We start from the raw sequence: 72,089 nt of genomic DNA, 5'->3' as shown, positions 1-72,089 counted from the left end.
CATACTTTGATATATATGTATATATTGTTATAGGTTCGTGAATCAACCAGTGGCCAAGTCTTACTTCCCGACGAAGTAAAAATCTGTGAAAGTGAGTTATAGTCCCACTTTTAAAATCTAATATTTTTGGGATGAGAATACATCCAGGTTTTATAAATAATTTACAAAATAGACACAAGTACGTGAAACTACATTCTATGGTTGAATTATCGAAATCGAATATGCCCCTTTTTATTAAGTCTGGTAATCTAAGAATTAGGGAACAGACACCCTAATTGACGCGAATCCTAAAGATAGATCTATTGGGCCTAACAAACCCCATCCAAAGTACCGGATGCTTTAGTACTTCGAAATTTATATCATATCCGAAGGGTGTCCCGGAATGATGGGGATATTCTTATATATGCTTCTTGTTAATGTCGGTTACCAGGTGTTCACCATATGAATGATTTTTATCTCTATGTATGGGACGTGTATTGAAATATGAAATCTTGTGGTCTATTGTTACGATTTGATATATATAGGTTAAACCTATAACTCACCAACATTTTTGTTGACGTTTAAAGCATGTTTATTCTCAGGTGAATACTAAGAGCTTCTGCTGTTGCATACTAAAATAAGGACAAGATTTGGAGTCCATGTTTGTATGATATTGTGTAAAAACTGCATTGAAGAAACTGATTTCGATGTAACATATTTGTATTGTAAACCATTATGTAATGGTCGTGTGTAAACAGGATATTTTAGATTATCATTATTTGATAATCTACGTAAAGCTTTTTAAACCTTTATTTATGAAATAAAGGTTATGGTTTGTTTTAAAAATGAATGCAGTCTTTGAAAAACGTCTCATATAGAGGTCAAAACCTCGCAACGAAATCAATTAATATGGAACGTTTTTAATCAATAAGAACGGGACATTTCAGTGTCTTTGTACATAATTTCACCCCTGTTTTAATAATTCTAGTGGCTATTAATCCATTCCCGTGTCCGGTTAAATGAACGATTATTCGTACATATAAATACCCCGCCCATCGTGTCCGATCGAGTGTATATGGTTATTTATAGGTACGTCCAATTGTAAATCTTTATATTAAAATTAACAAACTATCATTTAGTTAAACAAATATAAAGCCCATTAATAGCCCATAGTCTAATTTCCACAAGTGTCGTTCTTTTGTCCAAACCCCAATTATGGTACAAAGCCCAATTACCCAATTTTAATATTTTTAGCCCAACATCATGATTACTTCGGATTAAATAAGCATAATAATAACTTAGCTACGAGACATTAAATTAAAAAGGTTGAACATAACTTACAATGATTAAAAATAGCGTAGCGTTACACGGACAGAATTTCGACTTACACCCTTACAACATTCGCTAACATACCCTTATTATTAGGATTTAAAATTAAAATTAAAATTAAAATAAATATAAATATATACGTTTACATATAGATAGAGAGATTGATGGATGGATTTTACGTTCACCAAACTGCGAATTTATAGGCCTGTGAACTGAAAAAGGAGCTCATGCGATCGCATGAGCTTTGCTCTTCAAGGCCATGCGATCGCATGGCCAGCTGGGGAGGCTCACATTTGGTTGTTTTCTTCTGCCGACGGTTTTATAATATAATATAATATATATATTAATTTTAAGAATTAATTATATATTATATTATATTTATGTGCATAGTTGACTTGTAATTTTTAGTCCATTGCGTCGAGCGTTGAGAGTTGACTCTGGTCCCGGTTCCGGATTTTCGAACGTCCTTGCGTACAATTTAATATCTTGTACTTTGCATTTTGAATCTTGTACTCTTGTAATTTTGAGACGTTTCTTATCAATAATTGGAACCTCATTGATTGTATTTTGTACTTTTGAGCTTTTTGGTCGTTTGCGTCTTCAATTCGTCGAATCTGTCTTTTGTCTTCACCTTTTATTATTTAAACGAATATCACTTGTAAATAGAACAGTTGCAACTAAAAGCTTGTCTTTCTTGAGGAATAATGCTATGAAATATATGTTCGTTTTTAGCATTATCAAATATTCCCACACTTGAGCGTTGCTTGTCCTCAAGCAATATAGTCTTGAAATACAAGAATCACTTCTTTATTCTTCACATTTTGTACATCAGTGATTTCTTTACGACGGTATAAACAATGGTAGTAACGATGTGGTTTACAGTCCCACATGACTATAAAATTTAGATCCATTAAGGAAATTGGATCTTTATGAAAACATTTGATCTTTTAAAAATTAAATCTAGTTTTTACCCTAGATAAGTTTTCCGGAATAACCCTTCACCGGTGTTTGCAAAATATTTTTGTGGGCTTGGTTGTTTTCAGATTTGAAAATTTTAGCTCAAAACTTGCGGTTTTGTGTCACCAACTTGCTAACCTTGTATTAGGAAAGCAACACGTCCAGTTTACTTGTCCCGTATATTACCTTTTGGTAAACTACCGTCCGGTTGTAAAGGAAAGCGTTGAACAAGCAACTGTTAAGGCAATGTCCCCTGACATGCTTTTAATTATGGTCTATAACGTGTCGGACGCAATTACTATCCTTTGTAGGAGCAATAGTAAAGCTCACCCTTATAATTTGTCGGTCTGGCACAAGGTCCTGTCTTTAACCATGCTATGCAACCACCGTTCTTACGGTTGACATCCGATTTGGTTCAGATGACCTAATGAATTCCAGGTGAATTCCTAGGATTTTACGTTCAATGGTAATGAACGCATTGAAAATGGGTTTTCAGAAAACAAATCGGTTTATAATTTGATCAAAATATTTTCTCGTTCAAGCTCGAGTTTAGATATCATTGAATTCCATGAGTTTGAATTCTCAATCTTTAAGGTCAATCTCTAGGATTGAGTAATATCAGGCTTAAAAGCTGATTTTTAATCTTTAAGGAGATTATCCTTTCTGGGGATCTGATTCATTAGTCTTATCCAGCTAATTTGCACGGTGCCCCCCCATTTTACGAGATAAATCCTTCTCATGGTTAGGATAAATCTGACCACTTGGCAACCCTGTTTAATGCTGAGGTCCGTGGATTTCCTGCTGATTTTAGTGATGACTTTTCTAGGTTTTTCGTCAACCTACAGCTGGTCTGGACGACAACTTCATGACCTAAATCAAGAAGCGCGTTTCTTTTTTGGAAGACTTTACTTCCTTTTAATGATGGAATTGATTCATCGTGTAGATCCATCTCTTCTTTTCTTTCATCGGGTAAAATAGTTTAGTTTAGTCCAAAGCAAAAGTATTTTCAGTTATTTGTTACAGAAATATGTGACATATGTTTAAGATAACTTGGTAATTTTTCTCACACTTGGCTTTTATTTTCCTTTTTATTGTCCTCTATTCCATTTTAAATGAATTTTAACATTTTGGTTTGTTTCTCAATTTATGTCCTTTCTGAGGTAACTATAATTTCGGTGTTAACACCTAGTTTTATCGTTCATAAATATGTATAAACATGATTTTGAGTTCATTTAATTGAAAATTTTGAAAAATTTTACTAGAATTGGGTAGTCAGTATATAAGACTAGGGCTGTTCTTTATCATCAGAGAGCACTAGATTCTAATACAACTACTACGTTACTAGTATTTTTAATGGTAACCAAGTGTTTAAGATAAAAATTTTAAAAATCCGAAAGAATTTAACCCCTTCCCACACTTAAGATCTTGCAATGCCCTCATTTGCAAGAAATCAGTAACAATTTAAATTATTGAGGGTGATTAGCGTAAAAATGATTAAATTTTACCAAAGTTTCCAAACATATTGGCGTTTGGTTGCTGAATGATAAATGGTGCATATCATTTGTTCATTTCGTCTGTTGTTACATCATATTTATTTGTCATCTTGTCGTCAAAATTAGCAGCTTTTGCTGAACTTAATGCCAGTCTTTGAAAATGCGCTGTTTTATCCTGTTTTGTACAATTTACAATATACATACATACAAATATAAACATGCATGGCAATTTGAAATGGGACTTAATATCCCACTTTCAAATCCTAAATGTGAAATATTAGTACACAATAATAATAAAAATGATAAAGATTACATAAGTATATTCAATAACATAAGTTTAAACATGAATAAGTAAAAAGATAAAAACATAAAAATCATATAAATAACCAAATGGAACTAAATCAGTCTGGATATGGGTTCCAGTTCATCTCGTCAGGTGGGTTCCATTGTTGGTTATAGGTGTTTTGATAGGCTTGGTTATAGTCATACCGGTTAAAGGGTGGTAGGATATCGGGGCTATGTGGAGGAAAATGAGCAGGTCGAGTAGGTACGTAATTATTTGGTACCTGATATGATAGCTGGCTCATGATTTGGTGCTAATGAACTAACCAGCTATCGTGTTGGCGTCGCCTATAATCCTCGTATACTCGCTCGGAGTTCCACTGCTCATACATACTATGTCTGGCCGAGTTCGTCATTGCTTCCTCATCTATACGAACGTGGACGTCAAGAATAGTATCTCGAAAGACATCCCTAATGTCTTCCGCCTCCTCCATTTCCTCGTCTGAGCCTCTCTCTACCTGAGGATGAGATCCCTCATAGGGTACTGCCTGGTTACGTCTACTTTTCAATACCTTAGCACCCACATAAACTTTCAATCCTAAGGGCTCAACCTGTTCTCTACAAAGCTGTAATGGACCCCCTTGGTTCCTATCAACACCTAAATACTCTCCAATGAGAGTAACAAAAATACCTCCTCCTATTATACTCCCGTCCTGCATTCCCTCTACCATTTTAGATAAATAAAAAGCAACACAGTAAGGGATATTGACAAAGCTTCTAGGATCCCGAATACACTTTAGGTAGAATAAATCATGTAAGGTAATTTTTTCTTTATTATGACCTCTTTGTGTAATCGAGTTAGCCAAAATCTATGAATAATACGAAGCTCGACTCTATCAATATGTGTATAGGAGTGTCCTCCTGCTCGTGTAAAAACATCAAAATGTGACATACGCCTCCAAATGGCGTCAGCGTCAAAGTTACTATCTACCCTTTCACCATAATGAATCAAATTTGTACAATCGGGTAATAGCAACTCACCAGGAGTATATATCTGTAAGGCCCTGGCCATGTCCAGCATGGACATTCTGTACATCCTATCGCCAAGGATAAACCTAAGAAATCTTCTATCATCTATTCTAACTATATTTGTATCAAGTGATACAGTACTCATCAACTCAACACACCATTCCTTATATACAGGTCTACGAATGGTGAAAAGACGTTCCCAATCTGTAAAAGAAGAACTGCCATACCTTTGAACTAAAAGCTGTCTAACACGGTCAGCTAGATGGACCGTTTCCAAAGGGGCCCAATCGATTACCCTTGGCACCTCTACATTTTTTGTTACCAATTTGAATTTGTTCCTTTGATATGTCTCGTAATCTCTCCATCTCCTATCAAATCTCATATTAGGATGCAGAGTGTGCTCAGGAATCGTTGGGAATTCTACTGGCGGCCTCATTGGGAATACTATGAATTCATCAACAAACTGTACCGGATCATAATAAGGTATGTGCTGATCAGGCTGTTGTTGTGGTTCTTGTTCGTGTTCTGGTTCTGGTTCTGGTGCTGGTCGTCTAGATGATGATGCTCCTGAACCTCCAGTATCGGCTTTCTGCAAAACACATTAAACACAAAATTTGTGCATCCAAATATGCATTAGTGTTAGCAAAATAACAACTTAAAACAATCACTATAACATGTTAAATCAAAATTAAATTTATACACATTTTCACAATTTTTCACAATTCTACACTTTTCAAATAACCAATATGAAAATGTATACAAAGTTCATAAGCATTTAACTAAAATAACATGTCAAAATAGTCATTACTAATAATTAAACAAGTCTCAAATGGCAATTACATCAAATTAATCAAGTTCATGAATTTTGGACTTAAAAAGTCCACTTTAATCTCCAAAAATCATGTTTAGGATCAATGTTTGGATCATTTAACTATCTAAATATGTTACACTACTCAATTTAGCAATAATTCGTGACAAAAATCGGCCATAACCTATTTATATCAAAAAGCCCCAAATTGCTCAAGAACACAAACCCTAGATTTCTAAAATTTTTGAAGTTTTTGGCTTCAAATCATATTAAATAGCATCAATCTAGGTTATACATGCATAAAATACTAACAATTTAACACTAATTACACTAGAAATTAACAAAATTGTATTAGGTAAAAAATTGGTAATTATCACAAAAACTAGGAATTTATAGAGTTTAGGGGTGTAATTTTTACCATTTTGCTGAAGAATGAAAATCTAGGCATGATTAGAGCAAGAAAAATGACGAATTACGGTGGAAAAATGATGAAATTTGGTGAAGATTTGAGGTATTTTTCGTGTATGTGTGTGTGAAGTGGTAAAGAACACAGCTCGCTGGCTGTTTTGAGTCTGGCCAGATTTTTGCCTCCATGCGATCGCATGGAGGTATAGGGAGAATCCCATGCGATCGCATGGGTGCCCGGCTACAGTGATTTCAGTTTTTTTATATATATATATCTTATACTAATTAAAACAATTAAGTAATTAATTTTAAAATTTTGTTTCCCTTGTTATTTAGGACGAGGTCATTTCGGATCGATGTCCTAGTCCATCCTTTGACAAAATTTGTATAAACATGAAATTAAAGTAATTAATATGAAAAAATATAACCTGTTTATACCAATTTAAAATTTATCTTTTTGTAGCGATTGTTTTAAAAGCTAAGATTTTTAGGGTTTTTTTTTAATGTTTTTGGCATACTTTAATTCAATAAGATTAAAAATAATGATAATAAAAGTTCTCGTCCCTCCCTTGGGTAAAGTAATTTCGGTTCAATGACCTAGTCTTCAACTTACGATGAATTTTAAAAATCATATTTTTAACTTAATGAGATAAAGTATATTTTTTTGTTTTTAAATTCACACCAAACTTAAAATAAAAATACATAAAATTCAAAATTAATATTAAAAATTCACACCAAACTTAAAATTTGAAATGCATAAAATTAAAAATTCTTATTTTAAAAATTAAAAATTCACACCAAACTTAATTTAAAAATTCATATTATAAAATCACACCAAACTTATATTATATTTTTCAAATATTTACAATTTTAAATATATTGTTTTTACAAAGTTTACAATATTAATTTAAGATTTATATATTAATTTTAAAAACATGGTAAAAATAAAATTAAAAATCTTTTTGGCTTTTTATCCCACTTTAATCAATCAAATATTATCAAAAATATACGCTCCTCTTTTCGGTAAAGTAATTTCGGTTCCATGACCTAATTTAACTCATGACGAATTTTTGAAATATTTTGTATTGATTGATTAAAGATATTTATACCTTAAGAATAAACGTTAAATTTCGCAGTGATGTAATAAATTTTTGAATGATATCAACAATTTCGGTCGCCAAACCTAATTTTATTTAATACCAATTTAATACTTTATAGCGAACAAATTAGCGTTTATTATCAAAAGGTTAAAAATAAAAAAAAATAAAAACTGTACAGACTTACCTGTGAGATAGTATTCTTAGTTATATGATCTATCCCATTCATACGATAGTCATTTTAATTTGTTTTCCATGGCTACATAGGCGTAACCTCGAGCATTCAGTGTTTTTTCTTCTAAACATATGAACGGTCCGTCTCTGCATAAAGTAACAAATTCGGTATTTGAATAGGTTTGATTATTTGAACATTTACCTCCATGTGACCATTTTCCGCATTTGTGACATCTTTCTAGGTGTCGTGCTCTTCTTTTCGCTGCGGATTTTGATTTTCCTTTACCAAATTGTAACTTATTATCTTCGCATCTGGATTCTTTTCTTACTCCGTCCAATCTTTCTCTGATTACTGATACTATTTTACTCGGAAGTGTGTCATTATTACGTTTAGTGATCAAAGCGTGTAGCATTAGACCATGGTTTAGTTCACAGGCAGTCTTCATTTCGTAAAAACCTAAAAAAATAAAAATTTAGAATGGGGGGAGAAGACTAGTTCTTTAGGGTCTGCTAGGGAAAGACCGTTCGGGTTCCATTTTCGAGAACTACACGAAAACAGACAATCTAACTCTAACAGAAATACATATTATCCTTTAAAACTTGATTCTCCCCACACTTAGTTAGCCGTGGTATCGAAATTGTGATTAACTTCATTGTCGAATTCCATCGGACTATCTATGTAGTGTTTAACTCTGTGACCATTAACTTTAAATTCAATCCCATTTGAATTTATTAATTATATCGTTCCGTATGGGAAAACTCTTTTGACTATGAATGATCCAGACCATCTTGATTTCAATTTTCCAGGAAATAGCTTGAATCGTGAATTGAAAAAAAGAACTCTGTCTCCTTCTTTAAATTCTTTTAAACTTCTGATTCTTTTATCATGCCATTTCTTCGTTCTTTCTTTATAGATTAATGAATTTTCGTATGCTTCATGTCTTAACTCTTCTAATTCGTTTAGTTGACTTAATCGTAGACGTCCAGCTTCATGTATATCAAGATTACATGTCTTCAAAGCCCAAAATGCTTTGTGTTCAATTTCTACTGGAAGATGACATACTTTTCCATAAACAAGTCTAAAAGGTGTGGTTCCAATTGGAGTTTTGTAGGCTGTTCTAAAAGCCCAGAGTGCATCCTCCAATTTAATGGACCATTCCTTCGGATTTGATCCTACGATTTTCTCTAGAATACGTTTTAAAGCTCGGTTGGTATTTTCAACTTGTCCACTTGTTTGTGGATGATATGCGGTGGAGATTTTATGAGTTACTCCATATCTTTTAAGAACTTTCTCAAGTTGATTATTACAGAAATGAGTACCCCGATCACTTACTAAAGCTTTCGGTGTTCCAAACCTTGCAAAAAGACGTTTTAAAAAGTTGACTACAACTCGTGCATCGTTAGTTGGGAGAGCTTGTGCTTCCGCCCATTTAGATACATAATCAATGGCAACGAGAATATAGAGATTATTATGAGATTTTGAAAATGGTCCCATAAAGTCAATACCCCAAATGTCAAATACTTCACATACTTGTATGACATTTTGTGATATTTCATCACGTTGACTTATTTTTCCGGCCCTTTGACATGCATCACAGGATTTGCAAAGAAGGTGTGCGTCTTTGTAAATTGTGGGCCAATAGAATCCAGCTTCATAAACTTTTCTTGCTGTTAGTTGAGGCCCATAATGCCCTCCTATTGGTCCTGTGTAACAATGGTTTAAAATTTTACTAGCTTCATCTCCGAATACACATCGGCGTATTATTCCATCTGGACAACTTTTAAACAGATGTGGATCTTCCCAAAAATAGTGTTTTATATCACTGAAGAATTTCTTTCATTTTTGGTACGATAATCCTTTTTCAAGGAATCCACATACTAAATAATTTGCATAGTCTGCAAACCATGTAATTTCATTATAATCTATCTTCAATAGATATTCATCAGGAAAGTTGTCTTGTATGACCGATTCATTTAGAACTTCTATTTCGGGATTTTCAAGACGAGAAGGATTATCAGCGGCGAGATTTTCTGCTCCTCTTTTATCTCGGATTTCAATATCAAACTCTTGTAAGAGTAAGATCCAACGGATTAATCTTGGTTTAGCATCTTGTTTCGAAAATAGGTATCTAAGAGCAGAATGGTCGGTATAGACCACCGTTTTTGCTAGAACGAGATATGAACGAAATTTGTCAAAAGCAAAGACAATAGCAAGGAGTTCTTTTTCAGTAGTTGTGTAATATTTTGTGCTCCTTGTAACGTCTTACTAGCATAATATATAGGTTGAAATCGTTTTTCAATCCTTTGTCCTAAAACGGCTCCCATTGCAAAATCACTTGCATCGCACATTAGTTCAAATGGTAGATTCCAATTTGGTGTTATCATGATCGGCGCATTAGTGAGTTTCTCTTTAAGAATATTAAAATATTTGATACATTCATCTGAAAAGATGAATGGAGCATCCTTTTCTAGGAGTTTATTCATAGGAGTGGCAATTTTAGAAAAATCTTTTATGAAACGTCGGTAAAAACCGGCATGCCCTAGAAAACTCCTAACTCCTTTAACATTGGTGGGATGTAGAAGTTAAGCAATTACATCTACTTTAGCTCTATCCACTTCAATTCCTTCTTTTGAAATTTTATGACCAAGAACGATGCCTTCTTTAACCATAAAATGGCATTTCTCCCAATTAAGAACTAGATTTGATTGTTCGCATCTAATAAGCATTCGTTCAAGATTAACTAGACATGATTCAAATGTATCATCGAAGACTGAAAAGTCATCCATGAAAACTTCCATGCATTCTTCTATCATGTCGTGAAAAATCGCCATCATGCACCTTTGAAAGGTTGCAGGGGCGTTGCAAAGTCCAAATGGCATGCGTTTGTAAGCAAAAGTACCATAAGGGCACGTGAATGTGGTTTTCTCTTGATCTTCGGGTGCTATTGGAATTTGAAAATATCCGGAAAAACTATCAAGAAAACAATATTAACTATTTCCGGCTAATCTTTCCAACATTTGATCAATAAAAGGTAAGGGAAAGTGATCTTTTCTGGTGGCGTCATTTAATTTTCTATAATCAATACATACACGCCATCCTGTTACAGTCCTAGTAGGAATAAGCTCATTTTTTTCATTTGTAATGACAGTCATGCCACCCTTCTTAGGCACGCATTGAACTGGGCTTACCCATGGACTATCAGAAATTGGATAAATTAGACCTGCGTCTAGCAGTTTAATAATTTCTTTTTTAACTACATCTTGCATATTAGGATTTAGTCTTCGTTGGCGTTGCACATACGTTTTATGACCTTCTTCCATAAGGATTTTATGTGTGCAATACGAAGGACTTATTCCTTTAATATCATGAATCTTCCATGCAATGGCTGGTTTATGAGCTTTCAACACAGAAATGAGTTATGATTTCTCTTTTTCAGTAAGAGAAGACGATATTATTACATGTAATTCAGATTCACCATGTAAATAAGTGTATTCCAAATGGTTTGGAAGTGGCTTTAACTCTAATTTCGGAGGTTCTTCTATCGATGATTTATATCGATATCTGTCTTCTTCTTTTAGCAATTGAATTTCTTCTGTTGTTAGTTCATATCCATTAGCTATAAGTGTAGCTAATATTTCAGCTTCATTAATTGGTTCATTACCTTCTCCTAAAGAACATTCTCCTGTTCCTTGTAATTATAGAAATTCTTCTAATAATTCTGCATGTGCATCTATAGTTTGAATATAATAACATGTATCATCTGCAGATTTCGGTTGTTGCATTGCTCTATCAACTGAAAAGGTAACACTCTCGTCCTCTATACTTAGGGTCAGTTTCTTACCAAACACGTCTATCATTGCTTTAGCCGTGTTTAATAATGGTCTTCCTAATATGAGAGGAACTTGAGAATCTTCTTCCATGTCCAGAACAACAAAATCTACTGGAAATACTAAAGTACCAACTTTAACTAGCATATTCTCCATTATCCCTCTAGGATATTTTATTGATCGATCGGCTAGTTGTATACTTATTCTAGTTGGTTTCAATTCTCCAAGGTCTAGTTTAGTGTATAGTGAATACGGCATTAAATTTATACTAGCACCTAAGTCTGCCAATGCTTCTATTGAACTAAGACTACCCAGAAAACATGGAATTGTGAAACTTCCTGGATCAGATAGTTTTTCTGGTATCTTATTCAACAGCACTGCTGAACAATTAGCGTTCATAGTAACAGCCGAGAGTTCTTCCATTTTCTTTCTATTCGTGATCAGATCTTTCAATAATTTAGCATATCTAGGCATTCCTGAAATCACATCAATGAAAGGAAGATTTACATTTATTTGTTTAAACATATCCAAGAATTTGGATTGCTCGGCTTCAAGTTTCTCTTTCTTCATTTTACTCGGGTAAGGAAGTGGTGGTTGGTATGGTTTAACATAAGGTTTAACCTTAACTGTGTTATCTTCATTAACCTTTTCAACTACCGGTTCTTTTTCCTTATCTTGATCAGGTTGTGGTTCTTGTGGGGTAGGAATAGCTTCATCAGAAGTTACAGGTATTCCAGGTGGTTTAAGTGTTGTACCACTTCTTGTGGTAATGGCTTTAGCTGTTTCATTCCGGGGGTTAGCATTTGTATCACTAGGTAAACTTCCCGGTTTTCTTTCACCTATTAATCTTGCTAGGTTACTTACTTCTTGTTCCAGATTTTGAATAGAAGCTTGTTGATTTCTAAATGCTTGAGCATTTTGTTCATTGGTTTGTTTTTGAGATGTGAAAAACTGCGTTTGAGTTTCAACTAGCTTCGTCATCATATCTTCTAAATTCCGTTTTTTATCATCGGGTTGTGGTGGTTTGTTTTGAAAATTAGGTCTTTGCTGATTGTAAGTATTATTGGATACTTGTTGATTGCTAGGACCTTGTTGGTTGTTGTATGGAATATTTCGGTTATAGTTCTGGTTTTGATTGTAAATCGGTCTTGGTGGTTGATAATTATTCTGATAATTATTTCCAGGCCTTTGGTTTATGTATGAAATATTCTCTCTTTGTTCCATTGTTAATTCAATACTGAGACAATCTTTTGTCAAATGTGGTCCTCCATACTGCTCACAACTAATTCGTATTGAGTATATATCTTTAGTCATCTTTTCCATTCGTCTCTCGACAGCATCTATCTTTGCGGAAATGGAATCTAAGTCATGGCTAGAATCGGCTCTAGCTGCTTTAGATGATCTAACGATATCTTTTTCTTGGTGCCACTCATGTGAGTGGGAAGCAGTGTTATCAATAATTTTGTAAGCATCAGTTTCTGTTTTCTTCATAATAGAACCACCAGCTGCTTTATCTATGTCTTTCCTTGTAGTGATGTCGCATCCTTGGTAGAATATTTGTACTATTTGACAGGTGTCTAAACCATGTTGCGGACATCCTCTTAATAACTTTCCAAATCATGTCCACGCCTCATATAGAGTTTCATTCGGTTTCTGTGTAAACGTAACAATTTCTCCTTGAAGTCTTACGGCTTTAGATGCTGGAAAGAATTGTTTAAGAAATTTTTCAACTAAAACGTCCCATGTATCAATCGCCCCTTCAGGTAACGATTCCAACCAATCTTTGGCTTCTCCCTTTAAAGTCCAGGGAAATAACATGAGATATATCTGTTCATCCTCCACTTCTCGGATTTTAAATAGTGTGTAGATCCTATTAAAGGTACGAAGATGTTCATTTGGATCTTCCTTCGGCGCACCACTAAATTGACATTGATTAGTCACCATGTGTAGAATTTGTCCTTTGATTTCATAATCTGGCGCATTAATGTCTGGATGAGTAATTGCGTGACCTTGGCCAGTGCGTTTAGCTCTCATTCGGTCTTCCATACTTAAAGGTTCCAGATTCTCCATAATTGAATTTGTTGAATCGGAATCACTAGAGGATTCTGATTTAATGGTTCGTTCCTCAACAATCTCTGTTTGAATGATTGGTGGTTCCGGAGAAAAATTTAATGATTCAGGATCTATGAATCGTCCCTGAATATTCTCCGGATTCTCAATTGTGAGATCGGGTTCAAAAAATGGATTATCGGAAATTTGAATTGGAGTACTTGGTCGACTGGATGAAGATTCTAAAGAAAAATCAACGGCGGTAATATTTGCTAAATGTCTTGATCTAGTTGCAGGTGGTGAACGTACAAAAGGTGGTGAACGTCTTGCTCGGTGCATTCACTGAATATCCTATTAGTTTTTAAAAAGGAAAGAAAAATTATATAAGTTATCCAATCAATAAACTTTTCTGATTTTGCCCACGTTTCGAATAGCCAAAAGATGCAGCAGATGGGCAGGATTCGTTTGGTCTCAATATAATTGAGGACTGTTTGGCTCCAATAACCCGGTCCACGTACAAATCCAACTATTACTACGAACCAGAAAATTTTGATGTCTATCAATTTAACCACTTAAAATAAATTTTCGTAATTTTAAGAAATTTAGATAAGAAGTAGAATAAAAATCTATGTCCTAAAAACTAGAATAGTGAGAAATAAGAAAGAAAAAGAGCGCGTCGAAAAAGGTCGAAAAAGAAAAGAAAAATTGAAAAAGGAGTTGAAAAATAAGAAATAAAAAGAGTGACTTATAAAACTTTAAAACATTCGCCTAACCCAACCTTATTACTACCACTAACTTAAAATTATAATCGCAAATTGAGATTACTAATTGGAATGATAATTGATACATAGGTAAAAGGCGTCAAGAAATAAGAAAATAGCGCGTCTAAACTTAAAAAGGAACTAAAAATTTAAAACTAAAAGTTGCGTCTTAAAGCTTACAAGTAAAACTATATCCCAAATGGAAATAACATAAAAAGGTACTAAAACTTAAAAAGGCGTCGCAAAATTCTAAAGCACCTAAATCTTAGTCTAAAGAAAAAGCACTTAAGGGATTTTACGGCAAGGCCTAAAAATCTAGAAATAAAAATAACTATGGCAAAAACTATGAAATAAAAATAAATACGAGCGAAAAATACAAAAATTACGCTAAAACTTATTAAAAAGGGACAAAATATAAAAATATATAAAAAGTTGTAAAAATTACAATTTTTATAAAAATATTATTTTTATATTATTTATTTTATAAAACTATTAATTTTATAAATTATTAAAACTAATTTAGACTTAAAATACAAATTATAAATAAACTAAACTAAATAATAAAATAATTATAACCTAATTAGGGTTATTAATTAATAATAATTATTATTATAAACCCTAATTTCGTACAGCTTATGTTTCAGACGAGTCAAATCACTCCATGCGATCGCATGGAGTGTATGCTATATATTCATGCGATCGCATGAAGTAGAAAATCGGGCCAGATGAGTTGGGGTACTACAGTGTAGCCCGTAAACTTTTATATTTTTTTTTTCTGTTTTGCTGTTTTGATGTTTTATAAAAAAAACACAATATTTAAATAAAATTTATATTTTTAAATACTAAAAATAAAAATAAAGAAACTTTATAAAACTTATATATTTAACAAACTCTTAAAAATATAAAAATTTTTGTTTTTCTTTTTATATTTTTGAATTTTTAAAACGTATTTTTACAAAAACGTATTTTTATAAAAGTAAACTGAAAATAACAATCTTTTTTTTTATATATATATAGCGTTGCGCTTCCGGCTTTTAAGCTAAATTTTTAAGTTCCCCGGCAGCGGCGCCAAAAATACTTGATGTTAAAGCTAAGGGGTATAAAATACTATTAAATTTTACAAGGAAATACTATTAAATACGATACAATTTTACACAAGATATTTATTTATTTATAGAATGGATATACTTAAACCTTGCTACAACACTTATAGGCAGTGTACCTAATTGTACAGTAGTGTAGTTTTTAGTAAGTCTGGTTCGTTCCACAGGGAATCTTTTTCACAAAGCTTAACGCTATATTAGTTTAAATTTATAAAAATACAAATATATATATATATATATAAGTAATATTATTATTATAAAGGGGGGTTTTTATCGTTTAATGACCGGTTTGTCGATTTTAAAAACTTTAGTTGCAGTTAAAACAAAATGTAAAATATTAAATAAATAAAAGACTTAATTTAAAGCGTAAAGTAAATAACGATAATGAAATTGCAAATAATAAAACTGCATTTAAATACAATAAATAAAAATGCGATAATTAGAAGTGCAATTAAATATAAAATAAAGGAAATTAAATATGAAATAAAAGAATTATGCTTATTTAAACTTCCATAATCATGATGTTTGACGTGTTGATTTTAGTTTTATGCCCATGGGTTAATTGTCCTTTGTCCTGGATTATTTAATATGTCCGTCTGGTTTTTGTCCATAACAGTCCATCAGTCATAAATATAAAGTGCGAGTGTCCTCGTCAAATTATCCTTATACCCGAAGTTTAAATATTCCAACTAATTGGGGACTTAAACTGTAACAAGGTTTTATTACTTTGTTTAATAATTACACCAGGATGTCGACTGAGTGTAACCCAAGGTTTTAATACTTTGTTAACAATTATGCCAAGTGTCCTTGTACATAATTTCACCCCTGTTTTAATAATTCTAGTGGCTATTAATCCATTCCCGTGTCCGGTTAAATGAACGATTATTCGTACATATAAATACCCCGCCCATCGTGTCCGATCGAGTGTATATGGTTATTTATAGGTACGTTCAATTGTAAATTTTTATATTAAAATTAACAAACTATCATTTAGTTAAACAAATATAAAGCCCATTAATAGCCCATAGTCTATTTTCCACAAGTGTCGTTCTTTTGTCCAAACCCCAATTATGGTACAAAGCCCAATTACCCAATTTTAATATTTTTAGCCCAACATCATGATTACTTCGGATTAAATAAGCATAATAATAACTTAGCTACGAGATATTAAATTAAAAAGGTTGAACATAACTTACAATGATTAAAAATAGCGTAGCGTTACACGGACAGAATTTCGACTTACACCCTTACAACATTCACTAACATACCCTTATTATTAGGATTTAAAATTAAAATTAAAATTAAAATTAAAATAAATATAAATATATACGTTTACATATAGATAGAGAGATTGATGGATGGATTTTACGTTCACCAAACTGCGAATTTATAGGCCTGTGAACTGAAAAAGGAGCTCATGCGATCGCATGAGCTTTGCTCTTCAAGGCCATTCGATCGTATGGCCAGCTGGGGAGGCTCACATTTGGTTGTTTTCTTCTGCCGACGGTTTTATAATATAATATAATATATATATTAATTTTAAGAATTAATTATATATTATATTATATTTATGTGCATAGTTGACTTATAATTTTTAGTCCGTTGCGTCGAGCTTTGAGAGTTGACTCTGGTCCCGGTTCCGGATTTTCGAACGTCCTTGCGTACAATTTAATATCTTGTACTTTGCGTTTTGAATCTTGTACTCTTGTAATTTTGAGACGTTTCTTATCAATAAATGGAACCTCATTGATTGTATTTTGTACTTTTAAGCTTTTTGGTCGTTTGCGTCTTCAATTCGTCGAATCTGTCTTTTGTCTTCATCTTTTATTATTTAAACGAATATCACTTGTAAATAGAACAATTGCAACTAAAAGCTTGTCTTTCTTGAGGAATAATGCTATGAAATATATGTTCGTTTTTAGCATTATCAGTATAGTAGTAAGTCAGTCAAGGGCCCAAAACCTGAATGTTATATGTAACGACCCGACTTTTTCGACTTGCTTTCGCGCCTTGTATTTTTGCGAAAATGCGATTTTGTGCGTAATATGCTACATTATACTCTGGAAACTTGATATACGTGGTTTACTTTCATTTATATGTTAAAATGTGCCTTAGAGTACGTAGGATACTTAACTTGTTCACCGGAAGCCTTTATAACCGTTAGTGTTACTTGACGTTTCGAATAAACCGCGGACTGCGCACACGTTTGACTTTTGTCGTAACCGGAATATTATGACTGTGAAATATTAATTATTATTTTATAATAATAATTACTTGGGTTTTTGGATGCTTAATTACGCGTAGAAATTTAATTAAGCTTACTAGTTAGTCTTGTTGGACTTTCTACTTTGTTAGACTTAAGCCCACCCTACTCTAGCTAGTGGCCCAATTAATTAGCCCACTTATTAATTACTAGTGACCCATTAATATATAAGATAATTACCCATTTAATTAGAGGGAACATGCTAGCAAAAACGTCAAGTATTATCCATAATGTTACATGGGATCCTAGCATAAGTACCTACTTTAGACAACCACTAACCAAAAAGCAACTTTGTGTCCCCCTCCCCCTACTAAAATCACGGCCACAAAGGCCTCCCCCTCCCCCATTTGCCTATAAATACTAGCCTAATCCCATCCATTTAACACTTGCTCTCATTTGAATTTCACACACACTTGCTCTCTTATTTCCTTTCTAGTCTTTCTCACTCTAGAAACTTGTAAGTTTTGCTTTTTCTTCTTCTTCTCCTCCTTTCTAATTCGTGGTCATCATCATTCTTTGAAGATCAATTTCCTTTAACTTTAATCTTGATTATATCTTGTTGATTCAAGCATGAATCCTTCAAGAACATGGAAGATTCAAGCTTTCTAGCTTTGAATCTTCACCAACTTTGTAGATCTAGATTATTTTTACTTTAATCTTGTTATTTTATTATAAAGATTCAAACTTGTGTTTGTAATCTTCATGTATCTTAAAGATCCAAGCTTTATGCTTCAAAATCTTCAAGAACAATCAAGATGCAAGCTTTCTAGCTTGAATCTCCATATCTTTTTGTTAGATCTAAGTTTTCTAACTTATGATCTTGTTATTTTGTTAAAAAGATTCAAACTTGTGTTTGTTATCTTCATGTAACTTAAAGATCCAAGCTTTATGCTTCAAGATCTTCAAGAACAATCAAGATGCAAGCTTTCTAGCTTGAATCTCCATATATTTTTGTTAGATCTAAGTTTTCTAACTTATGATCTTGTTATTTTGTTAAAAAGATTCAAACTTGTGTTTTTTTATCTTCATGTAACTTAAAGATCCAAGCTTTATGCTTCAAGATCTTCAAGAACAATAAAGGTTCAAGCTTTCTAGCTTTGTGACCTTATAAATTATGTGAAAGGGATCTAAGCTCTCTAGCTTAGGGTTCCATCACTTCATTTGACTTAGATCATGTTCATACTTGTTTGGTTGATGTAAAGTTTGTAACTTTGTTTGTAAATAGGACTTGTATTTGTGTTAAGACTAAGGATATGATGTAACCTTGGTTCATCATCCATCTAAGACTCTTGATTGAGTTGTATCCTTACTTGGTCTTAACATATTGTGTGTTGATGGTGGAATCTTAGTCAAGGTGATGCTAATCCATCAACGAGTTGTACACTTGAAGCTACAAGCATCAAGGATGAGAACCGTGATGAGCATCAAGCATTAAGAACCCCACCGGAGCACTTACCTACTATTTTTCATATCTGATCAGGCCACCTGGGCTACTGGAAAGTTGATTTTAAGTTAGTTCATTTCGATTAGATGATTTTCCATTTAGACCTCGTCTTAATCCGAGTTACGGCTTAGGATCTATGGCATCCCGAAAGTCAATACTCCTTTGTAACGTTGTGCTGAAAATTCGGACCTACTCGCACTTAAACCGTTGCCACGGTCAAACGAAGACGAGTTAGGTTCTGAAAATTGGTTAGCGGTTAGGGGAATCATATACGGAGCCATAGCCACTGACTATGCATCTTTTAGATTTACGTAGAGGTCGTAGCAGCTGACCGAAGTCAGCCTATTGTTTCGATCTCTATTCTTGTCGAACTTACTTAGCTTTTATGATGATGAATGATGATGATGATGACACTTAAACTTATTTTATGCACTATTAGAATTTATAAAGACAACCTACTGACCTAGTAACCCTTGATTTAGGTTGACTACCTTTCGGACCGACTTACTACTTGCGTACTTTCATTACCGACTTTACCGCTTTTATCACTGTGAGTTATAGCATCCCTTTTTACTTTAATTATTTTGGGACTGAAAATACATGCGGTTTTTACGTTTTACATACTAGGAACGAGTACTTAAACTTTATATGTGTGTGGGTTATACAACGGCATAAACATTCCCCTTAGCACGGTAACGTTTAGTCATTGATTTTTGAACCGGTGAACGCGAATATTAGATATGGATCCATAGGGTTTGACATCCCCACTCGGGCTAGTCACGCTAGCATTTAACGGGTGTTAATACTTCGTGAACATACGCACTTGCCAAGTGTACTTTCAGGGGGTTATAAACGTTAAGTCTAGTTACCGGGTGCCCACGGTTATACATATACTTTTCATACTGTTTTGTTACACTGAAATCTTGTAGCCTACCTTACGTTACTGTTACAACTTAAACTATAGCTCACCAACATTCGTGTTCACTTTTAAGCGTGTATTTCTCAGGTGCCTAGAGGTTTCTTGCTTCCGCTGTTAGATTTGTTGTCTTGCTGTTAAGGACCTGCTATATTAGTTATCCGATGCATTACTAGAGATGTCTCATTCATGAAACTTTTCTGTTGCATTCGTAGTTTATGTTAATTTCAAACAATGGCTTTGTAACGACCTTAGGGTCAAATACTTATGTTTATGCTCCTATTCGTAGGATGCACGTTATCTTTTGTAAAACGCTATCTTTTTATGAATGCAAACTGGTTTTCAAAAAGCATATAGTGTTTGACCGTGTGAAGATCCCGTTGTTGACAAATCGTACACGATGGTTTTGTACGGGGCATTACATTTGGTATTAGAGCATTGGTTGTAGGGAATTAGGTTGCATTAGTTTACTTGTTTCTGCGAAACTTACTGCATGCTTTTGTCTACATTTTCAGCTGTATGATCTTACTACATGCTATTGCTTATCTTCACTGCAATGTGAACTTGTTGTATGCTTATTTTCGCTATTGCATGATTACTATCTGCTTTCACATGTTATTTCTGTTTAGCACTGTTATTATTACTGCCATGCTAGGTTGCTGTAGTGCCTAATACGTGCTTGCTTTATGACTTACTGACATGAAAAAGTTATTTTTCCTTGTTCAGATGTCGGATATTCCACCTGTCATCATTTTGGGCATCGATTCAGACTCTTCAGCCACTTCACCTACCACTGTTGCCGATCCTCCGATCCCGTCGGTGACACCCACCAGTGACCCCGGCGCTTCATCCTCCGGAACCAGCAGCCATACGCCTGCCCCAGTGGTTACCTCAGACGGAGCCCAGGACCCCCGGAGATTCCAGCTCTACTTACCCCAGGACCCTCGGAGCCACAGCCCCGCTCCGGTGGTGTTGTGATTCCCGGGGAATACGGGGATGTTCCGTTCCGTAATGAGCATAACCATTGGTGCTGACGCCTTCCTGATGGACGTGTCATACCGATCCCACCTTTCAGATACCGGATCATGACTACTGGTCGCCGAGCGCCGCCACCTTCAGCTGTTTTTGACGATTCATCATCCAACGACTCATCCACAGACGACTCTAGTGACGATGACTCCGACGCGGAGGACCCTGATGATGCACCTGTACAGCCACCCTCCACCCCGTCGAAGAAGCGGTACCGTTTTGACGGCACTGTTATTCCGGGGATCAACGGAGGTCGAGCGTTCACTGATGCACATGGTCAGCGTCGTAGGGTTACCACCCGTAAGCGGGATGTGCCTTACCCTGCTGATCCTTTCGTGCATAAGCCTTACCGCTATGCAGCATCTGCTTCTGGTGCTGGACCACCTGTACCACCGGCACCACTTGCACCAGCAGCACCGCCTGCTCTGCCAGCCCCTCCCTCTATCGAGGAACTGACGAGGGAGGTGGAGATCCGCCGTGCTCGGGTAACTGAGCTCGAGGACCGGATGTCCCACGTAATGGACATCCTTTACCCACCGTAACCATAGGGCTTTGTAGTAGATTTCATTATGTAATCTCGTTTGTAGTTCATGTTTTACTTATGTATTGTACGAACCTATGCGGATGTATGCAACTCTTTATTAATGAATGGAGCTTTGTATTGTTTAATTATTGCACAGTGTTCTATTTACGTTACTGTATGTTGGTTTTGCGGTATTTGTACCTGGTTGCGTTACTTAATTAACATGCGTTGTGTTGTTCCCCTGTTTACCACATACTGTATGATTATATATTAAATGCTGGATTTTGACTTAAGTCAAAATTTCTGTTTAGAAGAGCAATGGCAAACGGAAGAGCAGCGCCCACAGCAGCACAAATTGAGGAAATGATTGCGGAATGAGTAGCCGCAGCCATGGAAAATGCTATTCCCCCAGCCCCACCGGTTAACCAGAACGTCCAGAACGGTTGCACTTACAAAGAGTTTCAAAGCTGCAAGCCCCACAACTTTAGTGGCACTGAGGGGCCAGTTGGTTTGGCTAGGTGGTTTGAGAAATTAGAAGCTGTGTTTCGCGTCAGCAACTGCTCAGAGGCAAACAAAACCAAGTATGCCTCATGTACGCTGTCAGACGGCGCCCTAACCTGGTGGAACACACTGGCTCAATCTAAGGGTATTGATGAGGTTTATGCCATTTTGTGGGAAGAATTCAAGGGGGCCATGATCGAAGAGTACTGCCCCAGGATAGAGATACAGAAAATGGAGGCTGAGTTCTGGGAGTTAAAAGTTGTGGGCAACGATCTTGATGGTTACAACCGTAGGTATCTGGAATTAGCGCTGATGTGTCCTACGATGGTCACCCCGGAATTTAAGAGAAAGGAACTATACTTGTGGAGACTTCCCAAGTCCATTCAAGGAAATGTCACCTCTTCTAATCCACCCAACGTCCCGGCAGCTATGCGCATGGTGCATACCCTTATGAACCAAATTATCAGCAAAGAACCGGATAAGGGTAAATCCGAATCGGGAGCCAGTGGTGAGAAGCGTAAGTGGGACTACAACAACAAGGGGAGAACCTGTGATCAAACCCCTGCTAAGAGGCATAACGACGGAAGGAACCCCAACCCAAACACTAGCTCGAACCCCAACTACAAGGGTAGTCTACCACAGTGCAAGAGGTGCTACAAGCACCATACCGGATACTGTAATGCAGTCTGTGAAAAGTGCAACAGGATCGGGCACGTTGGCAAGAACTGCAAGATTCCCCTCCCAGCTGTGAGGACAAACCCAAACAGACCAAGGAAATGCTATGAGTGTGGACAGCAGGGCCACCTTAGGAATGAGTATCCCAACAAGCGAAAGGATGGCGGACCACCGCGTGGAAGAGCTTTCAATGTAAACGCAAGGGATGCCCGTGAGAACCCCGACTTGGTTACAGGTATATTTACTATCAACAAACTATTAGCCTCTGTCCTATTTGATACTGGTTCCGATAGAAGCTATGTCTGTAGAAACTTTTGATCTAAGATAGATTGGTCATTAGTGCCTTTAGAGGAGAATATGCTAGTTGAGGTAGCCAATGGGAAACTTGAGAAAGTTGACCAAATTAGCCGAGGAGCTATTATTAACATAGCTGGCGTAGATTTCGAAATTGAATTGATACCCATCAAATTGGGAAGCTTTGACGTGATTTTCGGCATGGACTGGTTGACTAAAGTAAGGGCCGATATTATATATGGAGATAAAGCTCTTCGTATACCACAAGGAGACGGTGAGCCATTGACTATTTACGAAGAGAGATGTAACTCGAAGCTGAACCTCATTAGTTGTATGAAAGCGCAGAAGATCATGAAGAAATGACGTCTTGCTGTTTTAGCACACGTGAAGGCTTTAGAAACAAAGGAGAAGAGTGTGAATGATGTGCGAACCGTGAATGAATTCCCCGACGTCTTTCCGGAAGAACTTCCTGGATTACCGCCACCGAGAGCCGTGGAATTCCAGATCGATCTAGTAACGGGAGCTGCACCCGTAGCTCGCACACCTTATCGACTAGCACCTTCCGAACTGCAAGAGTTGCAGAGTCAACTTCAGGAATTGCTCGACCGAGGGTTTATCCAACCGAGCTCGTCGCCTTGGGGTGCGCCCATTTTATTCGTGAAGAAAAAGGATGGATCTTTCCGCATGTGTATCGACTACTGCGAACTCAACAAATTGATGATCAAGAATTGATATCCTCTTCCCCGAATTGACGATCTTTTTGATCAGCTGCAAGGATCGAGCGTGTACTCTAAGATCGATTTGTGATCCGGTTACCACCAGTTGAGGGTGAAATAGAGTGATGTGATGAAGACTGCGTTTAGAACCCGCTATGGTCATTACGAGTTTATCGTGATGCCGTTCGGATTAACCAACGCACCAGTCGTGTTCATGAACCTCATGAATCGTGTCTGCAAGCCTTATCTGGATAAGTTCGTTATCGTCTTCATAGATGATATCCTCATCTACTCCAAGAGCGAAGAAGAACATGAGCAACATCTTCGGTTAGTGCTTGAACTCTTGAGACGAGAGCAGCTTTATGCCAAATTCTCCAAGTGTGAGTTTTGGTTGAAGGAAGTCCAATTTCTGGGTCATATTGTGAGTGATCAAGGTATCAAAGTTGACCCTGCCAAGATTGAAGCTATCAGCAAGTGGGAGACACCCACTACTCCGACTCACATCCGCCAATTTCTAGGTCTTGCCGGTTACTACAGAAGGTTTATTGAAGGTTTTTCGTTGATTGCGCGTCCTTTCACCGCACTGACTCACAAAGGAAAGAAGTTCGTTTGGGAAACCGAACAAGAAGCAGCATTTCAAACCCTGAAGCAGAAGTTAACCACCGCACCTATCTTATCTCTTCCTGAAGGCAGTGACGACTTCGTTGTGTACTGCGATGTTTCGAAGAATGGTTTTGGTTGTGTCTTGATGCAAAGAATGAAGGTCATTGCTTATGCATCTCGTCAGCTGAAGATTCATGAGCGAAACTACACTACTTACGATCTTGAACTTGGAGACATTGTCTTCGCTTTAAAGTTGTGGAGACACTATCTTTATGGGACAAAGAGTACCAGATACACCGATCACAAGAGTCTCCAACACATCTTTGACCAGAAACACCTGAACATGAGACAACGACGATGGATTGAGCTGAACGACTATAATTGTCAACTCTGTTACCATCCTGGTAAGGCCAATGTTGTAGCCGACGCTCTGAGCTGGAAGGAGAGGATGATACCTCTTCGTGTTCGGGCTCTGAACATCACCATTCATTCGAACCTCCATAGCCAGATCCGAGTAGCCCAAGAAGAGACTCTCAAGGAGGAGAACATATCTCGTGAATACCTGAACATCCTGGTCTCTAAATTCGAGGTTAAGGAGTCTGGACTCCGATGTTATGCCGGAAGAATTTGGGTACCTCGTTATGGAGATTTACAAAGCCTTATACTTGACGAAGCCCACAAGTCGAGATATTCGATTCATCCAGGAGCTGGAAAAATGTACCACGATCTTAAGGAACAGTATTGGTGGCCAAATCTTAAGAAGGATGTTGCAACTTATGTTGGGAGGTGTTTGACTTGTTCGAAGGTTAAGGCTGAACATCAGAGGCCATCTGGATTACTCCAACAACCAGAAATCCCACAATAGAAATGGGAAGCAATTACGATGGATTTCATCACTAAGCTACCAAAAACGGTGGGCGGATATGATACCATCTGGGTTATCGTTGACCGACTTACCAAATCTGCTCATTTCCTAGCAATGAAAGAAACAGATACAATGGGGAGACTTGCTCAACTATACATCAAAGAGGTTGCATCTCGTCATGGCGTGCCCTTATCAATTATCTCCGATCGCGATCCCCGTTTTGCTTCCAGATTCTAGCGTTCTTTGCAAGAAGCCTTGGGAACTCGTCTCGACATGAGCACCGCGTATCACCCCCAGACCGACGGTCAGAGCGAACGAACGATTCAGACTTTGGAGGACATGTTGTGTGCATGTGTTATTGACTTCGGAAAGTCTTGGGAAAGGCATCTGCCGCTAGCTGAATTCTCTTACAACAACAGTTATCATTCGAGTATTAAAGCCGTGCCCTTTGAAGCGTTGTATGGCCGCAAGTGCTGTTCTCCTACTCGTTGGGCTGAGTTAGGTGAAGTGCAAATCACCGGACCCGAGATAGTCCATGAAATGACGGAGAATATTTCTCAGATTCAGGCGAGACTTAAGATGGCCCGCGATAGCCAAAAGAGTTATGCTGATCTTAAACGTAAAGACTTTGAATTTAATGTGGGTGACCGAGTAATGTTGAAGGTCACACCTTGGAAAGGTGTAATTCGTTTTGGAAAGCGCGGAAAGTTAAACCCGCGATATATTGGTCCTTTTGAAATTTTGGAACGTGTTGGACCCGTTGCTTATCGTTTGGATCTTCCGACTCAGTTGAGTGCTGTTCATCCTACCTTCTATGTATCAAATTTGAAGAAGTGCCTTGCTCCACCGGAACTTGTCATACCATTGGAAGAACTTACGATTGATGACAAACTCCACTTCGTGGAAGAACCTGTCGAAATTATGGACCGTGAGGTCAAAACCTTGAAACGCAATAAGATTCCAATTGTCCGAGTTCGATGGAATACCAAGCGTTAACTTGAGTTTACCTGGGAACAAGAGGATCAAATGATGCAGAAGTATCCTCACCTTTTCCTGACTCCATCACCATCAGCTTAAATTTCGGGACGAAATTTTCAATAACAGGTGGGTAATGTAACGACCCGAATTTTTCGACTTGCTTTCGTACCTTGTATTTTTGCGAAACTGCGATTTTGTGCGTACTATGCTACATTATACTCTGGAAACTTGATATACATGGTTTGCTTTCATTTATATGTTAAAACGTGCCTTAGAGTACGTAGGATACTTAACTTGTTCAACGGAAGCCTTTATAACCGTTAGTGTTACTTGACGTTTCGAATAAACCGCGGACTGCGCACACGTTTGACTTTTGTCGTAACCGGAATATTATGACTGTGAAATATTAATTATTATTTTATAATAATAATTACTTGGGTTTTTGGATGCTTAATTACGCGTAGAAATTTAATTAAGCTTACTAGTTAGTCTTGTTGGACTTTCTACCTTGTTGGACTTAAGCCCACCCTACTCTAGCTAGTGGCCCAATTAATTAGCCCACTTATTAATTACTAGTGACCCATTAATATATAAGACAATTACCCATTTAATTAGAGGGAACATGCTAGCAAAAATGTCAAGTATTATACATAATGTTACATGGGATCCTAGCATAAGTACCTACTTTAGACAACCACTAACCAAAAAGCAACTTTGTGTCCCCCCCCCCTCCCCCTACCAAAATCACGGCCACAAAGGCCTCCCCCTCCCCCATTTGCCTATAAATACTAGCATAATCCCATCCATTTAACACTTGCTCTCATTTGAATTTCACACACACTTGCTCTCTTATTTCCTTTCTAGTCTTTCTTACTCTAGAAACTTGTAAGTTTTGCTTTTTCTTCTTCTTCTTCTCCTTTCTAATTCATGGTCATCATCATTCTTTGAAGATCAAGTTCCTTTAACTTTGATCTTGATTATATCTTGTTGATTCAAGCATGAATCCTTCAAGAACATGGAAGATTCAAGCTTTCTAGCTTTGAATCTTCGCCAACTTTGTAGATCTAGATTATTTTTACTTTAATCTTGTTATTTTGTTATAAAGATTCAAACTTGTGTTTGTAATCCTCATGTATCTTAAAGATCCAAGCTTTATGCTTCAAGATCTTCAAGAACAATCAATATGCAAGATTTCTAGCTTGAATCTCCATATCTTTTTGTTAGATCTAAGTTTTCTAACTTATGATCTTGTTATTTTGTTAAAAAGATTCAAACTTGTGTTTGTTATCTTCATGTAACTTAAAGATCCAAGCTTTATGCTTCAAGATCTTCAAGAACAATCAAGATGCAAGCTTTCTAGCTTGAATCTCCATATCTTTTTGTTAGATCTAAGTTTTCTAACTTATGATCTTGTTATTTTGTTAAAAAGATTCAAAATTGTGTTTGTTATCTTCATGTAACTTAAAGATCCAAGCTTTATGCTTCAAGATCTTCAAGAACAATAAAGGTTCAAGCTTTCTAGCTTTGTGACCTTATAAATTATGTGAAACGGATCCAAGCTCTCTAGATTAGGGTTCCATCACTTCATTTGACTTAGATCATGTTCATACTTGTTTGGTTGATGTAAAGTTTGTAACTTTGTTTGTAAATAAGACTTGTATTTGTGTTAAGACTAAGGATATGATGTAACCTTGGTTCATCATCCATCTAAGACAATTGATTGAGTTGTATCCTTACTTGGTCTTAACATATTGTCTGTTGATGGTGGAATCTTAGTCAAGGTGATGCTAATCCATCAACGAGTTGTACACTTGAAGCTACAAGCATCAAGGATGAGAACCGTGATGAGCATCAAGCATTAAGAACCCCACCGGAGCACTTACCTACTGTTTTTCATATCCGATCAGACCACCTAGGCTACTGTAAAGTTGATTTTCAGTTAGTTCGTTTCGATTAGATGATTTTCCGTTTAGACCTCGTCTTAATCCGAGTTACGGTTTAGGATCTATGGCCTCCCGAAAGTCAATACTCCTTTGTAACGTTGTGCTGAAAATTCGGACCTACTCGCACTTAAACCATCGGCACGGTCAAACGAAGACGAGTTAGGTTCTGAAAATTGGTCAGCGGTTAGGGGACTCATATACAGAGCCATAGCCACTGACTATGCGTCTTTTCAATTTACGTAGAGGTCGTAGCAGCTGACCGAAGTCATCCTATTGTTTCGATCTCTATTCTTGTCGAACTCAATTAGCTTTTATTATGATGAATGATGATGATGATGACACTTAAATTTATTTTATGTACTATTAGAATTTATAAAGACAACCTATTGACCTAGTAACCCTTGATTTAGGTTGACGACCTTTCGGACCGACTTACTACTTGCGTACTTTCATTACCGACTTTACCGCTTTTATCACTGTGAGTTATAGCATCCCTTTTTACTTTAATTATTTTGGGACTGAGAATACATGCGCTTTTTACATTTTACATACTAGGCACGAGTACTTAAACTTTGTATGTGTGTGGGTTATACAACGGCATAAACATTCCCCTTAGCATGGTAACGTTTATTCATTGGTTTTTGAACCGGTGAACGCGAATCTTAGATATGGATCCATAGGGTTTGACATCCCCACTCGGGCTAGTCGCGCTAGCATTTAATGGGTTTTCATACTTCGTGAACATATGCACTCACCAAGTGTACTTTCATGGGGTTATAAATGTTAAGTCTAGTTACTGGGTGCCCACGGTTATACATATACTTTTCATACTATTTTGTTACACTGAAATCTCGTGGCCTACCTTACGTTACTGTTACAACTTAAACTATAGCTCACCAACATTCGTGTTGACTTTTAAGCGTGTATTTCTCAGGTGCCTAGAGGTTTCTTGCTTCCGCTGTTAGATTTGCTGTCTTGCTATTAAGGACCTGCTGTATTAGTTATCTGCTGCATTACTAGAGATGTCTCATTCATGGAACTTTTCTGTTGCATTCGTAGTTTATGTTAATTTCAAACAATGGCTTTGTAATGACCTTAGGATCAAATACTTATGTTTATGCTCCTATTCGTAGGATGCACGTTATCTTTTGTAAAACGCTATCTTTTTATGAATGCAAACTGGTTTTCAAACAACATATAGTGTTTGACCGTGTGAAGATCCTGTTGTTGATGAATTGTACACGATGGTTTTGTACGGGGGGTCATATTATAATTGTGGGAAGGTAGGACACTTTGCAGCTGAGTGCATGTCCAGAAAACCTTCCTCACATTCTAACACATTTTCAAAAGCTGAAAAGTACAAGAACAAGTACAAGGCAATGAAGGCCCAAATGAAGGAAAGTTCAAAGACTGATAAGAAGGAGAAGAAACCAGACAAGGTGCTAGTTGCTAAACATCATAATTGGGATGAAACCAGCTCATCTTCATCTTCTAATAGTGAAACTGATGAAAATCGTGTTGGTTATCCTTCTGGTAAAAAGCTGTGTTTAATGGCCAGAGAAGTATAGGAGTTGGTAGAGGAAGAAAGTGGTAGTACATTTTTAGCTGATATGAGGGAAGCTGATCAGAAAAGAGATTCACCTCAATGGAAATCTGAATTGTTGTATAAGGTTGATAATTTTTGAACTTCTACTGATGATGAAAAAGCTCAAAATGTTTGACTGCCTGAGAATTGACTTAAGCAGAGGCAACAAACGTGAAGAAGTTTTCAAAACTGAAATTAAATCTTTAAATAAAAAACTTAAATGCAAATCTGATGAAATTAAGATTTTGAAAGATGAAATTTCTAAAATTGAAAAACAAAACTATGCTTTAAAATCTCTTCACTCAGATGCAGCAATAGTCCAAAACCAGCTTACTGACCTTAAAAGGGTAGTAGCCTCTTGGTGTATATCTGCTCAACGCACAGCCAAGTGCATTAATGAGTAGATACCTACCTAGGTTGAGGCATTCTTTGGTGGTGACTATGCTGCTGCTGCTCATGTTGAAGTTAATTTCATGGACCCTGTGCTTGAAACTGATCCTGATGCTGTCTTGCCAAATACTTTTGCTAAGATAGTTAATGGTAACAAGGTCTTTATAAATAAATTTGAAAGACCTACTACTAATCCACCACCTGCCATGAAAAAGATAATGGAGGATGAAGAAAGAGCAAGAGAAGCCAGTACCTCAACTGATGAGACTACTGACCCCTCTAGCACCTACTACATGACTCCAAAAGAAAGACGTATTAAAAGGAAAATCACTGAAAACAATCAAAGAAAATTAAAATCAGCTGATTCCCCTTCCTGTTCGAGTTCCACCAATGCTAAGCCAGCTGATGAAATTCGTACTAGTCAACCAGTAGCTGCAGACAAGCCAGCAAAATGCGATACTGGCAATTCCAAGGCAGCAATCAAAATTCATACTTTTCAACCAGTATCAGCAGACAAGCCAGTAAATTCACACACTGGCTCATCAAATAACAAAGGCAAAGCAGTATACCATGATTATGGTACTGGTTCCAAGAAGAAAGTTGTCCTTAAGGGAAAAGCTAAAGTGAACCAAATTGTGGAATCAAGTGTTGGTCATCTACCACTGAGATAATGACTGTTAAGCTTGACTAGCTCATAGCAGCTATAGCCGAAAGCAGACCTGATCTTACTGCCCCTATTAAGTCTGTGTATGACCAGTTACCAAGACCAAAAGTGAGAAAATGCTACAAATGTGGCAGCAAGTTTCACTTGGCCAATCAGTGTACTCAAACCCAACCCCTATCTACTGATGCCTCTTCAAGCAAACCAGCAGAAAGGAAGGGATCATCAAAAATGACCCTTCCAGAACCCATCCTCAGATGGGTTCCCAAAAAGAACTAATCTCTTAGCTACTGTGCAGGGCATTCGAAACAAGCAAATCTGGTATCTCGATAGTGGATGTTCGAGACATATGACCGGATGTAAGTCCCTGCTAATGGACTATCAAGAAAAGGATGGTTCAGTTGTTTCATATGGAGATAATTCGTTGGGTTATACAAAGGGTTTTGGTACTTTAACAAATGAAAATGTTACATTTTCAAATGTGGCATATGTCGTTGGCCTTAAACACAATTTACTTAGCATAAGCCAACTGACAAGCAAAAGTAAGATAGTCCAATTCAGAAGGAAAATTGACACTATTTTTGATAAGACAGGGAAGCCACTGCCGATAGCAAAAAGACATGAGAACATGTATCAAATTGACATGAACACAGCAGTTACAACAACTGATACATGTTTTTATTTAAAGGTAGCAGACAACCTCAAGTGGTTATGGCACAAGAGACTCTCACATCTCAACTTCAAAGATATTCACAAGTTATCAAGTAAAAATTTGGTGTCTAGGCTACCCACAATGTCTTATGTGAAGGACATATTGTATTCTGGTTGTGAAAAGGGAAACATCATCATGCTTCATTCAAGTCAAAGCAGATTTCATCTGTTGAGAAACCATTTCACTTACTTCATATGAATCTTTTTGTTCCTGTTAATGTGGCCAGATGTAGTGGGAAAAAATATACACTGGTTATTGTTGACGAATATTCCAGACTTGGGTATTCTTTTTGAAGCAAAAGAGTGAAGCTGCTGATGAAATTATCAATTTTATCAAAAGAATGGAATTATTGAATAGGTAGTTGGTGAAGCAGCTAAGAAGTGATCATGGTATAGAATTCAGAAATGCAACATTGGAAGAATTTTGTGCTGACAAAGGTATTTCACAAAACTTTTCTAGCTGTGAGAACACCTCAACAAAATGGTGTTGCAGAAAGAAGAAATAGAACTCTCATTGAAGCAGCAAGATCTATGTTGGCTTGTCTGGGCTGAAGAATTCATACTGGGTAGAAGCTGTGAATACTACTTGTTTTGCCCAGAATAGATCTTTGTGTCTACCATTAAACCTACGTGTCCTGAAGAAGCAATGAGAGATCCTAGCTGGGCAGGAGCTATGCAAGAAGAGATCTCTCAGTTTGATAGGAATAAGTTTGGACATTGGTACCTAAACTTGATGATGAAACAAAAAAGATCATTGGTACCAAGTGGGTGTTTAAGAATAAGATGGATGAAGATGGGATTGTGGTCAGAAACAAAGCTAGATTGGTAGCTCAAGGGTTTAGACAGAAAGAAGGGTTGGATTATAGAGAGACATATGCACCAGTGGCTAGGATGTAAGCTATCAAATTGTTCTTGGCATATGCTACTAAGATGAACTTTAGGGTATTCCAGATGGATGTTAAATCTGCTTTTCTAAATGGGAAGCTGCAGGAGGAAGTCTATGTCAAGCAGCCACCAGGCTTTGTAAGAAGTAAATATTTAGACCATGTCTACAAGTTAGACAAAGCTCTATATGGCCTGAAATAGGCACCAAGAGCATGGTATGAGACACTTCATGTGTGTCTCACTGGTTTAGGTTTTAAAGTTGAAATAATTGATACCACTCTATTCTCAAGAGATAGATGGTGATCTCTTGCTGGTACAGATATATGTAGATGATATTATTTATGGTTATAAAAATGAAAAACATTGTCAAAGGTTTTCAAAACTTATGTCAAAGACATATGAAATGAGTTTACAAAGAGACTTGCAATACTTTTTAGGATTACAAATTAAACAACTTGATGATGGATTTTTTATAAGTCAAGATAAATAGATTAATGATATGCTAAAGAAATTTGGTCCGACCTGTTGAAAAGACATAGGGACTCCAATGACAGCATCCATCAAAATAGATGCTGATCTCAATGGTGAACCAGTCAATATCACTGAATATAGAGGTATGATTGGGTCTCTACTTTATCTCACAGCCAGCAGGACAGATATCATATTTGCCACATGTCTTTGTGGAAGATATTAAGCAAATCCTAAAGAGTCACATTTGCTGGCAGTAAAGGGGATATTTAGGTATATAAAAGGTACTACCAAACGTGGTCTTTGGTATCCCAAAGACCAGGATTTTGAACTAATTGGGTATTCAAATGCTGATTTTGCAGGATGTAAAATAGACAGGAAAAGTACTACTGATGGTTTCCAGTTACTGGGTGGTAGGCTAGCCAGCTGGACAAGCAAAAAGCAAAATACTGTGTCCACATCTACTGCTAAGGCAGAATATGTTTTTGCTAGTAGTTGTACTACTCAAGTACTATGGATGCTAAGCCAGCTGAAGGACTATGGTGTTCATGTTACAAAAACTCCAATCTAATGTGACAACACCAGTGCAATTACTGTTACCAACAATCCTGTGATGCATTCAAGGACAAAGCACATTGATGTTCGATATCACTTCATAAGGGATCATGTTCAAAAAGGATATGTGGAGCTTCACTTCATTTCAACAGACCAGCAGTTAGCAGATCTTTTCACAAAGCCTTTAGATGAGAAACGTTTTAACTACCTTATCTCTGAGCTGGGTATGCTTGAACTCTAAAATAAAAGACCACTTTGTTAGTGTGTTGGTTCAACAACATATAGGGCAAACCAGTAAGATACAAACTTTTGTTTACTGCCTATATGCCAAACAATCAGCACAACGAGGTCTTTTATAACATGGTTATACAATGTATAAAATGAAGTAATAAATAGCTCACAACATTAAAAATGATACCTTAAAACTGAACCTCTTTTAATCCTAATGATTTAAATTAAATACACGACATATTAAATGTAACAAAAGAATTTTTGTATTTACTACAACTTTATTTTGTGGTCATTAACTTCAATTTTGAATTAAAACCTACTGCATTTAATGCCTAATGGGAGTGATGAGTGTCCAAGCCAATTAAACGTCATGTCAAAAGTCTGATGTCCCCTCGAAAACATGCCACTCTGTCAAATCTGTCCACGCGCCTGCAGATGACAGTTGCCATTTTCTCTCTCCTACATTTTGTCACCAATCCAAAAGGATAAATAGGGTGATTCATGTTTCATAATAACCTTCGGTTATTAAACTTTCAAAACTCACATTCTTCTCTCAAAACACCCAAATCTTCAAACATTCAAACATTCATCTTCAATCTTCATCAATGGCAGACCAACAACAACCACAACCCATTGAGCACCAACCAGAGGAATAACCATAGCAACAACAACAACAACTGGAATAACCACTGCAGCAGCAACAACCACCACCACCGGCACCTGAAGAGCACAATGAACCGGCACCATTGTTTGCTCTGCACCCAAGCCTTGTAAATGCTGATACTGCACTAGAACATGAGCAAATTCGCCTATCTAGAGGCAATGCTGCTCATGCTCTCTCTATTCCCAAGTCTAAAGCCAACATGGGCTATGAGACTTTGATTGATTATGTGAGGCGATCTCCACTCGCTAGATCCATCACCGACGTTCCTTTCCGATTCTATCCGATCTGTTTAGGTAGATTTTGGTATACGGCTACGATAGCCAACACTCAATAGGATACTCCATATGTTCGTGGCATGGTTACTGAAACCCTAACCTGCTCCATCACCATTGATGCTATTCGACGAGCTTTATAACTGCCCGGTGGACCATTTGTTGATTCACCACCAAGTGATGATTTTCGGAGGGAGGTTTTGGAGGCTATTGAATATGCTGGTAGGGTAGCCCACAACCCGTTGAGGAAGCATATGCCACCCTTGTAGTATTACTTTTTTGGTCTGCTGATACAATGCATAAGCCAGAAATCAGGAAGTTTTGACCAGTGCTCGAACTTTGAGCTTAAGATAGGTCATGGGTTGCTATTCAATCGCAACATTGATTATGCTACTGGGATATACTTGAGGTTAAGAAAAATGGTGCTTGCACCAAAATGAACACGTCTGATCCTCTTTCCAAGGTTTTTAAGCTTGGTTTTTGATAATGAGTTGGGTGATGCTTACAAGAAAATTGCTGATTTTTCAATCGACCTGCCATTGAAACAAGGGGGAATGACTAAGGAGAAATCAACTGCTCCATATGCTGGTCTGATGCCAGGGATGCTCGAGTATCATGCTGCTCAAAGTGGAGCTACCCAAACGACTGCCTCTGGTAGTGCACTAGCTGAGGGAGAGGGAGCTAAGCGCAAGCTAGCTGTACGAAAGAAAAGGCCAGCTACCACAACTAGAACAGCCACCGTCGCAGATACTGGTAAAGCAGTAGTTGTATTAGAATTTAGTGCTCTTTGATAATAAAGAACAACCCTAGTCTTATATATTGACTACCTACTTCTAGTATTGGAATCCATTGCTCATATATTTCTTGGTAACAGGCAAATCTAAACGTGCTAAAGCTGGCTCCAAGCATGCCACATGGGACGTTACACCATTCTCAACTGTTGCTCCTGAAAAGGTTGCTGCTATGGAACCTGGTGCGTCTCTAGACCAAACAGCAGAAATAACTAACATAATTCAAAAAAATTTATCTGCTGACTTAAATGTTATTAAGCTGACTAGTTTTAAAACTAGTGTTAAAAGATTTAGCAACCCATACTCTTCTAACCAGGCACTTTCACATTTTTCAAAATTGTACTTCAAGAAATATCCTCTGCTGATAGTACAACCAGCAGAGAACATACCTGACCCCCAAAGCGGACTTGAGCTGGGTCCTCATCGTGTTGAACCAGCTCAGGCTACTGCTCAGCCCACTTATAACTTGGGTCATGATAAGAGTCACACTAATATATCTAAACCAGTTAAAACTCTTACACCATCTGAGTCATCATGTGTTTCCAATGAGTCAGCAGAGTCACAGCTGCACTTACAGACACCATACTCTATCTCAATCAAAGGGCTAACTAAAATACATGTTTGTCCCCAGAGACCAACATCAGATGCAATTGTTGAGTCAAATTTATTTGATTCTGTTATTGTTAACATAACTTGTTTCATTGTTTCAGATCTTAGCAGGGCAGCTAATATTGTGTCTACTGGTGCTGTGACTGGTACTGGCGAGCCTTCTATTGCTGCTAGTACTAGTCCTGATAAAGCTGTTGATGAATCTATTCCTGCTGGTGATACTGGGGATGATGTGGTTGATGGTTCCACTGTTCCAATTGTTAATGAGGAGATGGTTGTTGCTGATGATTATGTTATTCCTCCTCATATCCCAGTGATATTGTTTCAACTACTGCTCTTGAAGTAGTTAATGATGTGATTATTAAACCTCCTCCTGCTATTGATGAGGTCATTGCTGACATAGTGGTTGATACTACCATTGCTGGTGGTACTCAGAATGCTGCTCATGTTATATTTCCCGAGGAGGTTATGGTTACTGATCTTACTGATAAGTCTGTGGATACAACCAAGGATGACATGGTATTGACTGATGAACTTATTGCTACAAATGCTGGTTATTCTGAAAAGGTGATCTCTGGTTCAGGTGTTGGTTCACAAGTCATACAAGTGGATGCTGGTACCAATGCTACTGCCACCACTGAATCTACTAAGGCTACTGTTTCTACTGAAAAGTCTATGTATGTTTGGCAGGTACCAGATCCAGAGGAGGTTGTACCTAAATTTGTTTATAAGGGAGTCTCTATTGCTCCTAAAGTTTCCCTCCTGGTGGATCAGCTAACCATTGATCCATAAAGTGCACTAGTTACAGCTCGTAAGCTGCCTGATGAGGAGCTAACTCAGCTACTTGCACAACTGGACCAACCAGCAAGAGAAGAGGTATATGAGAGGCTGGCTACACTTGATAATTTCAATGAACAGCCATACTACCATTTTTTTGGTATGGATCCTGCTGCCTCCCCATGGCCTGGTACATAGAGGCCTCTCAAATTCATTCGTGATCCAGATACTGGTAAAGTTATAATGCAAAATATTCCTACTTCGCCAGTACCTTCTGATTCATCAGCTTCTTCCTCACCACCTTCTTCATCTGATGGTGATGCTGATCAAAGTACTGGTAAGGACGAGCAAGTAATTCTTGATAATATTGCTGGCTCCAAAGATGAACCAGTGGATCTTATAGCTGATGATGCTGATGATGCTGCAAAGGATACTAGTGGTTCTAAGCCTTCGGGCGAAGGTAAAAATGATGGTGATCATGGTGATGAGTCAGATTCTGACCTTCCACCTCCACCACCCCACAGAGGTACTCTAATGTTAGCTGCTACTACACAACCACCACCTAGTGGTCTTGATTTTGCAGAGATGGAAGGACTGTCCACCCTTGCAGTCTAACGGACAGTCGCCAGAATCACTCGTGATATCACCAGAACCATCAGGGAATCCATCATTACTAATGTTACTGAAGCCATTCGACGGGCTGGCTGTGTTACTACTTCAGCTATTGAAGCCCAGCTACACCAAACAAATGCATTTGCTGATCTGGCAGTCGAGGCTATCCAGAAACATTATGAAGAAGAAGAGCTTAAGCAGCGAATCATCTCTCACAATGAATATGCTGATCATATCACTAGACTTCAAGCAGAATTGGATCTTGAGAAACAAAGAAATCGATTTCTGAATGAAGAAAACAGGGTGTTAGAAGAGAGACTGGAGTCACAAGAACAGCAGATGGCTACCATGATTCCTGCTTCTACTTAAGTTACACTGGTTGAGACAATGCAACGCATGGCTGCTCTTCAAGCTGATGTTCGAGTAAGTGTAAATCAAATGGCCATGGGTGTTGCTAGAAATGAAGTTAGAACGTCCAACCTATGTATTCAACGGTATGGTGTGGACCCTGGTGCTCACATATCTCCTGCTGATGTTGAATGGAACAATTTTGCATTTTCAATGCCTCATTCTAACAGTGATCTTGATGTGAATGTTCCCCCAGGCTCTACTTCTGCCCTCGCTGATGACAAAAAGGGGGAGAAGAAATGTAAACGACACAAGAAGAGAAAATAATCTGAGGAGGAGCATGAACATGAGAAAGCTCCTAAGCAGTAGAGGAGAGATGGTGATGATGGTTGTGATGGTGGTGATATCCAAGGAAGTACTGGCCCTAAGCCCAACAACGCTCATACTGAAGTAGGTGTTAAGGGTGCTGGTGAATCTCAACCCAGTATGCCTGCCACATATGTGGATGATATTTGTTCTGGAAGTAAGCCCAGTGATGTATCTGAACTGGCTTTGGCTGAATCTTTTGTTGCCTCTCAATCTATTAAAAGAAAGCTAAAAAAAATTGGAGAGGCACCATAAGAGACAACAAGACTTAAATGATGCCTTCAATGCTAGATTTAAGGCCTATGCTGCAAGAAAAATGCATAGAATTGAGCATAGAAGAAGCCTCTCCCGTGCAAAACTTGAAATTCACAATGAGCTGCTTAACATTAATCAATACAAGAAAGATGCATGAAAAAGAAATGCTAAGTTCATGGTGAAATATTATAGGAAGAAGGCAAAGTTGTATGCTGAGCGAGCAGAAAGAATTAAGAAGATGACACCTCAAAGGATTCAAAAATACTTGGATTCTAACAGGACATGGGGAGAAAGGGCTGATATTTTTCTTAACTGGCTGGCTGGTATGATGAAATCCAGCCAACCCTATGAACCAGCAACTTCTGCTAAGCGAGCTACACAACAACAGCCAGTAGACATTAACAACCTTGATGATGATGATGATGATGATGAGTAGCCAGTAGAGACAGATCTGTCTGCTACTTCGGGGGAGCATACTACAATAACTCCCCTACTGCCTCCACAAGAACCAGTATCAAAACAAGAACCATCAGCTGAACCCGAACCAATTGATAAACAAAGGGTAAATCTGCCCCTAGGGATAACCAGCCCCTAAGGAAAGAGCCTTTATTTGAGGCAGCTGATGAAAGTACTGTGTCAGTTATGGTGCCAGCTGATACTAGTCGGTCAGATGGTACTGAAGACACAATAAGGAGTGCTGTGATAGAAGACCCAGCCAGAAGTGTGCTGCTGGGTGAAAGAAGATTAGAAGACCCAGCAAATGAGGATGAGATGGGAGCTAATGCTGATACTGATGCTGCTGATTTTACTGTCTGGGGTAGTGGCAACTCAACTTTTGTATAATCACCACTACCAGCAGACTCTCTTGCTTACTTTGATAGGATACTGGGTGATCTTCATTGTTATGAACCAGTGGGTCCTTCTGGCACAACAGAATCACCATTTATATATCCTCCATCTTCCCCCAAGAAAAATAATAAACACACTACCTGTGAAGATGACTCAGTTGCACGAAGAAAGCCAGATATTAGAAAAATGAATCCAGAGGAAAGGGAGGCCTATAGGCTAGAGATCTCTATTGCTGAGTTACTGAGCATGCAGGCAGCAGGGAGACCAGAAAGAATACGCCGGATCAGAATGTTGTATCATCCTCTTAACCAGTAATTCTACATTGATGCCATGGACTTCAATAATGATATTGGTATGTATTTATCGAATAGTGGCCAAAGACTCCATAATGATGAAGAGAAAGCTCTCTTTTATGAGGTTGTGCAACTGGGTATGGACTTAGAGCAATATTGCAATGCCATGAATACTGATAAAGGTAGGCAATTGATTACAAAGCTAAATCCCTGAACATCACTGTAAACGAATATATCACAAGTGTTCAGCTGGAACAGTAGAGAAGGGATGATGCTGAGTATGCTGAAAGGCTGAAGTTTAGGGAGCAAAAAGCTAAACTGGCTGCTGATAGAAAATAAGAAGCCGAATCTCTCAAATTTGCAAAAGCCATTGTTAAAGCTCAGGACAAAGTGTTTGATAAGCTGGAAGCTGCTGAGAAGGTTCCTACAGAAGCTCCAGAAGAAACTGAAAGAACCAAAGAATTAACTGATCATTTCTTCAGGAGCAAATATGTTGATGTGATGACCAGAAGGTCTAACCCAAGTAAGATCATCAAAGTTCATAAAGGTACAATAAGGACCTTCAGTGTCAGCAGGGACAATAATGTTTATGAGGGTAGATTACACAAATCTGAGAACTTTTGGATTTAGTGAATGGATGGAGATACTGCAGTACTTCATTGGTAAATATCAAAGTAATGTCAGAGACACATTGAAACCTGAATTACAAGACGTATTTGATAAAGCAGTTAAGTATGGGGATGCACCAGTGGTAAAAGTAGAAGAAGTACTGGCTCAAAAGTCTATAAGAAAGAAATCTATTGGTGCTGGCCCACACAGAAGAGATCCCATCATTCTACCTCCTCAAATACCAGTTTTTGATGTGAAAGATTTGCCTGAGCTGTTCCCTGAAGCCTGGGCAGCTGTTAAAGTAAAAGAATAAGAGCTATCTGATGAAGAAAAAGAAAAGGAAAAAGACAAAGATAGATAGCCTTCTTTTATTGAACTTGTATCTTTTGTTATTTCATAATTCATTATACTGCCTTGTAATTACTATATATATTTGTTGTAATGAATCTGAAATGAGTTTATCTTCAAAATCATATCAATTTATAAGATATAGATAACTCAGGAAAAGATCCCAAAACAAACCTAAAAAGGGACAAATTTACTGCCTATTTTCATTAGGTCCTTTAGTGCTGCTTTAGTGTTTTCCCTTTATGTCATAGGTTTTGTCAAAATCAAATGGGGGAGATTGTTGAGTCCCCAAAATAATTAAGGATTTAATTATGACAAAACAGCAAATATGTACACTAAAATGTTATGTGCAGCCAGCATAGGTTTGTTTATGTATAGACAACAAATGTTGTTGTGTCGAGTGTTTAGTATGCTTCCTAGTCTACTATCACAAGGTAGATAGTATTCTTCAATTAGCATAGGATGAGTGTCCAACAAATCATGAAGATCAAGTGACTCAACATAGAAGAACCAGCATAGCTGGTAAGCAGCTTACTACACGAAGACAGCTATGCTCCATTACAAGCATAGTAGTTTCCTGAGTCGTCTACATCAAATGTACTATTCAACAGAATTCGAAGACAAAGTTGAACAGAAAAGGACACGTGTCGGCGGCTGACAAGTGACCTTACAAGACCACGTGGGAATGCAGAAGTTTAATGCATGTGCAGACATGTGTAATACTTTGTCCACGCCTAGGGAACACAACATTCTATTTATTTATTCGAATAGTGGTGCCAAACCGAATTGGGGTGTTTCTACAAATAACTACCAAAGAGGAAAGAAGAGAGCACGCTCTCTGATACAGTTGTCCCCACAAGTACAGACATCCTATGTACAAGCGGACAATAGAACAATTACATGGATAATAGGACTACTATAAATAGAAGTATTCACTATTGTAATAAATAGTGGTGTGGGTTTATTTATTTAGAGTTCAAACTCGTAATAGCTTAAGATATCCCGATAGTTATAACTTAGGTATAATCTGTATCAACCAACTGTCATTCCGCCAAGGACAGTTGTAATTCTTTGTGATTCATATCAATAAAGAATAACCGTTGAAAAATTACCTTTGATTCTTATTTAAATTACTTGCTTGAATACTAAACTGCTCTAACTGTTAAGTTAATTAAAAGAATTGTATTCACACCCCCTACAATACTCCTGTTATTAATCAAGGGACCAACATATCTAATTGTAGTTTATTATTGCAAGACCATTATTGTTGCTTAACATTTTGTGCTGAATCCATCTTAATGTTAATTAGTTAACGATTGAGACAAGTGTGTAAGTGTCATAATCGTACCCAAGATAATCACTTTAGGAAACTCAATAGTTCTTGTCTATGATATTTGAGTAGAACTTGGTAGCACATGACTTGTTTGATGTATGCATGTCTAATCAGGATTGAAAAGGAGTAAAGGTTTTTTAAGTATTATTTACAGGTTTCGTTCTTTTCTTAGTTATTTACCTTCTTTGCTTAAGTTCACCATTGTTAGTTTTATTGTTCAAGTAATCATTCACTTAGGTACTCTTAGTTAATTACAAAACCAAATCCTGAGAATTGCTTGCTTTTAACCACTACTTCTCGTGGAACGAACCTTACTTGCCCTAACTAGTTTAAGGTAATTAAGTTATTTTTGACGGGTACTACGACGCCCATAAAGGGTCTGTTAAGTCTCCTATTGCAGGTGACAAAGTTGACGCAACATCATCTTATTTGGGTGCAGTCAATGGAAATCAAATCAAGAAGACTGTGAATTTCAAGTTTATTGAGTTGTCTGGTACGTTAGAGGATGATATTGATCTTGAGCTGCCGTTATCATCGATTCAGGAAGTGAATGAAAGGTAAAATAATATACTCTATGGGTATTTTCTCGATGAACTGGGTAGCATATCCAGTTTTTAAAAACTAGTTTACAAACGTATGGAAGAAGTTCGGTTTAGAAAAGATTATGATGAACTCTAAGGGTTTCTTCTTCTTTAAGTTTGTTTCAGAAATTGGATTGAAAGGAGTGCTCGAATCAGGACCGTAGATTATTCATTCTACACCTATTATTCTCAATACATGGTCCCCCGATGTTTCATTAACAGAGGATGATCTAACGCGTGTCCCTGTTTGGGTGAAAATTCATGATATTCCTCTAGAAGGCTTTACTGAAACTGGGTTGAGCATCATAGCTTCTAATATTGGTTATCCAATGAGGTTGGATTCATAAACGAGCACAATGTGTCTAGAGGAGTGGGGTAGGCCTAGTTTTGCTTGAGCATTGATTGATGTCTCTTTAGATAAGGAGCTTCAAGATAATATCAAAATGACGATTTCGAGTATTGATGGGAACCCCGCGATGTAGTTGTTGTGCTATATTTGGGCATTCAGATGCTCAATGTCCAAGAATGGTGACCCCAAAAGTGGTGACTGTTAGTAATCAGTATATCGACGAAGATGGTTTTTCGGGTTGTTGGCAAGAAGGTGGTTAAAAAGGCGAAAAAGGGTAATAACAAGCAGAAGGTTACTTTTGGCGTAAGTAAACCGAAGCAAAAATTGGTGTAAAGGCCCAAGATGAACACTGACTCTAATAATGGTGTGCATAAGAGTGTTTCGGGTGTCAAAATGAGGCCGAAAGTTGGGACAAGTAAAAGTTCTCAAGCAAAGATTCAGGACGCTTTTGATGCTTTGAGTAAACAGGCGTTTAGATTAATCGATAAAGAAAGCGATGTTGAATCTGATAAAGATGAAACTGCCGAGTTTATGGCATCGAAATCATTTTCTAATGAAAAAACCACGTTTGGTATGAAATCAGGCTGGTTAAGGTTGTGTCGGTGGTTAGGCAGGTAGTTAGGTGTTTTAGTTAGCTGGTTCTTTCTGTGTTTAGCTTCTAGCTTGATTGCTTGGTTGTTTGTGAGACCTCGAGGTGTGCTTGAGGTCGTTTGCGCTTTCTTGTATTTTTTATTATTATTTTTTAATAATATTTATCGGGTAAAACCATGGCTGCAAAAATCGCCGAGAACTCAGCAAGAACTCGGAAAGTCAATCCTGGCGAGAACTCGTTTTGCGAATCGGCAAAAAAACCGGTCAACGCGTATTGGTCAACGACCGATTTCTCGAAAAAATCGGTCAACTTCTCGGTCAATATCCGATTTTGTTGAATTTCTCGATCAAATCTCGGTCAAATCTCGGAAATTATCTCAAAAGTCTACTATATATATATATATATATATATATATATATATATATATATATATATATATATATATATATATATATATATATACATATATATATTAAAAGTCAACGAAAGTCAACTATCGAGTTCTCCGAAAACTACTAAAAATTATTCCGTCGAGAACTTCCCGAATTTCGAGTTATTCAACCATGGGTAAAACCCTTTACCCATATTATGCTGTCAAATGAACTCTTAAGGTTATGAATTGAAATCTTGTTGTGAATTATTTATAGTTGGGTGTGTGTATTTGCAATTTTTTTTTTTTTTAAAATACATCTTAAGGTGCCTAATTTGAATGCGTTATTCTCTGACCATTTTGACTCTTTATCTTACAATCATAAAATTTGTTTATAATAGGTTTGAAACTTTAAAATTTTTATAATACATCATAAAACTAGACTACTTTTATCTGTAACATATATCTTTACGATCACATTGTACTACATCAGCGTCACCTAAACATTTTCCTCCTATTACTAACTCATCACATTACACTATTTTCCATGACATGCACATTTACTATAAAATGGACACACCTAAATTAATTAGTTACATACATTGTACCACTCATAATACATAATGTACAACAAATAAAAGTTATATATTCTATGATCAAACATGCTATTCAACGACATACTGAACCACGGTCCTTCAAGGAAGCTCCAATGACATGTTGTTAGTATTGGCGTCGTTGCAATGGAGCTCAAAAGAAGCTCAACCACGGAGGGCAATACTAGTAGTCTAACTTTTGTGATGTTTGGTACGGAGTATTTAATGATAATTAAACGTTGTTTGAATTGTGACATTCCATTTAGATGTTTATATTTATATTTATATAAGTTATAAATATACTACTCCCCTCCTCCCATATCAACTGTTCATCTTTTCTTTTTATGAATGTCTCAAATTAATTATTCAATTTTATAAATAGAAAATAATAATGTGATAAATTTCTTTTGTGTCCTTACTTTATACATATAAGACTAAAAGATTGGTAAAAAGTAAGGGGGTAAAACTGAAAAGTTAAAAGAAAAGTACATGTGTCAGGTATTTTTTCTTAAACTGCGTGTTTTTGTCTGGAGACAATAGATTTGTAACGAATGGAGTAATTTTTATGATGTATAGCCGGTAAGTACATTTTGCATCATTTTTTTTTTATGTATCCATGACGTCCTGATTAATTTTTAAACGGTTTTCTCATTATTAATTAATTTTTTTTTTTTTTGGGGTTGACATGAGTGTGATGTCGTTAATGTTAATATAATATAAAAGAGAATTTTTCTAATTATTCTTTTATTATTATACCTATATACAAAAACATACCCGGATTTTTGTCGTTTTAGTTGTTTTGGATATACATATATACTAAAACACACCCAAATTTTTGTCGTTTCAGTTGTTTTGGATTGTCGTTTTGAGTTTGCGTTCACACTGCAATCGGCCCCTCAATTTCGGTTCAATTTACACAACGGTCCCTCAAGTTTACACTTTTCCAGGGATAGAAAGTGTAAATATATAATTTTATTAAAATAAAAGAAAGGAATTCCACCTGAATTTATAACGGGCTCTATCTTCTCGCTCGGTGTGAGTTAAATTTTTTCGAGACCATCGTTCAATTCGAAAAAATCTAACGAACCCAACAGGACTAACTATACGCGAAATGGACACTTCTCAAAAAACGCTAAACACCTCGGACTATCTTCAATACATATACATACACTTATAAACAACTCAAACTACCTACATCATATTAATGGTGATGTTTTCATTTTTTACACAATCTTACTGACGTTAAAAATGCATATGCCATTAGGTATACTAGTACCTAACGACGTGTATTCAAAAACACTCGTAGCAAAGCGCTTTTATTTCCGTAAATAATAACGCTACGTTAACTATGATTATGTAACCCGAAAGGCACTGCGGCATCGCGCGGGCCACTTTTCTAGTTATTACTATTGTTATTATTATTATTATTATTATTATTATTATTATTATTATTATTATTATTATTATTACTACTACTATTATGTAGTATTATTTTTTGAGTATTGACGTAAGCATGATGTCAATAATAGTATTTTTATTTTCTAAATGATTCTATCATTAATATTTTTAAGCATAAAATCATATACTAGTGAAATGACCAGTAAAATTACGGGTTTATTTAAATGAAAAAGTTTAATGATATGTTTTAGATATTAAGTGAACGTAAATGCAAAAGTCATTTAGTTTAATACCACGAGTTTGTTTAAACGAAATAGTTTAATGATATGTTTTAGGTATTAAGTGAACGTAAATGCTAAAGTCATTTAGTTTAATGATCCGTGGAACCACAGAGTCCGACTAAGAAACTCGCCAGCTGAACATTTCATCAAACACCTAAAATGCATATTATACAATCCAAAATAATTAATTAAAATAATTCAAAATTATTTTATTTTAATAATTAAAATAATTATTAATAAGATTTAATAATAATAATTAATAAATAAGATTTAATTTTAATTCAAAATTATTTAGATTAATGACATCACCTACCTTGTGTAACACCCCGTCAAAATCCATTAACGGCGATGTTAACTCTGGCCTCAGTGCTTGGCTTGACTTCTATGTAACAGCAAAGTTCTACAGCGGAAGCAAAAAGTACCTGAGAATAAACATGCTAAAAGAGTCAACCAAAAGGTTGGTGAGTTCATAGGTTTATCATAACTAATGATTTTGATAATATTAATAGATCACAAGATTTCAGTTTCCATAAATATCCTTACACCGTAGTGTAATAAAAAGATTCTACAACCATGGGCACCTGATAACAAGCCTTAACAATAATAATATAATAATGAATACCCCTGATGTCTATAGAGCACCGAATCAAGTGCGATAAATACCCTCGAAGTACTAAACATCCGTTGACTGCTAGCGCGACTAGCCCGGATGGGGTTGTCAAACCCGATAGATCTATCAATAGGATTCGCGCCTATGGTAAAGAGATCAATAGATTACGTTACCAAGCTAGGGGAATATTTGTGATTCTAACCCACGTAGAATTAAGTTTAGTACTTTGTATCTATTTTGTAAAATATATATAAAACATTGCATGTATTCTCAGGCCAAAAATATATATAAAAGGGGAACTATGAAAAACTCACAATACGATACGATCGTTTGTACTAAATATGCATATGACGGCACTGAACAAGTGCAGAGTTGACCTCGGATTCATGAACCTATATCAAGTATGTATATTAACACATATACTTGTAATCGAATAAGTTTATATATATTATTTCATTTGTTGTATATTTCTATATATATATATATACACTTATATATATATATATATATATATATATATATATATATATATATATATATATATATATATATTATGTATAAGTATTTGTTTGATAAAATGATTTTAATAATGATAATGAATAAAAAGTTGTATTATTTTGTAATAACAATAATAATAATAGTAGTAAAAATGATAATAATCATAATAAGGTTTTAATAATAATAATAATAATAATAATAATAATAATAATAATAATAATAATAATAATAATAATAATATAGTTTTGATGATAGAAAAAATGTTAATTTTTATAAAAATGAAAATAACGATAATAATTTTAATAATAACAATACTAATAATAATTATTATACTTATAATAATGATAATAACAATAGTTTTTGATTTTAATAATAATGATAAAAATGATAATTTTGATAATTATTAATACTCATAAATTAAAATAATATTAATATTCGTAAAAAGATAATAATAATAATAATAAAATTAGTAATAATAATAATAATAATAATAATAATAATAATAATAATAATAATAATAATAATAATAATAATAATAATAATACTTATGTTAATAATAATAATCATAATAATAGTAGTTTTTAAGGAAAATGATAATGAAAATAATAATTTTGATAATAATACTTATTACTAGTAATAATAATAATAACTATAATAATAATAATACTACTTAATGATAATACTAGTATTAGTAATAACAATAATATTCATAATACTTAATAATAATAATAATACTAACAATAATAATAATAATAATACTTAATAATAACAATGATAATGATAATAATAATAATAAATTTTAAAATGAAAACTACCTTTAAAAGGGGTTTCTAAAAAGAAAAGCCTCAGACCGGGCTAGAACCCGCGTCCTCTCGCTAACCCGTAACACCCTCAAACCATCCCTCCATCTTTGTTTTTTCTGAATTAAAATCGACTTTAATATTATATAACCCGTATTCTGTTTCTTACTTCATCTTCTTCTTTAAAAAAAAAATTGATTTTGATTTTGAGAACGTTTTGAGACCTTGATGTCTAAATGAAATATCTTTTAAATCATCAATATAATGTACTGGAATCATCAATTTGACTTGAAACATCAAAATGACTTCGAATTTTACCAAGAACGAAACAGTTGACTTTTTTAAAAATAAACTTTGACTCTGAAATTAGAACTCGATTTGAAGAATTGGGACTTGAGATTTTGCAGATAGTTCGAATGAAAGATTTCTAACAACTCTGAATTTATAGATTTTTAAATAAAACTCGAATTCGAAGTTTGGCCAAAATTTTCAAGAACAGAGGGTATCGACTAGTTTTCTTGAATTTCAATTTAAATTCTCAATTAAATGAAGCTGTTTATATAAAAATTATAGTCTACTGTGATGTGCTACTGAATTCGTTATTTAAACAAGGTTAGAGACTCAAACAAATTCATAACCAGTAGAAAGAATAAAAAAATATCACGATTTATATAAAATATTGGATCACGATCTCTAAAAAAAAATTAAAAGCTATTTTTGATTGAAATAATGCAGAAAAAAATATATATAAATTTGTTGTGCACTGTTTTTGACTTCTATATATATATATTTTTATTTAATTGATATTATTATTAAATATATTAATAAATATATATATTAATAATAATAATTTGATAATATTATTAATAATAATAAAAGTAATAATAATAATAATATTAATAATAAAAATGATAATTTTAATTATAATTAATAATTAATAATAATGATAATAATCATTATAAAATGTTAATAATACAATTAATAATAATAATATAAGTTGTATTAATAATAATGATATTTATAATAATCTTATCACTTTTAGAAAAAGTGATAATACTATTAATATTAATGTTATTAATAATTATTAATAATAATAACATTAGTAATAGTTGTAATAATAATACTTTTAAATGATAATGATGAGTTATTAATAATAGTTATTATAATAATAATAATATTAATAATACTGATAATAATAATGATTATAATTGATATATATATACACACATATATATTTACATATCTTTTTATAACCAGTTATTCGTGAATCGTCAAAATTAGTCGAGGTTAATTTAATCCATGTAAATAGTTCAAAAATTTTTGAGATTCGGGATAATGGACTTTGCTTATTGTCTGAATTATGAAATCATTTATAGATTTAAGTTAAAAATAAGACGAAATTTTTCGGGTCATTACGGTACCTACCCGTTAAAAGAAATTTCGTCCCGAAATTTGATCGAGATCGTCATGGCTAACAATAAAAATGTTTTCATGACAAATATGAGTTGATAAATAGAGTTTTATCACCGTAGAGTAATATGGATAAAACGATTCGATTATAGGAAGAGTATAAACGAAGCTATCACAAAAGAGTGAAATGTGGAGGATAAAGATTCGTCTTACTTTTGACATAGTCATGGTTGATTTCTGGGATTCAAGGAATTAAAGGAAATCTTCGTAATCTATAAGATTTGATTCTCCGGTAATTAAGGAGTTTGGGATTTTCTTTGATTAAATGCGATAAATTGCCTTGATTACTACGTCAGATATTTCCATTATAAATTAACCTCTTCCGTTTCATTATTTTCACCACTCCTATACTTTCTTCCTCAATCCATACTCCCAAAGATTGTGAAAATGCTTAATCCAGTTCTAATCCTTGATCTTATTCTGACTATCGCAACAATCATCCTTCTGTTCCAACTCCCACCGGAGGAATCTGTTTACTTCTACTTTGCTCTTGGGGTAGTGGTTTTCATAATCCTTCCATGCATCTGTCTTTCCATAATTATCGACATCCAGGGTTAATGATCTCTCATATTTGCTGTGATTTATACTCCTATTTATTTTTCGAAGCTTCATGCTTTTGTTTTCTCTTTTCGACTTTAAGTACAGCAAGTAATTATCCATAATTCGTAGATATGAATTTCGAATGAACATCGCTAATGTTCTTAGAAAGAAATTGTAATAGCATGATCTTGATTTGTTAAATTACCAGAAGTCACGAAAAAATAGAACTATCAAGAAAATATGTTCTTGATATGTTTAGAGATTAAGTAGAATGTAAGAGTAGTGTAACATGGCACATGATGATTGTAAGGTATGTGAGTCATCATGTTCCATTAAAAATTTAGCATGACTTAATGTAATATAATGACGTTGGCCTGACGTCATTATATTATACTAACTCATGCTTCAATTCCCAACACTCCTCCATAAATCATTCATAATTTAAACTTGAATTTTACAGAATATAGAAACTTAAACAATTTCCTTTATGATGTAATAAAGATATCGCAAAGAGATAATTAATTGAGAACAAGAATCGTTATGAAGATATCTTCAGAAATATAGAAGATATTTATAACGAAAGATACGATGATATCTTAGAATATTTAAGTCGAAGTATAATGAGGGAAATTCTTCTGTAAGGATTTAAGATAAGTAAGGAACAAGGTATTCGCTAAGGATTTCGGCAGATACTGAATCATCTGGATTCTTTGAATACAGGTTTAGTCCTTGTGATTTATCCACAGTCTCCTTCATGGTTTGTTCAATCCGTTTTTCAGTTCCAAATCTTTCTTTTGAGTTTTTCCAACACACCCTTCTTTATTATCAAGCTTTTGGCCATTAAGACCATCTATAGCTTTTGCTGCTTCATCAGCATTCACAATGTTAACATATCTGAATCATTGATTATCAATCCGAGGTATGTTCAAGAATTTTGAAGAGTTTGAACGCAGATGATAATCGTCAATATACATATGATATTCTAGAATTTTGAACGACGTGAATATTTTTTTTTCTGGGTTTTATGAATAGAGGTGATGTTCTAGCACAGTTTTGAAGTCAAAGTATAGCTTTGAAAGATGTAGGAATCTAAGAGTGATGTCACCTATTAAATCAGAATATGTAATTGAATTTGTATAAAATTGGTTGTTCTTTGGTGAACATCTACATATATCTGTGGATGTAAGTGGTATAGTTAATGACTGTTGAATCAGATTTGAAGAATGTACGGTGTAACATATTAATGTGAAATCTAAATATTTCTCGGGTATTACCTACCCGTTAAAATATCACAATTAACAGTTTGTACAAAAGAATTTTTAATTACAATATTTATGAAGATATACGTTCATATATATTTTCCTTCAGATGTAATCATGGATTTAATTAGTTAATATAATATTAAACTCATTTGATTTACGGTTGAAACGAGAATAAATAATCTCCAAAACTTTAGAGATTACATAATTATCGAGGAATATTTCTTTAATGAAGTTATGAATCAATACTTCATCGTTCATTGCTATTGATATTCCTCGGTGTATGATGTTGGTGCTCGTGGTATTCTTGAGAACTTTGCAAGGCACGAATGATGTTTTCTAAAAAGTTTCGAGTACATCGAAAATGAAAGTGTACAATCAAACATGTATTTGAATAATACACTTGATTTTTTATGAAATGGAATTTATTGAGTTGAAACAGAGATTATAGTTAACGATTGTTAAGTCATTAACGAAAGATGTACATCATAGCATATTAGTAATATGAATTAACCAAATAGTAGCTACAAGTTAAGGTTCACACATAATAGCTTAGTATGAAAAGAATTTTATTACGATTTTGAGATATACATAAATATATATATATATATATATATATATATATATATATATATATATATATATATATATATATATATATACACATATATCTTTTAATCGTGAACCGAAAGTAATGAATTAATATTTCATAATTCATCATTCTCGGTACTCTTCGGTGTCTGTGGTGCTTACGGAGCTTGTGGTGATGGGAATGATGCTGGTGCTAGTGGTGTTGCTGATGTTTTTGGTATTGATGGTGGTACCTGCATAGTAGGTGCGAGCCTAGCTTCCAAATCGAACACCGTCACCTCCAGGGTTTCTACTTTATGCTCGAGTCTATGAATTAGTTCTACCCATTCTTCCGTAAGGTTTGTCAATACTTGATATTTAGTTCGAAGTCTTTTAACTTCTTCTAATAACCCTATCTGATTAGAATTCGGGAGTAGAGGACGAATACTGTCTTTAACTACATCGAGTCGACCTTCGAGGCAAAAAATCCTTGCGAAAAGAGTGAAAACAGTGTTGCGTACAGGTTCGCCGGTAAGCGGATCGAGTACTCCGACGTTAGGTGGTAAGTTCGGCTCGTGATATGGAGTACCTTCTTCATTTCTCCATAGAGTGAGTATTTCGCGAACCCATCCCCATTTTCTAAAGAAATCACGGTAGTTGATCGGTTGGTGCGCTCCCATCACGCTCTCTTCGGAGCTAGAGGAACTTGGTCTATTCATAGATGCCATCTTACTTGATCACAGAAAATATTTTTTTTTTTTTGGTATGAAAAGATAGGTAATAGGAAATGATAGTTGGATGTATTCTCAATGCATAATATGCATAGACATATATAATACCAGGATTCTTTAAATTACGGAGGAAATTGCGGACATAAATAAGATCCACTATAATAGATATGATAGGATATGATTCGTCTATACACCGTGTATGTAATAAATGCAAAAACACGTGTCAAGACTAAAAATGATAAGCAAAACTTATAATAAACAGGTACTGTCAAAGTCCAGACTCACTAATGCATCCTAACAACTACCGGTTAGACACACTAATGCAAATTCTGGTTCTCTAAGACCAACGCTCTGATACCAACTGTAACACCCCGTCAAAATCCATTAACAGCAATGTTAACTCTGGTCTCAGTGCTTGGCTTGACTTCTATGTAACAGCAAAGTTCTACAGCGGAAGCAAAAAGTACCTGAGAATAAACATGCTAAAAGTGTCAACCAAAAGGTTGGTGAGTTAATAGGTTTATCATAACTAATGATTTTGATAATATTAATAGATCACAAGATTTCAGTTTCCATAAATATCCTTACACCGCAGTGTAATAAAAAGATTCTACAACCATGGGCACCTGGCAACAAGCCTTAACAACAATAATATAATAATGAATACCCCTGATGTCTATAGAGCACCGAATCAAGTGCGATAAATACCCTCGAAGTACTAAACACCCGTTGACTGCTAGCGTGACTAGCCCGAATGGGGTTGTCAAACTCGATAGATCTATCAATAGGATTCGCGCCTATGGTACAGAGACCAATAGATTACGTTACCAAGCTAGGGAATATTTGTGATTCTAACCCACGTAGAATTAAGTTTAGTACTTGTACCTATTTTGTAAAACAGATATAAAACATTGCATGTATTCTCAGCCCAAAAATATATATAAAAACGGAACTATGAAAAACTCACAATACGATACGATCGTTTATAGTAAATATGCATATGACGGCACTGAACAAGTGCGGAGTTGACCTCGAATTCACGAACCTATATCAAGTATGTATAGTAACACATATACTTGTAATCGAATAAGTTTATATATATTATTTCACGTGTTATATATTTATATATATATATATATATATATATATATATATATATGTATATATATATATATATATATATATATTCTATGTATAAGTATTTGTTTGATAAAATGATTTTAATAATGATAATGAATAAAAAGTTGTATTATTTTGTAATAACAATATTAATACTAGTAGTAAAAATGGTAATAATCATAATAAGGTTTTAAAAATAATAATAATAATAATAATAATAATAATAATAATAATAATAATAATAATAATAATAATAATAATAATAATAATAATAATAATAATAATAATAATAATAATAATAATAATAATAATAATAATAATAATAATAATAATATAGTTTTGATGATAGCAAAAATGTTAATTTTTGTAAAAATGATAATAACGATAATAATTTTCATAATAACAATACTAATAATAATTATTATACTTATAATAATGATAATAACAATAGTTTTTGATTTTAATAATAATGATAAAAATGATAATTTTGATAATTATTAATACTCATAAATTAAAATAATACTAATATTCATAAAAAGATAATAATAATAATAATAATAATAATAATAATAATAATAATAATAATAATAGTAATCATAATAATAATAATACTTATGTTAATAATAATAATCATAATAACAGTAGTTTTTAAGAAAAATGATAATGAAAATAATAATTTTGATAATAATACTTAATACTAGTAATAATAATAGTAATAATAATAATAACTATAATAATAATAATAATACTTAATGATAATACTAGTATTAGTAATAACAATAATATTCATAATACTTAATAATAATAATAATAATAATACTAACTATAATAATAATAATAATAATAATAATAATAATAATAATAATAATAATAATAATAATACTTAATAATAACAATGATATTAATAATAATAAATTTTAAAATGAAAACTACCTTTAAAAAGGGTTTCTAAAAAGAAAAGCCTCAGACCGGGCTCAAACCCGCGACCTCTCGCTAACCCGCAACACCCTTAAACCATCCCTCCATCTTTGTTTTTCTGAATTTAAACCGACTTTAATATTATATAACCCGTATTCTGTTTCTTACTTCATCTTCTTCTTTAAAAAAAAAAAAATTTGATTTTGATTTTGAGAACGTTTTGAGACCTTGATGTCTAAATGAAATATCTTTTAAATCTTCAATATAATGTACTGGAATCATCAATTTGACTTGAAACATCAAAATGACTTCGAATTTTACCAAGAACGAAACAATTGACTTTTTTAAAAATAAACTTTGACTCTGAAATTAGAACTCGATTTGAAGAATTGGGACTTGAGATTTTGCAGATAGTTCGAATGAAAGATTTCTAACAACTCTGAATTTATAGTTTTTTAAATAAAACTCGAATTCGAAGTTTGGCCAAAATTTTCAAGAACAGAGGGTATCGACTAGAACTGGCAAACGGGTCGAGATGGGTCGGGTTGGGTCAAAGATCAAATGGGTTTGGGTCGAAACGGGTCAAAATTAAAATGGGTCAAACGGGTTGGGTCAGACCCGGGTCGGGTTGGGTCAAGACCCGGGTCGGTTGGGTCGAGCTAGTAATTTTTTTTTTTTTTGTCTTTTTTGATGTTTGATAATGCTAAAAACGAACATATATTTCATAGCATTATTCCTCAAGAAAGACAAGATTTTAGTTGGTATTGTTCGATTTACAAGCAATATTCGTTTAAATATTAAAAAGTGAAGACAAAAGGCAGAATCGACAAATTTAAGACAAAAAGGTCCAAAGAGCTAAAAAGTACAAGATACAACTAAAAAGGTTCAAAATATTGATGAGGAACGTCTCAAAATGACAAGAGTACAAGTTACAAGACGCAAAGTACACGATATAAAATAATACGCGAAGACGTCCGAAAATCCGGAACCGGGACCTGAGCCTAGAAGAAACGCCCGACGCAACGGACCAAAAATATCTAGTCTACTATGCACAAGAATATAATATAATATATATATAATTATATATAATTATATATTATATTATATATTATTATTATATTACGTCGGCAAGAAGAAAACAAATCAATTTGGCTGGATCCAGGGTGGCCATGCGACTCGCATGGCCAGAGGCACAAATCCATGTGAGTCGCATGGAGTGAAAATGTTGGTCAGGTCCTATATAAAGCCAGTTTTCTGCCGAGTTTGATACACATAATTTTAATCTCTCTCAATATATACGATATATATATATATAATTTATATTTTAATTTTAATTTTAATTTTAAATCCTAATAATAAGGGTATGTTAGCAAATGTTGTAAGGGTGTAAGTCGAAATTCTGTCCGTGTAACGCTACGCTATTTTTAATCATTGTAAGTTATGTTCAACCTTTTTACATTAATGTCTCGTAGCTAAGTTATTATTATGCTTATTTAAAACGAAGTAATCATGATGTTGGGCTAATTACTAAAATTAGGTAATTGGGCTTTGTACCATAATTGGGGTTTGGATAAAAGAACGACACTTGTGGAAATTAGACTATGGGCTATTGATGGGCTTTATATTTGTTTAACTAAATGAAAGTTTGTTAATATTAATATAAAGATTTACAATTGGGCGTCCCTATAAATTACCATATACACTCGATCGGACACGATGGGCGGGGTATTTATATGTACGAATAATCGTTCATTTAACCGGACACGGGAATGGATTAATAGCCACTAGAATAATTAAAACAGGGGTGAAATTACATTCAAGGGTAATTGGTGTAATTGTTAACAAAGTGGTAAAACCTTGGTTTACACGCAGTCGATAACCTGGTGTATTCATTAAACAAAGTATTAAAACCTTGTTACAATTCGAATCCCCAATTAGTTGGAATATTTAACTTCGGGTATAATAATAATTTGACAAGGACACTTGCAATTTATATTTATGACTGATGGACTGTTATGGACAAAAACCAGACGGACATATTAAATAATCCAGGACAAAGGACAATTAACCCATAGGTATAAAACTAAAATCAACACGTCAAACATCATGATTACGGAAGTTTAAATAAGCATAATTCTTTTATTTCATATTTAATTTCCTTTATTTTATATTTAATTGCACTTCTAATTATCGCACTTTTATTTATTTTTAATTATCGCAATTTTATTTTATCGCATTTTTATTATTCGCAATTTCATTATCGTTATTTACTTTACGCTTTAATTTAAAGTCTTGTATTTATTTTATATTTTACATTAGGTTTTAACTGCGACTAAAGTTTTAAAATCGACAAACCGGTCATTAAACGGTAAAAACCCCCCTTTATAATAATAATATTACTTATATATATATTTGTATTTTTATAAAAGTAAACTAATATAGCGTTGAGCTTTGTTTAAAGATTTCCCTGTGGAACGAACCGGACTTACTAAAAACTACACTACTGTACGATTAGGTACACTGCCTATAAGTGTTGTAGCAAGGTTTAAGTATATCCATTCTATAAATAAATAAATATCTTGTGTAAAATTGTATCGTATTTAATAGTATTTTCGCACTAAAAATAATACTATTTTATATACACCTCGCTTGACATCAAGTATTTTTGGCGCCGCTGCCGGGGATGCTCGCCGAAGCGAAACGCCATATTTTTAATTTTTAAGTTATAATTAGTTTTTGTAAAATTTATATTTTTGTTTAAAAATTAAAAATATAAAAAAAAAAAAAAACTTTTAAAATCGAGAAAAAAAAAAACATATTTTAAAGTGTATTTTAAGTTTTTCTTTATTATTTACAAAATATTAAAGTATTTGTATTTTATTTTAGTATTTTATTAAGTTTTTATTTAAATTATATATTTATATCTTATATTATATATAAAACAGAAATTAAAAATAAATATTAAATAATTACGTGACCTGTCATTTGAACCAGTCCAATTGAACCAGTTCAGGGTGTCCATGCGACTCGCATGACCCACCCCCTTAAACCATGCGACTCGCATGAGGGGTCTGACAGGGCCACATCCAAACCCTAATTCCGCATTTATTACGTATATTATTTAATTATTATTATTTAAAACCCTAAAACTATTATTATTATTATAATTAAAGTTTTTAATTTATTTAGTTATTTTTACTTTTGTTTAGTTTTATTATTTATTTACTTAATACTATAATATAAAAAAAAATATAAAAATAATATTTTTATAAAATCTAATATTTTTATAACTTTTTATAACTTTTATATTTTGTACCTTTTTAATCGTTGTAGCGTAATATTTGTATTTTTTAGCTCATATTTAATTTTAAACTTAGTTTTTGCTATAGTTATTTTTACTCCTAGATTTTTAGGCTTTGCCGTAGAATTCCTTAAGTGCTTTTTCTTTAGACTAAGATTTAGGTGCTTTAGAATTTTGCGACGCCTTTTTAAGTTTTAGTTTCTTTTTAAGTTATTTCCATTTGGGATTTAGTTTTTCCTGTAAGCTTTAATATTTTTAGACCTTTTACTATGTATCAATTATCATTCCAATTAGTAATTTCAATTTGCGATTATAATTTTAAGTTAGTTGTAGTAATAAGGTTAGGTTAGTTAAGTATTTTTAAGTTTTTACAAGTTTCTTTTATTTTTCCGTCACCTTTTATTTTTCAACCATTTTTTCTTTTTCGACCTTTTTCGACGAACTCTTTTTCTCTCTTATTTCTCGCCATTCTAGTTTTTAGGACTTAGAATTTTTTTCTACTTCTTATCTAAATTTCTTAAAATTACGAAAATTTATTTTAAGTGGTTAAATTAATAGACATCAAAATTTTCTGGTTCGTAGTAATAGTTGGATTTGTACGTGGACCGGGTTATTGGAGCCAAACAGTCCTCAATTATATTGAGACCAAACGAATCCTGCCCCTCTGCTGCATCTTTTGGCTATTCGAAACGTGGGCAAAATCAGAAAAGTCTATTGATTGGATAACTTATTATAATTTTTGTTTTCCTTTTAAAAACTAATAGGATATTCAGTGAATGCACCGAGCAAGACGTTCATCACCTTTTGTACGTTCACCACCTGTAACTCGATCAAGACATCGTTTAACAAATATAACCGCCGTTGATTTTTCTTTAGAATCGTCATCCAGTCAACCAAGTACTTCAGTTCAAATTTTCGATAATCCATTTTTTGAACCCAACCTCACAATTGAGAATCCAGAGAATATTCAGGAACGGTTCATAGATCCTGAACCATTAAACTTTCCTCCGGAACCACCAATCATTCAAACAGAGATTGTTGAGGAACGAACCATTAAAACAGAATCATCTAGTGATACCGAGTCAACAAATTCAATTATGGAGAATCTGGAACCTTTAAGTATGGAAGACCGAATGAGAGCTAAACGCACTGGCCAAGGTCACGCAATTACTCATCCAGACATTAATGCGCCAGATTATGAAATCAAAGGACAAATTCTACACATGGTGACTAATCAATGCCAATTTAGTGGTGCGCCGAAGGAAGATCCAAATGAACATCTACGTACCTTTAATAGGATCTGTACACTATTTAAAATCCGAGAAGTGGAGGATGAACAAATATATCTCATGTTATTTCCCTGGACTTTAAAGGGAGAAGCCAAAGATTGGTTGGAATCGTTACCTGAAGGGGCGATTGATACATGGGATGTTTTAATTGACAAATTTCTTAAACAATTCTTTCCTGCATCTAAAGCCGTAAGACTTCAAGCAGAAATTGTTACGTTCACACAGAAACCAAATGAAACTCTATATGAGGCGTGGACAAGATATGGAAAGTTGTTAAGAGGATGTCCGCAACATGGTTTAGACACCTGTCAAATAGTACAAATATTCTACCGAGGATGCGACATCACTACAAGAAAAGACATAGATATAGCAGCTGGTGGTTCGATTATGAAGAAAACCGAAACTGATGCTTACAAAATTATTGATAACACTGCTTCCCACTCGCATGAGTGGCACCAAGAAAAAGATATCATTAGATCATCTAAAGCAGCTAGAGCCGATTCTAGCCATGACTTAGATTCCATTTCCGCAAAGATAGATGCTTTCGAGAGACGAATGGAAAAGATGACTAAGGATATTCACTCAATACGAATTAGTTGTGAGCAGTGTGGAGGACCACATTTGACAAAAGATTGTCTCAGTATTGAATTAACAATGGAACAAAGAGAGAATATTTCATACATAAACCAAAGGCCTGGAAATAATTATCAGAATAATTATCAACCGCCAAGACCGATTTACAATCAAAACCAGAATTATAACCGAAATATTCCATACAACAACCAACAAGGTCCTAGCAATCAACAAGTATCCAATAATACTTACAATCAGCAAAGACCGAATTTTCAAAACAAACCACCACAACAAACCGATGATAAAAAGCCAAATTTAGAAGATATGATGACGAAGCTAGTTGAAACTCAAACACAGTTTTTCACATCTCAAAAACAAACAAATGAACAAAATGCTCAAGCATTTAGAAATCAACAAGCTTCTATTCAAAATCTGGAACAAGAAGTAAGTAACCTAGCAAGGTTAATAGGTGAAAGAAAACCGGGAAGTTTACCAAGCGATACAAATGCTAACCCCCGGAATGAAACAGCTAAAGCTATTACCACAAGAAGTGGTACAACACTTAAACCACCTGAAATACCTGTAACTTCTGATGAAACTATTCCTACTCCACAAGAACCACAACCTGATCAAGATAAGGAAAAAGAACCGGTAGTTGAAAAGGTTAATGAAGATAACACAGTTAAGGATAAACCTTATGTTAAACCATACCAACCACCACTTCCTTACCCGAGTAAGATGAAGAAAGAAAAACTTGAAGCCGAGCAATCCAAATTCTTGGATATGTTTAAACAGATAAATGTAAATCTTCCTTTCATTGATGTGATTTCAGGAATGCCAAGATATGCTAAATTCTTGAAAGATCTAATCTCAAATAGAAAGAAAATGGAAGAACTCTCGGATGTTACTATGAATGCTAATTGTTCAGCAGTGCTGTTGAATAAGATACCAGAAAAACTATCTGATCCAGGAAGTTTCACAATTCCATGTTTTCTGGGTAGTCTTAGTTCAATAGAAGCATTGGCAGACTTAGGTGCTAGTATAAATCTAATGCCGTATTCACTATACGCTAAACTAGACCTTGGAGAATTGAAACCAACCAGAATAAGCATACAACTAGCCGATAGATCAATAAAATATCCTAGAGGGATAATGGAAAACATGCTAGTTAAAGTTGGTACTTTAGTATTCCCAGTAGATTTTGTTGTTTTGGACATGGAAGAAGATTCTCAAGTTCCTCTCATATTAGGAAGACCATTCTTAAACACGGCTAAAGCAATGATAGACGTGTTCGGTAAGAAACTGACCCTAAGTATAGAGGATGAGAGTGTTACCTTTTCAGTTGATAGAGCAATGCAACAACCACAATCAGCAGATGATACATGTTATTATATTCAAACTATAGATGCACATGCAGAATTATTAGAAGAATTTCCAGAATTACAAGGAACAGGAGAATGTTCTTTAGGAGAAGGTAATGAACCAATTGATGAAGCTGAAATGTTAGCTACACTTATAGCTAATGGATATGAACCAACAACAGAAGAAATTCAAATGCTAAAAGAAGAAGACAGATATCGATATAAATCATCGATAGAAGAACCTCCGAAATTAGAGTTAAAGCCACTTCCAAACCATTTGGAATACGCTTATTTACATGGTGAATCTGAATTACCTGTAATAATATCGTCTTCTCTTACTGAAAATGAGAAATCACAACTCATTTCTGTGTTGAAAGCTCATAAACCAGCCATTGCATGGAAGATTCATGATATTAAAGGAATAAGTCCTTCGTATTGCACACATAAAATCCTTATGGAAGAAGGTCATAAAACGTATGTGCAACGCCAACGAAGACTAAATCCTAATATGCAAGATGTAGTTAAGAAAGAGATTATTAAACTGCTAGATGCAGGTTTGATATATCCAATTTCTGATAGTCCATGGGTAAGCCCAGTTCAATGCGTGCCTAAGAAGGGTGGCATGACTGTCATTACAAATGAGAAAAATGAGCTTATTCCTACTAGGACTGTAACAGGATGGCGTGTATGTATTGATTATAGAAAATTAAATGACGCCACCAGAAAAGATCACTTTCCCTTACCTTTCATAGATCAAATGTTGGAAAGATTAGCCGGAAATAGTTACTATTGTTTTCTAGATGGATTTTCCAGATATTTTCAAATTCCAATAGCACCCGAAGATCAAGAGAAAACCACATTCACGTGCCCTTATGGTACTTTTGCTTACAAAAGAATGCCATTTGGACTTTGTAACGCCCCTGCAACCTTTCAAAGGTGTATGATGGCAATTTTTCACGACATGATAGAAGAATGCATGGAAGTATTCATGGATGACTTTTCAGTCTTCGGTGATACATTTAAATCATGTCTAGTTAATCTGGAACGAATGCTAATTAGATGCGAAAAATCAAATCTAGTACTTAATTGGGAGAAATGCCATTTCATGGTTAAAGAAGGCATCGTTCTTGGACATAAAATTTCAAAAGAAGGAATTGAAGTGGATAGAGCTAAAGTAGATGTAATTGCTAAACTTACACATCCCACCAATGTTAGAGGAGTTAGGAGTTTTCTAGGGCATGCCGGTTTTTACCGACGTTTTATAAAAGATTTTTCTAAAATTGCCACTCCTATGAATAAACTCCTAGAAAAGGATGCGCCATTCATCTTTTCAGATGAGTGTATCAAATCTTTTAATATTCTTAAAGAAAAACTCACTAATGCGCCAATCATGATAACACCAAATTGGAATCTACCATTTGAACTAATGTGCGATGCAAGTGATTTTGCAATGGGAGCCTTTTAGGACAAAGGATTGAAAAACGATTTCAACCTATATATTATGCTAGCAAGACATTACAAGGAGCACAAACGAACTATACAACTACTGAAAAAGAACTCCTTGCTATTGTCTTTGCTTTTGACAAATTTCGATCATATCTCGTTCTAGCAAAAACGGTGGTCTATACCGACCATTCTGCTCTTAGATACCTATTTTCGAAACAAGATGCTAAACCAAGATTAATCCGTTGGATCTTACTCTTACAAGAGTTTGATATTGAAATCCGAGATAAAAGAGGAGCAGAAAATCTAGCCGCTGATCATCTTTCTCGTCTTGAAAATCCCGAATTAGAAGTTCTAGATGAATCAGCCATACAAGACAACTTTCCTGATGAATATCTATTGAAGATAGATTATAAAGAAATCCCATGGTTTGCAGACTATGCAAACTACTTAGTTTGTGGATTCCTTGAAAAAGGATTATCGTACCAAAGACGAAAGAAATTCTTCAGTGATATAAAACACTATTTCTGGGAAGATCCACATCTGTTTAAAAGTTGTCCCGATGGAATAATACGCCGATGTGTATTTGGAGATGAAGCTAGTAAAATTTTAAACCATTGTCACACAGGACCAACAGGAGGGCATTATGGGCCTCAACTAACAGCAAGAAAAGTTTATGATGCTGGATTCTATTGGCCTACAATTTACAAAGACGCACACCTTCTTTGCAAATCCTGTGATGCATGTCAAAGGGCCGGAAAAATAAGTCAACGTGATGAAATGCCACAAAATGTCATCCAAGTATGTGAAGTATTTGACATTTGGGGTATTGACTTTATGGGTCCATTTCCAAAATCTCATAATAATCTATATATACTCGTAGCCATTGATTATGTATCTAAATGGGCGGAAGCACAAGCTCTCCCAACTAACGATGCACGAGTTGTAGTCAACTTTTTAAAACGTCTTTTTGCAAGGTTTGGAACACCGAAAGCTTTAATAAGTGATCGGGGTACTCATTTCTGTAATAATCAACTTGAGAAAATTCTTAAAAGATATGGAGTAACTCATAAAATCTCCACCGCATATCATCCACAAACAAGTGGACAAGTTGAAAATACCAACCGAGCTTTAAAACGTATTCTAGAGAAAACCGTAGGATCAAATCCAAAGGAATGGTCCATTAAATTGGAGGATGCACTCTGGGCTTTTAGAACAGCCTACAAAACTCCAATTGGAACCACACCTTTTAGACTTGTTTATGGAAAAGCGTGTCATCTTCCAGTAGAAATTGAACACAAAGCATTTTGGGCTTTGAAAACATGTAATCTTGATTTACATGAAGCCGGACGTCTACGATTAAGTCAACTAAACGAATTAGAAGAATTAAGACATGAAGCATACGAAAATTCGTTAATCTATAAAGAAAGAACGAAGAAATGGCATGATAAAAGAATCAGAAGTTCAAAAGAATTCAAAGAAGGAGACAGAGTTCTTCTTTTCAATTCACGATTCAAGCTATTTCCTGGAAAATTGAAATCAAGATGGTCTGGACCATTCATAGTCAAAAGAGTTTTCCCATACGGAACGATAGTATTGATAAATTCAAATGGGATTGAATTTAAAGTTAATGGTCACAGAGTTAAACATTACATACATGGTCCGATGGAAGTCGACAACGAAGTTAATCACAATTTCGACACCACAGCTAACTAAGTGTGGGGAGAATCAAGTCTTTAAAGGATAATATGTATTTATGTTAGAGTTAGATTGTCTGTTTTCGTGTAGTTCTCGAAAATGGAACACGTATGGTCTTTCCCTAGCAGACCCTAAAGAACTAGTCTTCTCCCCCCATTCTGAATTTTTATTTTTTTAGGTTTTTACGATATGAAGACTGCCTGTTAACTAAACCATGGTCTAATGCTACACGCTTTGATCACTAAAAGAAATAATGACATACTACCGAGCGAATTAGTATCAGTAATCAGAGAAAGAATGGACGGAGTTAGAAAAGGATCCAGATGCGAAGATAATAAGTTACAATTTGGTAAAGGAAAATCAAAATCCGCAGCGAAAAGAAGAGCACGACACCTAGAACGATGTCACAAATGCGGAAAATGGTCACATGGAGGTAAATGTTCAAATAATCAAACATATTCAAATACCGAATTTGTTACTTTATGCAGAGACGGACCGTTCATATGTTTAGAAGAAAAGACAATGAATGCTCGAGGTTACGCCTATGCAGCCATGGAAAACCAATTAAACCGACTATCTTATGAATATAATAGATCATATAACTAAGAAATCTATTTCACAGGTATGTCTGTACAGTTTTTATTTTTATTTTTATTTTTAACCTTTTGATAATAAACGCTAATTTGTTCGCTAAAAAGTATTAAATTGATATTAAATAAAATTAGGTTTGGCGACCGAAATTATTGATATCATTCAAAAATTTATTACATCACTGCGAAATTTAACGTTTATTCTTAAGGTATAAATATCTTTAAACAATCAACCCAAAATATTTCAAAAATTCGTCATGAGTTAAATTAGGTCTTGGAACCGAAATTACTTTACCGAAAAGAGGGGCGCATATTTTTGATAATATTTGATTTATTAAAGTGGGATAAAAAGACAAAAAGATTTTTAATTTTATTTTTACCATGTTTTTAAAATTAATATTTAAACCTTAAATTAATATTGTAAACTTTATAAAAACAATATTTTTAAAATTGTAAATATTTGAAAAATTAATATAAGTTTGGTGTGAATTTATAATATGAATTTTTAAATTAAGTCTGGTGTGAATTTTTAAAAATATGAATTTTTAATTTTATGCATTTCAAATTTTAAGTTTGGTGTGAATTTTTAATATTAATTTTGAATTTTATATTTAAGTTGTGTGAATTTAAAAACAAAAATTTACTTTATCTCATTAAGTTAAGAATATGATTTTTAAAATTCGTCGTAAGTTGAAGACTAGGTCTTTGAACCGAAATTGCTTTACCCGAGGGAGGGACGAGAACTTTTATTATCATTATTTTTAATCTTTTTGATTTAAAGTATGCCAAAAAAATTAAAAAAATCCAAAAATCTAAGCTTTTAAAACAATCGCTTGAAAATGACAAAATTTTAAAATTTTGTCGAAGGACGGACTAGGGCATCGTCCCGAAACGACCTCGTCTTAAAAAGAAACAAAATTTTTAAAATTTTATTAAATTTTATGTTTTAAAAGTATAAGGTTTTTATAAAAAAAAAAAAAAAAAAAAAAAAAAAAAAAAAACCCTGGAAAATACCCCCATGCGACTCGCATGGGGGAAAGGCTTATACCATGCGAGTCGCATGGCAGCCAAAAACTGGACAGGATCAATTTATCCAGCGAATTGCTTCTGTCTCTCACAATACACACACAAACACATACGAAAACCTCCCAAACTCTCTCAATTTTTCACCAATTTTCACCAAATTTCTTGCAAAAATTTCACAATAATCATGCCTAGATTCAGTAGTCTGAACCCCTTCAGGAGAAAGGTAAAGATTTCACCCCTAATCTCTTTAAATTCGAATTTTTGTGTTCTTGAGCTAGAAAATTTATATTTTGATTTTATTAAATTTAGGTGTAATTAGAGCTAAATTGTTGTTATATTATGCATGTATATCCTAGATAGAAGCTATTTAACATGAATTGAAGCTAAAAACTTCAAATTTTTTAAGAATCTAGGGTTTGTGTTCTTGAGCAATTTGGGGCTTTTTGATATAAACAGGTTATGGCCGATTTTTGTCATGAATTGTTGCTAAATTAAGTAGTGTAACATGTTTAGGTAGTTAATTGATCCAAACTTTGAGCCTAAACATGTTTTTGAGAATTAAAGTGGACTTTTTAAGTCTAAAAATTCATGAACTTGGATAATTTGATATAAAGGCCATTTGAAACTTGTTTCATTGCTAGTAGTGATTATTTTGGCATGTTATTTGAGATAAATGCTTATGAACCTGATGTACATTTTTCGTATATGCTTATTTGACAAAGTGTAGACTTGACAAAAATATGAAAATGAGCACTAGTTTGATTTGAATGCCATGTAACAAGTGTTTAATTGCCATAATGATTATTGTTGACATGTTTAAGAGTTTAAATGTGATAAAACATTGTACACATTTTCGTATGTAAAAGTGTAGAATTGTTATTGTTAAGAAAATGTGTATAAAATGTGTTATGAATTGAACATGTCATCATAATTGTTTCAAGTTATTATTTTGCTAACACTAATGCATATTTGGATGCACAATTTTTGTGTTTAATGTGTTTTACAGAGAGCCGATACTGGAGGTTCAGGTGCATCATCGTTCAGGCAACCAGAGCCCGAACCGGAAATGTTTCATGAACAAGAACAACATATGCAACAAGAAGAAGAAGAACAGGAGGAGCAACATATTCCATATCACGATCAAGATCAATTATTCATGAATCAGTTTCGTCAATTCGCTCCACATCAAAGGATTCTGAGCTTAGACATTAATGAAGATCAGTTACACCCAAATCTGAGATTTGATCGATGTTGGATAGAGTATCCAGATTATCAAAAGAACATGCACATTCTCTACTTTAAGGTTGTTGAAATGCCAAGGGCAATTGACTGGGTACCTTTGGAAACAGTTGACCTTGCCGAACCGATTCGGGAATTATTGGTGCAAAGGTATGGTAATTCTCAGTTTAACGATTGGATGCGCCTATTTTCCATTCGTAGAACCATATATAGGGAATGGTGTATAGAATTACTTAGTACTATTAAGTTAAACAGTGATGTTAGGAGGATAGATGATAGAAGCTTTATTAGATTTCTGTTAGGTGGACGCATGTACAGAATGTCCATGATAGATTTAGCCAGGGCCTTACAGATTTACACCCCTGCTGAACTTTTGAGCCCCGACTGTAATAGCCTGATTGCCCAAGGAGAAAGGGTAGATAGGGAATTTGATATTAACGCCATCTGGAGGCGTATGTCCCACTTTAATGAATTTCACGCCAGTGGAAATCATACATACTTAGATATAGACAGAGCTGAACTCCGGGTGATTCATAGATTCTTAGCAAACACAATTACACAAAGGGGAAGAAATAAGGAGAAATTGACCGTAAACGATTTGTTCTACCTCAAGTGTATTAGAGACCCGAGGAGTTTCGTTAACATTCCCTATTGTGTTGGTTATTATCTCGCTAATGTAGTTTCGGGGATGAAATCGGGGAGTATTATAGGTGGTGGTATTTTCATTACTCTCATTGGAGAGTATTTAGGTGTAGATAAGCACCAAGGGGGTCCAATGAACGAAATAGAGGACGGAGGTGAAACTATAAGTTCAAACCTTTATCACGGTGCAAGGGTATTATTGATGAGACGTGGTCGGGTATATCGATACGAGGGACCTCAGCGACAGGTAGAAAGAGGTTCGGATGATGAAATGGAAGAGGCGAACAACATTATAGGAGTTGTTCGGGAGACTGCTCTTGATTTAGGCGTTCGTATGGAGGATGAATACATGACGAACTATGATAGGCATATGCAGTACGAGGCATGGCAACGTCGGAATGACTACGAGCATTCCCGGCAACGAGAGCATGGCCGATGGGATTATCATCAGCGCCAAATTATAAGCCAGTTGCAGCCTGGCGAGATGTATTATCCGACCCGACCCGCATACTATCCCGCACATCAGCCAGAAATGAGACCACCCTATGATTCATATGATTATGACGCAGCATACCAGTTCACCTATAATCAGCAATGGAACCCGGACGCGAACATGAATTGGGATCCATATCCTAATTTTCCTCCTAACCCACCTCCTGATCAGTAGAGATAAGTTGGTAATTTATATTTTTATTATTTTAAACACTTAACATTTTTATTACGTTTATGTAATGTTTGATATTCTTATTATTATTGTGTACTAATATTTTTCTTATAGTTTGAAAGTGGGATGCCAAAGTTCCATTTCAAATTGCATGTATGATTATATTTGTATTGTATGTATTCTCTTTTATGCACAAAACAGGGTAAAACAACGCGTTTTCAAAGACTGGCATTAAGTTCAGCAAAAGCAAGTAATTTTGACTACAATGATGCAAAATATATGTGAAATAACAACAAGACGGAATGAACAAATGACGTGCACCATTTATCATTCAGCAAACAAACGCCAATATATTTGGAAACTTTGGTAAAAATTTAATCATTTTCACACAAATCACCCTCAATAATTTAAATTGTTACTGATTTCTTGCAAATGAGGGCATTGCAAGATCTTAAGTGTGGGAAGGGGTTAAATTCTTTCGGATTTTAAAATTTTTATATTAAACACTTGGTTACCATTAAAAATACTAGTAAAGCAGTAGTTGTATTAGAATCTAGTGCTCTCTGATAAAAAAGAACAGCCCTAGTCTTATATACTGACTACCCAATTCTAGTAAAATTTTTCAAAATTTTCAATTAAATGAATTCAAAATCATGTTTATACATATTTATGAACGATAAAACTAGGTTTTAACACCAAAATTATTGTTACCTCGGAAAGGACATAAATTGAGAAACAAACTAAAATGTTAAAATTCATTTAAAATGGAATAGAGGACGATAAAAAGAAAAATAAAAAGCCAAGTGTGGGAAAATTTACCAACTTATTTTAAACATATGTCACATATATCTGTAACAAATAACTAAAACTACTTTTGCTTTGGACTAAACTAAACTGTTTTACCCGATGAAAGAAAAGAAGAGATGGATCTACACGATGAATCAATTCCATCATTAAAAGGAAGTAAAGTCTTCCGAAAAAGACACGCGCTTCTTAATTTAGGTCAAGAAGTTGTCGTCCAGACCAGCTGTAGGTTGACGAAAAATCTAGAAAAGTCATTTCTAAAATCAGCAGGAAATCCACGGACCTCAGCATCAAACAGGGTCGCCAAGTGGTCAGATTTATCCTAACCATGAGAAGGATTTATCTCGTACAATGGGGGGGCACCATGCAAATTAGCTGGATAAGACTAATGAATCAGATCCCCAGAAAGGATAATCTCCTTAAAGATTAAAAATCAGCTTTTAAGACTGATATTACTCAATCCTAGAGATTGACCTTAAAGATTGAGAATTCAAACTCATGGAATTCGATGATATCTAAGCTCGAGCTTAAACGAGAAAATATTTTGATCAAAATTATAAACCGATTTGTTTTCTGAAAACCCTATTTTCAATGCGTTCATTACCATTGAACGTAAAATCCTAGGAATTCACCTGGAATTCATTAGGTCACCTGAACTAAATCGGGTGTCAACCGTAAGAACGGTGGTTGCATAGCATGGTCAAAGACAGGACTTTGTGCCAAACCGACAAATTATAAGGGTGAGCTTTACTATTGCTCCTACCAAGGATAGTAATTGCGTCCGACACGTTATAGACCATAATCAAAAGCATGTCACGGGACATTGCCTTAACAGTTGCTTGTTCAACGCTTTCCTTTACAACCGGACGGTAGTTTGCCGAAAGGTAATATACGGAACAAGTAAACTGAACGTGTTGCTTTCCAAATACAAGGTTAGCAAGTGGGTTACACAAAACCGCAAGTTTTGAGCTAAAATTTTCAAATCTGAAACCCACCAAACCCACAAAAATATTTTGCAAACACTGGTAAAAGGTTATTCCGAAAAACTTATCTAGGGTAAAAACTAGATTTAATTTTCAAAAGATCAAATGTTTTCATAAAGATCCAATTTCCTTAATGGATCTAAATTTTTATAGTCATGTGGGACTGTAAACCACATCGTTACTACCATTGTTCATACCGCCGTATTGAAATCACTGATGTACAAAGTGTGAAGAATAAAGAAGTGATTCTAGTATTTCAAGACAATATTGCTTGAGGACAAGCAACGCTCAAGTGTGGGAATATTTGATAATGCTAAAAACGAACATATATTTCATAGCATTATTCCTCAAGAAAGACAAGATTTTAGTTGGTATTGTTCGATTTACAAGCAATATTCGTTTAAATATTAAAAAGTGAAGACAAAAGGCAGAATCGACAAATTTAAGACAAAAAGGTCCAAAGAGCTAAAAAGTACAAGATACAACTAAAAAGGTTCAAAATATTGATGAGGAACGTCTCAAAATGACAAGAGTACAAGTTACAAGACGCAAAGTACACGATATAAAATAATACGCGAAGACGTCCGAAAATCCGGAACCGGGACCTGAGCCTAGAAGAAACGCCCGACGCAACGGACCAAAAATATCTAGTCTACTATGCACAAGAATATAATATAATATATATATAATTATATATAATTATATATTATATTATATATTATTATTATATTACGTCGGCAAGAAGAAAACAAATCAATTTGGCTGGATCCAGGGTGGCCATGCGACTCGCATGGCCAGAGGCACAAATCCATGCGAGTCGCATGGAGTGAAAATGTTGGTCAGGTCCTATATAAAGCTAGTTTTCTGCCGAGTTTGATACACATAATTTTAATCTCTCTCAATATATACGATATATATATATATAATTTATATTTTAATTTTAATTTTAATTTTAAATCCTAATAATAAGGGTATGTTAGCAAATGTTGTAAGGGTGTAAGTCGAAATTCTGTCCGTGTAACGCTACCCTATTTTTAATCATTGTAAGTTATGTTCAACCTTTTTACATTAATGTCTCGTAGCTAAGTTATTATTATGCTTATTTAAAACGAAGTAATCATGATGTTGGGCTAATTACTAAAATTAGGTAATTGGGCTTTGTACCATAATTGGGGTTTGGATAAAAGAACGACACTTGTGGAAATTAGACTATGGGCTATTAATGGGCTTTATATTTGTTTAACTAAATGAAAGTTTGTTAATATTAATATAAAGATTTACAATTGGGCGTCCCTATAAATTACCATATACACTCGATCGGACACGATGGGCGGGGTATTTATATGTACGAATAATCGTTCATTTAACCGGACACGGGAATGGATTAATAGCCACTAGAATAATTAAAACAGGGGTGAAATTACATTCAAGGGTAATTGGTGTAATTGTTAACAAAGTGGTAAAACCTTGGTTTACACGCAGTCGATAACCTGGTGTATTCATTAAACAAAGTATTAAAACCTTGTTACAATTCGAATCCCCAATTAGTTGGAATATTTAACTTCGGGTATAATAATAATTTGACAAGGACACTTGCAATTTATATTTATGACTGATGGACTGTTATGGACAAAAACCAGACGGACATATTAAATAATCCAGGACAAAGGACAATTAACCCATAGGTATAAAACTAAAATCAACACGTCAAACATCATGATTACGGAAGTTTAAATAAGCATAATTCTTTTATTTCATATTTAATTTCCTTTATTTTATATTTAATTGCACTTCTAATTATCGCACTTTTATTTATTTTTAATTATCGCAATTTTATTTTATCGCATTTTTATTATTCGCAATTTCATTATCGTTATTTACTTTACGCTTTAATTTAAAGTCTTGTATTTATTTTATATTTTACATTAGGTTTTAACTGCGACTAAAGTTTTAAAATCGACAAACCGGTCATTAAACGGTAAAAACCCCCCTTTATAATAATAATATTACTTATATATATATTTGTATTTTTATAAAAGTAAACTAATATAGCGTTGAGCTTTGTTTAAAGATTTCCCTGTGGAACGAACCGGACTTACTAAAAACTACACTACTGTACGATTAGGTACACTGCCTATAAG

The sequence above is a fragment of the Rutidosis leptorrhynchoides genome, chromosome 1 (genome assembly GCF_046630445.1).
Source record: "Rutidosis leptorrhynchoides isolate AG116_Rl617_1_P2 chromosome 1, CSIRO_AGI_Rlap_v1, whole genome shotgun sequence".
NCBI classification, from domain to species: domain Eukaryota; kingdom Viridiplantae; phylum Streptophyta; class Magnoliopsida; order Asterales; family Asteraceae; genus Rutidosis; species Rutidosis leptorrhynchoides.
Note: the sequence above shows the minus strand (reverse complement) of the source record.